This window comes from Chenopodium album, chromosome 21 (assembly GCF_948465745.1).
Source record: "Chenopodium album chromosome 21, dcCheAlbu1.1, whole genome shotgun sequence".
NCBI lineage: Eukaryota > Viridiplantae > Streptophyta > Magnoliopsida > Caryophyllales > Amaranthaceae > Chenopodium > Chenopodium album.
Genome location: NC_137854.1, coordinates 23,321,004 through 23,393,092, shown reverse-complemented (window position 1 = coordinate 23,393,092; position 72,089 = coordinate 23,321,004). Strand labels below are relative to the sequence as shown.

Genomic DNA, 72,089 nt, shown 5'->3' with positions numbered 1-72,089 from the left:
GTGAGGAATTTTGAGTGTAGGAAGGTTTGTGAGTGATTTTGAGTGAAAATGGAGTGATTTTAGTGAAGAATTGAGGGATTTTAGATGGTGAATGAGGAGGTTTGAGGTACGCACAAGGAGGAGGGTTTGAGGGGGTTGTTCGTGAGGTAGAAGATGAAGGATGATGAAATGAAGGGAAGAAGAAGGAGGAAAGAAGATAAAGGGACACGGCAGCAGGACGTGCGGCCGCACCTGCTACTGGTGCGCCCGCACACACCTCGTGTGCGGTCGCACCTCGCACCGATCTTTCTTTTTTTCCTCTTATTTTTGATACTTACTGCCTGTTTGGGTGCGCACATAAATCATGATGGTGATGAGGAACACCATAGGCAGTAGCTAAAATCATTTTTAAAGATCTCAAAGTTGAAAATTCATGTGCTCACCACAAAAATTCACTAAGTATCAATTTCCTCCAACTTTCAAAACACGAATTTCCTATCTTACCTCTCTAAAATTCTTACCCCTTTTACCTCATATTTCGATTAGAATCGAACAAAATATGATATGTGCCACGAACACCTTCCATTCACCATTCATTCTTGAAGAAATCCAATCCCGCAAAATTCATCCTAAAAATCCAAACAAGTAGAAAAGTGAAAGAAAGACAAGGTAATAAAAGAAACAATAACAAGAAAATTCAAAAATCAAAAGGAAAAGTTAGAGTCTCCGGGTTGCCTCCCGGGAAGTGCTTGCTTAAGGTCCTAATTAAGCTCGACCCTTCCTCCAAATCATGGAGGTTCAAAGAACACCACCTTCTTCAAGGTAGTTGAAGGAGCAAAATCTTCTTCAATCTTGAGCAACTTCTCATCGTTGCTTGATGAAACCTCCACAAAATTCTTTTCAAATTCATTCTTCTCTTTTCTCAACTTCTTTCTTTTTCTCAATTTCTTCGAATCACGAGCCTTTTTCTTCGGCTTGACTTCAACATCCTTAACCATGGAAGCTTTCTCTTCATCTTGAGAATTAAGTTCAAACCAATTTGGAATCTCAATTTCCTTCTCATCCTTTAGCTTTGGAATCACAATTTCTTCTTCACTAACCTTCATGCTATCAAAACTTGCAAAAACATCATCAACATTCTCAAGAGCATTGTTAGTAGAAGAATCAACCATGCACACATCATCAATAGAACGATAAATTCTAGCACATGCTATACCTTGCACACAAGATAGAGACTCATGCATTGGTTTCAACTTAAAACTCTCTTCTAGCTTACCACATCTTAAAGTAATACGGCCTCCTTTCACATCTATCAAGGCTCCCGAGGTAGCTAAGAAAGGTCTCCCTAGAATGATCCTCAATCTTTAAAACCACAAAATCTACGGGAAAAACAAACTCTCCAATCTTAAGAGGGACATCATCAACTCTCCCCTTAGGAAGCTTAATAGAGCGATCGGCCAATTGAAGGGTTATATTAGATGGTTGAAGCTCACCTAGATCAAGTCTTTTGAAAACCGAATAGGGCATGATACTCACACTAGCCCCTAGATCACATAAAGCATTCTCAAACATCATTTTCTTGATCTTGCAAGGAATTGAAAAGTTTTCCGGATCCTCCATTTTCTCCGGAAGCTCACCATGGACAAGAGCACTAAAACACTTCCCTTCTTCCACCGAATTGCCCTCGTTACAATCTTCTCCTGTAGTATCTCCCTAAGAAACTTGAAGTACCTAGGCATTTCAGGAATTGGCTCAGTAGAAGGTGTGGAATCATGAACTTCCTTAAGAACTTCAAGGAAATTCCCAAATTGCTCATCCATTTTGAATCTCAAGAATTTTTGGGGGTATGGTAGATCGGGAAATCTCTCTTCCTCACACATCTTTTCAACAACACTTTCTTTTTTTCCTAATCCTCACAATAAACTTCCTCAGACTCAACCCTCTCAACTTCATTCTCCATAGAACCACTCTCATCTTTTCCCTCCATTGAACAAGAAACTCCCTCACTAAGGTCACTCCTACCACTAGTGGCAATAGAATACACAGGTTTCTTCGGTTCAACACCTTGGGAAGGTAAAGAAGAAGGACTAGCATAATCCTTAAGAGTGTTTGCTAGTTGGGTTATTTGAGTCTCAAGCATTTTATTGTGAGTCATCATTTCATTGAACTTCTTATCACTAACCGCCATATAGGTGTTAATGATCTTTGTTTAATTATCAATCAATTATTCCAAATTAGTCCTAGGAGAAGAAGGTTGTGAATAGGAATTTTCACCTTGAGTCTTTGGAACAAATCCGGGTGGGGGACCTCTTTGAGCATTGTTTTGAAAATTGCCCCTTCCTTGATTGTTCCAAGTACCCCTATTTTGATTTTAACCATAACCTTGATTATGGTTACCACCACCTTGATTATGGTTACCATTACCTTGGTTATGATTTCCATAACCTTGGTTTTGATTACCATAGCCTTGGTTTTGATTACCATAAATTTGGCTTTGATTTTGGCCACTATAACCTTGGTTATTATGGTTACCACGAGAACCTTGATTCCCTTGGTTCCTATAACCACCACCATGATTATAGTTGTCAAAATTGCCTTGGTTTTTGTAATTCCTAATCCATTGGCCTCATTGATTATCAAACCTTTGAACATTGTTGTTTGACACAAAATTCACATGCTCACACTCATTGTTATCCAACTCATCAACACATTCATTATTGCAATTGCTAGAGTCATGATCATATGATCAACATGCATCACAAAACAAACATCCCATAGGCATATTATGTGAAGTGGGAGGGGTTTGAGAGTTAGAATAAGTACCTCTCCCCTTAAATTGGGAGGGAAGATTTGAAGCTTGAGAAGAGAAAGAAACACTCTCCAATTTGGCTTTGATTGCGGTCACCTCCTTTCCCAAGTTTGTCATTTGAGAGGAAAGATTGTTTATGGCATTGAGATGGTCCACCGAATACAACGAAGATTGCTTGCTTGAAGAATCTCTTTCCCCATCTTGCCAATCTCTATAGTAAGTCACCACATCCTCTATTATGTCCACAACTTCTTCTTCGGTCTTGTTCATGATAGGACCACCGGCCCCTCCATCAAGGCATGACTTGCCTTGAGGACTCAAACCACCATAGAAGATTTGGATCACTTGATATGTTGGAATTCCGTGGTGAGGACATTCTCTTTGATACTCCTTGAATCTTTCCCATGCTTCATAAAGACTCTCATTTGGCTTTTGCTTGAACCCTTGAATTAAAGCCCTTGCCTCCGCCGTCTTCTTTTGAGGATAGAAACGGGACAAGAAAGCTTTAGTGACATCATCCCATGTTCTCAATGAATTGGGCTTCACCTCTTTGTCTAGCCATTCCAAAGATCTTCCTATGAGAGAGAAAGGGAACAACTTAAGGCGGATAAACTCTTGAGACACTCCATTAACCTTGATTGTGTTGCAATATTTTTCAAACTACTTAAGATGGTTCAATGGGCTCTCATTCTTAGCCCCACTATATTGTCTCCTCTCAATTAGGGTGATCATTGCCGGCCGAATTTCAAAATCGTTTGCTGGTGTTGTAGGTGGAGCTATGCCTCTCTCGAACCTATATGCACCAGGCACTACCAATTCTTTCAAGGCAACTCTTGGATGTTCTCCCATGACTTGCTCTTGTTCAATCTCTTCTTCGCTTGAAGAACTATAATCCAATGTCTTGTTTGCTACTCTCCTCCTTGAGAGAGTTCTTTCAATCTCCGGATCAAAGGGAATAATTGAATGATCTCGGGACCTATGCATACAAAACTCAAAGAAAATATTAGTAGCACGGCTACAAGTGTAGCCTAAAGTGTAAAATCTTCTTGTATTTTGCAAATAAAGTGGAATAGACTCAACAACAATATGCACTCAAAGCACCATTCCCCGGCAACGGCGCCATTTTGATGGGATGTAGAACGGTAGGTCGTTGGGCTACCACCCCACCCAATCAAACAATATTTGTAACTCAACAAACCCCTATGGAGTGTAGTGGTAAGTCAAGGTCGAACCCAAAGGAATGGAGGTTGAATGTATATTGCCTAAGTCAAGCTACTCCGAAGTCAAATGCGGGGTTTATGATAGAAACTAGAGCTAGAGCTAAATGATGCAAAGAACTTGTGTAAAATCAATATAAAAGACACTAGGGTAATGGATCCACATGTAATTGTAATGGAGAATGGTAATTTGGGAGGTCAAACCAACTAAGTCAAGTGATATGAAGGAAGATCAATCATGTATCCAAAAGAGCATACCAAGATAATTCTCCTAGAGGTCTAACTAGCGCCAACTACGCTAAACACTAACTAGGAAACGTCACAAGGCACCTCAATCGAGAAATTGCAAGTTAATAATCAATGGCCCGTATCATAGCAAGCTTACAATGAAATCTAGTGCAACAATTAAAGATGGCCAAGCTTCAATCAATTACACACATGCACATGAATTATTAACCAAATTTAATCATATCATCAATCCATCACTCAAACATGCTTCACCATTTCCCTAGCTAGAAAACTACTTACTAGCCATGGAAATTAAGATCAAAACTACACTAATCATCAATTTCATCATCAACATATTTGAAATCAAAGATCGAATCAACAATCCATCAAACTTCAATTAAACTTCAATCAAACATCAAACAAACTTCAATCAATCAACAATAATATGGAAAACAAATGAAATCAACTAAAAGCAAACTTGTATTAAAATCAAGGTGAAGATCCTTACAAACTTTGATCTAAAGATCAATTACAATGAAGAATTCTTGAACAATCAACCAAAAACCTTGAGTTTCTCTCTCTTCAATCCTTGAGTTTCTCTCTCTAAAATTCTAATAAAAAACTAACAATATGAATTCTAATCTCCCGCCTTTTCCAAAAATAGAAGGAAATAACTATATATACAAAGAGGAGGTCGGTATTGACGCCCAAAAATAGACCCACGCCGGTGCGGGCGCTCGGAGGAGAGAGAGAAGTGGGCACGGGACACACCCAGAAAGGTGCGCCCGCACGCACCAGGTGTGCGGCCGCACTCGACTAATGTGCGGCCGCACACTCCCCGAGTGCGCCCGCACCAAACTGGGTAGCCCCTCTTCTTCTCTTCGTCCTAGCTCAAGTGGTGCACACTTCCTAGATGATGATGATGGAGGACAAGGTAGGCAGCAACTTCCTTGGAATTCTTGAAGAATATAATCCATGAGAAAAGCATATACAAGGCCTTGAAGCATGCTCCTTGGATCCCCCTTTGACTTGAAACTCTTTGCACAAGCATTAGGCATGAAAAACAATGAAAGATCATGGAGAGGAAGCTCGGGAATTCTTGGACTATCAATCACAACCTACAAATAAAGGATAAAAAGAAAGTAAAAGGGAAAAATAACAATTAAACTAGAAAATGCATAAAATAGAGAAACTAACTACAAAAAGCATAAAATGAGGAAAATAAGAATAAAACTAAGGAAAACTAAAGAAAGGAGTAATAAAATGAAATGAAATTCATCCAAAAAGAGATCAAATGAGTGCCATAAATGTCACTCATCAAAAAGGGGTAAGAATTTTAGGGAGGTAAGATAGGAAATTCATGTTTGAAAAGTTGGAGGAAGTTGATGCCTAGTGAGTTCTTGTGGTGATTACATGAATCTTTGACTTTGAGCTCATTAAAAATGTTTTTAGCTACTGCCTATGTTGTTGCTCATCACCATCATGATTCATGTGCGCACCTAAGTGGTCAGTAAGCATCAAAGAAAAAGAAAAAAAAAGGAAGAGGAAGCACAGCTGATGTGCGGGCGCACACGCGCATGGTGCGGGCGCACACTCAGCGTGTGCGGGAGCACACCAGCCAGGTGCGGCCGCACCTGATGTGCCGTGCCCCCTTCTTATTTCTCCTTCTTCTTCCCTCTTTCATTTCCTCATTCCCTCATTCTACCTCACAACCTCCCCTTCTCAAACCCTCCTTCTGACAAGAGGAAAATGCATGTCGTTATCTACCCTTTCCCCAAGTCAAACTAAATTTGTAAACACCTAACCAACCTTATATGAATATAGGGCAAGTTAAGGGTCGATCCCAAGGGAATGCAATGATGAAAACTAAAGTCTAAGTCAAGCTACCTCGAAGTCGAAAATGAGATTATGGTTGGTACTAAAGTGAACTAGATCAAATTCAACAAGTAATCAAGGGTCTAAACACTAGGGATATGGGTTCCACATGCAAGATCAATGATAATGCTAGATTAAAGCTCAATCAATTAATTCAAGTATTGCAATGGACAAACAATAGTAGCAATCAAGAGAGTTCAAATGCTATCTCCTATAGGCCAATCTAGTGGTCACTATGAAAGGCAAACCAAGAAGAATCACAAGCAAACTCAATCAATTAGAGCAACCTTCAAATCAATTGGTCATGTCATTAAGAGTTGCAATGCAATCTAGATTAATCTTATAGGGTGATCAATCCTAATCTAATCAATCTCATGCAAAACTATGTCAACCAATTTAATTGCAACAAATCAACCAATCAAAGAGCATCAACTAGCATTTCCATTAATCAAACATGCTTCCCCCTTTCCCTAGCAACTAATCTACTCACTAATCATGGTGAAATTCAAAATCAAATAACTAGAAATTGCATTGATCATCATTCTATATCAAAATCTAATAGAAATCAAAGTATTCAAATATTATCAAACTCAAATCCAAGAAAAACAAGCATCAAGCAAAAATCAAATAGCAAGTAAGTAAGAGACGTAAGAAGGAGGATATTCTCACTAATATTGATGATTGAAAATGAAGAAATCCAAACTTGATTGATTAAATGTTGAGTTACAAATCCAAAACCAAGAACTTCTCTCTAACTTCTCTCTCTAAAACTAAGCTAATGAAATATTATCAAAAAGTTGGATTCAAAAAGGAAATACAATTCTATTTATAAGCTAAGAAGAAAACGGCAGCTCTCGCGCCCTCTCCCGATAGACCCGATCATTTTGACAAGAGGAAAATGCAAGTCTTGGGCCCGCGCCCGCGGCCTGCTGGAAATGCCTTGGAGACCTCTCCGAGTCCTCTCTAAGCCCTCTCTAGTCAAATGCTTCTTCCTTGCTTGATCATTGAGGTCCCGAATTGCATCCTTTGCCAAGGCGATCCTCACAATACCTACACAAGTAAACAAAGGAAAGAAATAAAAGGGAAAAAGAGCAAAATAAAGGAAAACACGATAAAAACACGAGAAACATAAATAAAAGAGAAACTAAAGGAAAAAGGACCAAAATTAAGAGAAGAAAGCATGAGAAGGGGAAAGAAATTACCTAAAAGACTACCCTATGAGTGCCATAAATGACACTCATCAAATTCCCCCAAGCTAGACTTTTGCTCGTCCCGAGCAAAACAAAGGCCAAGAAGGAATAAGAAGGGACAAATCGAAATAAAAAGAAAAAGAGGGGGTAAGAATTTACACTAGGACTCACTGTCGTAGGAATCACGGTTGTTTTTAGCTACAACAAGCCATTTTGAACCCCTAGATCGCCCTAGAGGACGAATGATGCTCTCGTAAGGGTATCCTAAGAGTTTACCCATAACTCTCCACCAAACCCCCAAGAGGCAAACCAAAGAAAGAAAAGAAAAAGGAAAAAGGAAACAAAATCTTTACGAAATGGACTTTACAAAGAGACTATAATTCAAATGAATAACAACCTTTCTAAAGTGAATTATGGTATGCACGTTATAAGATACCTAAGGTTGATTGAAACATAAATATGCTAAGCATAGGAACTAGTTATCACACTCCACCTTCATCCCAAACAGTCTTACCGCGTTCCCCCTACTAATCTCATATCTCCCCTTAGTGAGCATCTCATAGATTCCGCGAAGGAACCGGAAAAAGATCAAAGTTTTTAGGCTACTCGACATCTTGATTTCGCATCCCCTTTCCTTAGTCCACAACCTATGATTCCCTCCACCGATGAAAGACTCAACTCCCAGGTCCAAAGGTCTTCCCCAAGGTTGTAACGTAAGGCAAGAAGGGTTAAGGTAGGCTAAAAATTTAAAATTTGGTGGTTATCCTAAAATGTGAAGCAAAGACCGGCCAAATCTCAACACCAAACTTAAGTAATCACCAAACAAAAATTTATTAACACCCCCAAGCTTATTCAAAGCAATACTCTACTAAAATAAGACCAAAAAGCGTGAACACTTAACGCTTTCCCCCCCCCCCAAGCTAAAGGAAGCATTGTCCTCAATGCAAAGAGAGGTGAAAGACACTTGGAGTTTTTTTTTTTTTTTTTTAATTTTCTCATACACCTTTAAAGCATTAGTCCTTGCCTCTTTCTCAATTCGGACGGCTTTTACAAAAGCATTTACCATTATTCACAAAAACAACTCAAATATGTGTACCAAATCGAACCACACCCCAACTTCATACACCACTATCACCAAACATTGACCCTTGCTTCACAAAAACCAAAAAGAAAGAGAATGAAACAAAAGGCTCAAAATATCTAATTATGCGGCTTGAAAAGAGGGAAGAAGGCTCAAAGGGGTAACAAGTAGGTAAATGTATCCAAAATCCAAAAAAAAGTAAACATAAAAGGGACTATCCTAGAAAAAAGAAAAATACCTCCCCGAAAAAGTTGCCTTTGTCCTTCCTAGGTAGTTCGGTCATGGTCTTAGGAATCATATGCTAAGATTCTAGATTAGGTTTGCGAAGATCAAGGATCCATGCCGCTCATGCAAAAATTTGATGAAAGCTTGAACAATTATACATCTCACATGGTTGTAGCAAAAACTCACTAAGGTTGTCAAATCAAAGATAGGGAGCAACTACCAACATGCCACAAACGAGTAGAATCCGGTTTCATGATCCCCCTAGTTCTAGACAACTATCTTAGCATGCTTTATCCTAGAATCAACCAAACGTAATCTCAAACCGTGCATACCATAATTACCTAGGAAGACTATTATTCAAGAGCAAGAGTCCATTGCATACAAGTCCGACATTCAAAAAGAGAAATAGTAAAAAGAAAGCCTCAAAAAGATATGCACACCAACAAGAACAAAAGAAAAGAAAAGAAAAGAAAAGATGGAAAACTAAGATAAAGATAAGAAAGGGAAAGAGGAAAGGGCAAAGATGTAATCATAACACGTTTATCCCAATCGACATACAAGTGGTCTAATGGCCACATCGCCAAAGACCCCAAACACACTAGGTGTTAAATTCATACATCCTCGAACCGTTCAACTTCCCCTAAATCTAATCCTAATCTAAGCAACCAAGAAAACAAAGAAGTGAAAATAAAAAGGAGTAAAATAAGAAAGGCCTCACCAAGCGTCCGTGCTAGACTAAAGTACCCAAAGAGTAAGAACGAGCTTCTCCAAAGGGTTCCGCAATCCAAAGCATGAGCTACGAACAAGGTGATTAAAAGAAAAGAAAGCTATATATATACAAAATGAAATTGTTAGTAACTTCCAAACAAAAGCAAACAATAAAAACACTTAAACACTAACTATATACAAAAACCTAGAAGAACCCATCATCATCAAAACCAAAATTTTTTTTTTAAGAAGTTCCCAAAAAAAACATCATCCGAAGAAATAATCAACAACATGCAACACAACATCGAGACCAATAGCCAAGATCCACCAAAAACCTTATCAAAAACTTCCCACCGAGCCCAAGGTGTCGTCCCCATGCTAACACATCCTTTTTGACCCTCCCCCCTAACAAAATGAAAGCATCGACCCCGATGCCGACAAACATGCAAAAATAGGGAAAAGGGGAGAACAAAAAGGGAAACAAACATGCGAAAAAGGGACTATTGGCCACTGGGGCCGGCACCATCATCACCTCCAAAACCATCACCCTCATCCCAACCTCCGGTGAAACCGAGAGGAAATCCATAATGACCCTTAAATAGGTCTTGTTAGGATTGGGTAAATTGGTCAAAGGGCTCTTGTTGAACAAGGGGTTCGGGGTGACGGGGGTCAACATAGTAATAAGCGGGGTCACCCCTATAATCACTCCCCCCCGAGACCCTATAATCATAGGGCGGGAAGTTGCGCCTTGGCACATCGGGAGTCTCAACCCCTTGCCAATAAGGGTACGTAGGGAGGCCGTCACCACCCCGGGAAGGTACCAGCCCTTGTTGGGGCGGCACATAAGGGTAGTTGACCGGGGGTGTGACCTCCCCCCTACGTACACTAGCGTTATACAAGGCGCTAGTTTGATAAGATAAAGTCTGGTGGTCAGAAAACATACCTTGCATGCTCAATTGCATGCGTTCCATGTGGGCTCTCATGGCCTCCATTTCCCGGAGATAAGCATCTCCTTGGAAGTCTTGTTGTTGTTGTCGATGTTGATGTTGTTGTTGTCGTTGTTGTCTTCTCTCTCTTCTTCTTCCTTGAGCATCCTCTTGGAAATGCTCATGTTGTTGATGAAACGGTTGTTGTTGTTGTTGTTGTTGTTCCTCTTGTTCTTCTCCTCTTCCTTCCTCCTCCTTCTCATTGACTCCCTCAAACCCGGCTCCCTCAACAAAATTTGCATCCTCCTCCATCTCATCCTCATCTATCCTACCATTGTCCCTAGGGACCATCCAAACATTCCTAGCTTGGCGAAAGATGGAGGTAGCGGCCGGGTTAGGGAGAAGGCAATGGTGGGTATTCCTCACTAGCCAAGAGTAGGTACCGGCTCTCCTAGTACTAGTTATGAAACGGAGGGTGTTAACCTGCCTCAAACTAATCCAAATGTCTTCACTCCCTCCAACCGGAGTGCAAGACTCTAAGAACCGCTCTTGGTTAAAATACCGCACTAAACGGGTCACCATGCCCCCACAATGAATCTCCCCCGTCTTAACCCCATGCATGATCTCCTTGCAACACTCCATGAAAATATAGCCAAAGTTTATCCTAGATCCCAACTCCGGCTTAGTAGCCATCCACAAAACCAAGATCTCCTCTCGAGACAACTTTCCCAAATCTTGCTTATTATAAACCGAGTACCCGAGAATTCTATGAAGGATCCTAAGGGCCGGATGGATGATCTCACTAGCAAGGGATATCTTGGAGTCAAACTGTTTTTTGTGGCTATGGTTCTCCACCAAGCAACCTCATTGTACTCACTTTGGGCAAGGGAGATAAGGGGCTCGAAGATATCACCATTTGGGTTGAAACCTAGGGCAACATTAAACTCGGCTAGGTTCATGGTGTGCTTTACATTGAAGAGTTGGAAAGAGATGATGTAGTCGGTTTCCCCTACCCTATTGAATTCAAAGGTGGAGAAAAACTCAATTGAAGGCTCCAAGTAGGTTCGGGGGTTAGATTTCAAAAACTCACCCAAGCTTAGGTTTTCGAGGAGTACATCAAGGTCATTATCTATGCCTAGCTTGGCCATGTTATCACGAAAATAATGGCGGGTGGGTCTAAACTTTCGGTCTTTCATTTTGTTATAGATGGGCAATTGTTTAGACCGGTTCCACAATTTTAGAGGTGGTAGAGGAGGAGGGGCGTCATCTTGGGTTGAGGAATGTGTTTGGGGTTGAGGGTTTGAGGATTGGCCTTGAGAAGCTTGGCCGGGAGATTGGTTCGAGCGGTTTTTGCTACTCTTAACTTTTCTCAACAAATTCATTTTTATCACACAAATTCACAAAAATTCACAAGAAATACTCCAACCCCCTCAAACAAACACCAAACACCTCAAACACTCACAATCCTCCTTTCAAATCCAACCGAACCCCCAAAAACTACAAGGTACCTGTTTCAATCAACACAACAACCAAAATTCCAACAACAAATACCAATATCAACAACCATCTATCAAATATATGCTTGATTTATCAAGAAAAATCAATCATCACTCAAAATTACCAAATTTCACAAAAACAACCATGAAACACAAAAATCATGCTCAAAATCAAGATAAACCAACCAATGTAAAGAAATCAAGTGAAATTGACAAGAATAATACAAAGGTTAGAAGTATACCAAGATTGGAGACTCAAATCAAGCTTAGAGCACCACACACTACCGAAAATTGCTGAAAAACCACGAGAAACTCGAGTAGGAGTGATGAAATTTGAGAATTAAGGTAGATTAAGTGAAGATTTGATGGAAAATGTGAAGAGAAGAGTAAGAGAGTGATGATTTGGGGTTAGGGTTTGAGAGGTTTTTAGAGAGAGAAAGGGGAAAAGTATAGAGGAGGTGAGAAAATAAGAGAGGAGAGAGAGAGGGGAGGGCGTCCGGGTTTAAGAAACCCAGATACCCGCGCCCTCTCCCGAAAGAGCCGCGGTCTCGGGAACTCTCCCGCGCCCGCGGAGAGACCGCGGGGCAACCGCGGGGAGTTCCTGTCCAAAAATGAAGAAATTATACCTGATGTTTGCCGCGCCCTCTCCAAGGATGTCGCGCCCTCTCCAATTTTCCGAGACCTCTCTAAACTCCCCCGCACCCGCGGAGAGACCGCGAGGCAACCGCGGGGTGTTCCTGATTGTAATTGCCTTTGAAAGCTGAAGAGGCCCTTTAGGTCTCTCCAAGCCCTCGGGGAGCCCTCTCCCCTGCACTCTAAACTCTTCATAAAACCCCTTCTTTCCAACAAGTGATGACAATAGGAAACCTACAAAACAAACATAAAACCAACACAACATAAGATCAAAAAGTAATCAAGGAAAATGAAAAGAAAAGAAAAGAAAAGAAAAATGAGATGAGAATCCGGGTTGCCTCCCGTAAGCGCTTTTGGTTAACGTCGTTAGCTCGACGTGCATCACCCTCTCAAGGTGGCTTGAAAATAATCATTTTGTGAACAAGACCAACAAACACTCCATCAAAGTACTTCTTGAGCCGATGACCATTAACCTTAAATGAAGATGAGGAATCCAAAGGAGAAATTTCCACGGCACCATTACCAAAAACATCCTTCACCAAAAATGGACCACTCCATCTTGACATAAGTTTTCCGGGGAACAACTTCATTCTAGAATTGTAGAGGAGGACTTTGTCACCTACACAAAACTCCTTTTTCTCAATCAACTTGTCATGAACCTCTTTGGATCGAGCTTTGTAGGTTCTAGCACAATCGTAAGCATCAAGCCGAAGTTCCTCTAACTCATGAAGATCCAACCACCTCTTCTCTCCCGCACTTGCTAAGTCAAAATTGATCTTCTTGATGGCCCACAAGGCACGATGTTCAAGCTCAACCAGGAGATGGCATGATTTGCCATAGACAAGGCGATATGGAGTGGTACCAATGGGTGTCTTAAAAGCCGTCCTATAAGCCCATAGAGCATCATCCAATTTGTCCGACCAATCCTTTCTATTGCGAGCAACCGTTTTCTCAAGAATAAGCTTGATTTGACGATTTGAAACCTCAACTTGGCCACTCGTTTGAGGATGGTAGGGAAACCCAAATCGTTGATGCACACCATGTTTCCTCAACATCTTTTGAAAGGCATTATGGACAAAGTGGGATCCATTATCACTTATCACCGCTTTTGGGACACCAAACCTTGGAAAGATGTTCTTCTTAAACAACTTCAATACAACCTTGTGATCATTTGTTGGAGAGGCAATGGCCTCAACCCACTTAGAAACATAGTCCACCGCCACAAGGATATATTGATTCCCGTATGAAGAGGGGAATGGTCCCATGAAGTCAATTCCCCACACATCGAACACCTCCAATTCAAGGATAGGTTGTTGAGGCATCTCATTTCGCTTGGAAATGTTCCCAACTCGTTGACATCGGTCACACGACTTAACAAAGCCCCATGAGTACTTGAAGAGATGTGGCCACCAAAAACCACTTTGAAGAACCTTGGTAGCGGTCTTGTAAACACCCATGTGCCCACCACTAGGGTCCGAGTGGGACATTTTTAAAACACTAGGCACCTCTTCATTTGGAACACAACGCCTAAGTAAGCCATCAACCCCACGTTTGTATAAGATAGGATCATCCCACAAATAGTGCCTTGCCTCTCTTTTGATCTTCCTCTTTTGGTTTTTGGAGAAAGAGGGTGGAAACTCCCCACATGCTAGAAAATTGACCAAATCGGCATACCATGGGAGTTCCTTCAACTCTATGGCATACAAGAAATCATCAAGCATTCTATCTTCTATTGGTAGACCATCATCATGAATTTGATCCCCTTCAAGGCGGGAAAGATGGTCCGCCACAACATTCTCCGCACCCTTCTTGTCCCTAATCTCAATCTCAAAAGCTTGAAATTCAAGCACCCATCGAATCAACCTTGGCTTGGACTCTTTCTTGGCAAAGAGATACTTGAGGGCCGCATGATCCGTGAAGACTATGGTCTTGGAACCCAACAAGTAACACCGGAATTTCTCAAAAGAGTGCACAATTGCCAAAAATTCTTTTTCCGTTGTTGTGTAGTTCTTTTGAGCCCCATTGAGAGTCTTGGACATATAGTAAATCACATGAAGTTTCTTGTCTAACCGTTGTCCCAAAACACCTCCAATCGCCCAATCACTCGCATCACACATCAACTCAAAAGGAAGATCCCACCTTGGGCCTTGAACAATAGGAGTAGAGATTAGGGCCTTCTTCAATCTATCAAATGCCTTCAAGCATTTGTCATCAAAATTGAACTCAACATCTTTTTGAAGAAGGTCATTTAGGGGCTTAGCAATGAGTGAAAAATCCTTGATGAATCTTTTATAAAAACCCGCATGACCAAGGAACGATCTCACTCCTTTGACATTCACCGGAGGTGGAAGTTTCTCAATCACATCAATCTTGGCCTTATCCACCTCAATGCCTCTATTTGAAATCTCCTCCACCATGAAGTGGCACTTCTCCCAATTCAAAACAAGATTGACTTTCTCACATCTTGCCAAACACTTCTCAAGATTCACAAGGCACTCCTCGAAAGAAACACCCCCCACCGAAAAATCATCCATAAAGACCTCCATTTCCTCCTCCAACATATCTCCGAAGATACTCATCATGCACCTTTGGAAAGTAGCGGGTGCATTGCATAACCCAAAGGGCATTCTCCGGTAGGCAAAGGTCCCATAAGGACATGTGAATGTGGTCTTCTCTTGATCATTAGGGTGGATGGGGATTTGGAAGAATCCGGAATACCCATCGAGGAAACAATAAAACTTGTGCCTTGTTAGTCTCTCAAGCATTTGGTCAATAAATGGAAGAGGGAAGTGATCCTTCTTGGAAGATGTGTTTAGACGTCTATAGTCTATACACATCCGCCAACCGGTGACCGTCCTAGCTGGAATGAGCTCACCCTTCTCATTCTCAACCACGGTCATGCCCCGCTTCTTTGGAACGACATGGACGGGGGAGACCCACCTAGAGCTAGAGATGGGGAATATGATTCCCGCATCCAATAGCTTGGTGATCTCCTTCTTAACTACCTCTCCCATTTGGGGATGTAGTTTCCTTTGTCGTTCAATAGAGGGAAGGGCGCCTTCCTCAAGCGTTATGTGGTGTTGGCACAAGGCGGGGCTTATACCTTTAAGGTCATCAATTGTGTACCCCAAAGCACCTTGGTGTTTTCTCAAAACACCACATAACGCTTGAGCTTGGCTCTCGCTCAAGGATGCACTAACTATCACGTGGTAAGTGGAATGAGGGCCCAAGAATTCATACCTAAGGTGTGATGGTAGAGGTTTGAGCTCTACCATAGGCACACCATTACCTTCTTGTGATGTGGCCGCTTGCAAAGCTTCATTGCTTGAGATTTTCAAACATGTTTGCTCATCCACTTCCTCCACACTTCCATCAAGTAACTCCTCATAGAAAGTCATCTCCTTGCATGAAGCACCTACTTTGTCTTTGTTCAACAAAACATTCTCAAGAGCATCGTTAGAAGTGAGCAAGCGCTCATGCATGGAAGACACAACAATATCAAGTGAATCAATCATCATACAATTTTCCAAAGAAGAACATGGATACTTCATGCTCTTATTCAAATCAAATTCTATAACCTCTTCTCCTACCTTAAGGGAGATCTTTGCACTCCTCACATCAATCATGGCTCCCGAGGTAGCAAGAAAGGGTCTACCTAAAATGATCGGAGTGGTGGCATCCTCATCCATTTCAAGAACAACAAAATCCACGGGAAACACAAACTTCCCCACCCTTAAAGGGACATCTTCTACCTTACCTTTTGGAAATTTGATAGACCTATCCGCTAATTGCAAGGTAATGTTAGAAGGTAAGAGTTCCCCTAGCTCAAGTCTTTGATAAACCGAATATGGCATTAGGCTCACACTAGCTCCCAAGTCACATAAGGCATTATCAATTTGCATCTTGTTAATGGCACAAGGGATGGAGAAGTTTCCGGGGTCCTTCAACTTGGGTGGCATTTTGTTCATGATGATAGCACTACAATTTTCGGTCAAATTGATGGTCTCCACAACCTCACAAGTTCTTCTCCCACTCAAAATGTCTTTGAGGAATTTGGCATAGTTTGGCATTTGGTTGATCACATCGGTAAAAGGTAGAGAAAGGTGGAGTTGTTTTAGCATCTCAATGAATCTCCCAAATTGTTCATCCAATTTGTGTCTCATGAATTTTTGTGGGTAGGGGAGCTTGGGTCTCACAATCTCTTTCTCTACTCTCACCTCTCTAGGTGTCTCAACCACCACCTCATCCAATGATGCCCTACTCCCCTCATCCTCAACCAAAACCTCCCTAGGAATCTCCTTATCTACACCCTTCCTAGGCAATCTCTCCTCAAGAATCTTTCCACTCCTTGTAACAATAGCATTCACGGGTTTCTTGGGATCAAGACCTTGGGAAGGTAAAGAAGAAGGGCTTGCATGATCTTTCAAGGCATTAGCAAGTTGAGAGATTTGGTTTTCAAGCATTTTATTGTGGGTCATCATTTCATTGAATTTTTTATCACTTACGGCCATGTATGTGTTCAACAACTTGGTTTGATTCTCAATTATCTCCTCCAAATTAGTTCTAGGTGAAGAAGGTTGAGAATAGGAACTTTCACCTTGAGTCTTTGGAACAAACCCGGGTGGGGGACCTCTTTGAGAATTATTTTGAAAATTACCCCGTCCTTGATTGTTCCAATTACTCCTATTTTGACTTTGGCCATAGCCTTGATTATGGTTTCCACCACCTTGATTATGATTACCACTACCTTGGTTATGATTTCCATAACCTTGGTTTTGGTTACCATAACTTTGGCCTTGATTACCATAATTTTGGCTTTGATTTTGGCCACTATAACCTTGATTATTATAGCTACCAGGAGAACCTTGGTTCCCTTGGTTTCTATAACCACCACCTTGGTTATAGTTGTCAAAATTCCCTTGGCCTTGGTAGTTCCTATTCCATTGACCTCTTTGATTATCAAATCATTGACCATTATTATTCGACACATAATTCACATGTTAACTCTCATGGTTATCAAACTCATCAACACATTCATTAGGACAAGTACTAGAGTCATGATCATACGATCCACATGCATCACAAAACAAGCAACCCATAGGCATATTATGTGAAGAGGGAGGGGGTTGAGAGTTAGAAGGAGTACCTCTCCCCTTAAATTGGGAGGGAAGATTCGAGGCTTGAGAAGAGGACGAAGTGCTCTCCAACTTAGCTTTGATTGCGGTGACCTCCTTTCCTAAGTTTGTCATTTGGGAGGAAAGGTTGTTGATTGCATTTAGATGGTCCACCGAGTATAATGAAGATTTCTTGCTTGAAGAGTCCCTCTCCCCATCTTGCCAATCCCTATACTATGTCACCACGTCCTCAATGATGTCCACAACTTCTTCTTCGGTTTTGTTCATGATAGGGCCCCCGGCCCCTCCATCAAGGCATGACTTGCCTTGGGGACTTAAACCGCCATAGAAGATTTGGATCACTTGGTATGTGGGGATTCCGTGGTGAGGGCACTCCCTTTGATACTCTTTGAATCTCTCCCATGCTTCGTAAAGGCTTTCACTTGGCCTTTGCTTGAACCCTTGAATCAAGGCTCTTGCCTCCGCCGTCTTCTTTTGGGGGTAGAAGCGGGACAAGAAAGCCTTTGTGACATCGTCCCAAGTTCTCAAGGAGTTGGGCTTCACCTCTTTGTCTAGCCACTCCAAAGATCTTCCTATTAGAAAGAAAGGGAACAACTTGAGGCGGATGAATTCTTGAGAAACCCCATTGACTTTGATGGTGTTGCAATATTTTTCAAACTCCTTTAGATGGTTCAATGGGCTCTCATTCTTGGCCCCACTATATTGCCTTCTCTCAATCAAGGTGATCATTGCCGGCCGGATTTCGAAGTCATTTGCCGGTGTAGTAGGTGGAGCTATTCCGCTCTCAAACCTATATGCCCCGGGCACTCCAAGCTCCTTCAAGGCCACTCTAGGATTTTCACCCATGCCTTGCTCTTCTTGAATTTCTTCTTCACTTGAAGAACTATAACCCAAGGATCTATTAGCCACTCTTCTTCTTGAAAGAGTTCTCTCAATTTCCGGATCAAGGGGAACAAAGGAACGATCACGGGTTCTATGCATGCAAAACTCAAAGAAAAATATTAGTAACACGGCTACAAGTGTAGCCTAAAGAAACAAAATCTTTTTGTGTTTTTCAAGTAAAATGAAGTAGACTCAACAACAAAAGCTAAGCACCAATAGCATTCCCTGGCAACAGCGCCATTTTGACAAGAGGAAAATGCATGTCGTTATCTACCCTTTCCCCAAGTCAAACTAAATTTGTAAACACCTAACCAACCTTATATGAATATAGGGCAAGTTAAGGGTCGATCCCAAGGGAATGCAATGATGAAAACTAAAGTCTAAGTCAAGCTACCTCAAATTCGAAAATGAGATTATGGTTGGTACTAAAGTGAACTAGATCAAATTCAACAAGTAATCAAGGGTCTAAACACTAGGGATATGGGTTCCACATGCAAGATCAATGATAATGCTAGATTAAAGCTCAATCAATTAATTCAAGTATTGCAATGGACAAACAATAGTAGCAATCAAGAGAGTTCAAATGCTATCTCCTATAGGCCAATCTAGTGGTCACTATGAAAGGCAAACCAAGAAGAATCACAAGCAAACTCAATCAATTAGAGCAACCTTCAAATCAATTGGTCATGTCATTAAGAGTTGCAATGCAATCTAGATTAATCTTATAGGGTGATCAATCCTAATCTAATCAATCTCATGCAAAACTATGTCAACCAATTTAATTGCAACAAATCAACCAATCAAAGAGCATCAACTAGCATTTCCATTAATCAAACATGCTTCCCCCTTTCCCTAGCAACTAATCTACTCACTAATCATGTGAAATTCAAAATCAAATAACTAGAAATTGCATTGATCATCATTCTATATCAAAATCTAATAGAAATCAAAGTATTCAAATATTATCAAACTCAAATAAAGAAAAACAAGCATCAAGCAAAAATCAAATAGCAAGTAAGTAAGAGATGAAAGAAGGAAGAGATTCTCACTAATATTGATGATTGAAAATGAAGAAATCCAAACTTGATTGATCAAATGTTGAGTTACAAATCCAAAACCAAGAACTTCTCTCTAACTTCTCTCTTAATTCTTCTCTCTAAAACTAAGCTAATGAAATATTATCAAAAAGTTGGATTCAAAAAGGAAATACAATTCTATTTATAAGCTAAGAAGAAAACGGCAGCTCCCGCGCCCTCTCCCGATAGACCCGATCATTTTGACAAGAGGAAAATGCAAGTCTTGGGCCCGCGCCCGCGGCAAGATGGCCCGCGCCCGCGGCCTGCTGGAAATGCCTTGGAGACCTCTCCGAGTCCTCTCCAAGGCCTCTTTAAGCCCTCTCTAGTCAAATGCTTCTTCCTTGCTTGATCATTGAGGTCCCGAATTGCATCCTTTGCCAAGGCGATCCTCACAATACCTAAACAAGTAAACAAAGGAAAGAAATAAAAGGGAAAAAGAGCAAAATAAAGGAAAACACGATAAAAACACGAGAAACATAAATAAAAGAGAAACTAAAGGAAAAAGGACCAAAATTAAGAGAAGAAAGCATGAGAAGGGGAAAGAAATTACCTAAAAGACTACCCTATGAGTGCCATAAATGACACTCATCACCTTCGTGAGCACCCTAACCTCACCATTCACCATCAAAATCTCTTCAAATCTTCATCAAAATAACTCCATTTTCATTAAATATCACTCACAAACCATCCTACTCATCAAATTCCACACATTTTGACCCAAATAAACCCTCATTCTCTCTCCTCCATTGTTGCAAGTAATTTGGGGCTTTTGTGTGTGCTTGAAATTGGAGGCTTAAACTTGGTCAATCTTGCTTCTTTTATGGAATAATCACTTCTCCTTGCTTTAATTTTGTCAATTATATCAGAATTTTGCTAAGATTGAATTTTTGTATGAGCATGAATAGTAGTAGTATGGGTTTTGTGATTTTTGATGATTGATTTTTATTTTGGATGTGAATTTGTGATGTTTGATGATTGAAATTGCATAACATTGTGTTGTTTGTTGGTTTTGTAGCAATTTTCATCATTGTTGATTGATAATTTTTTAGATTGAATTTTGGAAATTGGGTAGTAAGTGTATATATTGGTATTGGTTATTTGGTTAATATTTAGATTGTTGGAAGAGGTTGTTCTTGGATAATTGGTGTATTTGGTTTGATTGGAATTGATTTGGTGGAAGAAAGTGTGAGTTGTGAATTGGAAATTTTGGTAGTAAGGTGTGATTCTTGGTGTGGAGTTCTTTGGTTCATTGGAATTGTTCTTGGATTGTTGGTTTGGTGATTTTCCCTAGCCTCAAAAATGTCTAAAATCTTCAAGAAATTCACCAAAAAGAGAAAACCCGATGTTTCCATCGAAGAACCTCGCCCAAGTACATCTTCCCGGCCTAGCACTTCTTCTAGGCCAAGCACATCTTCAAACCCTTCCTCCCAAACACGATCACCTACCCCTCTTTTTAAAAAGAAAAACCTCACCACCGAACAAAAAACCATTTACCAACAATTAAAGGAAGAAAGAACCCTTAAGCCGACCCGCCACTATCTCCAACGTGACATGACTAGTTTGGGGATAGATGAAGATGTGAGGTCCTTGCTCTTGAACTTGCGAATTGGGTCTTTCATCAACACGGCCTACCGCACCTACAAGGAACCAACTTTGGAGTTTTTGGCTACCTTGGAGCTTGTGCCCATGGGAGGGCAATATAGGGTGCGTTTCCAAATTTTAAACCATCCTTTTGATCATTCTTTAGAAGAGTTTAATGCGGCTTTGGATTTTGACCCCCATGGGGATATCTTGAATGTGGAGCCGTATATCTTCCCGGAGTATGATCATAACTCTTGGTGGGAGGATATTTAGGGTGGTAATGAATTCATCACCAACAAAGCCAAGATTTCTTCGGTGAACCAACCTTGCCTTCGGGTAGTACACCGCCTTTTGGGGTATGTTGTGTTCCCCAAGCAAGAGTTGGGGAACACGAGCAAGCTTGAGCTCAAGGTGTTTTGGTTGTCTACCCGCCCGGAGTATCATTGAACTTGGGGTACATCTTCGCCCAATATTGTGGTGATCTAAGGGGCCGGAGCACGGGAGAGATTCCATGCGGGGGCATGGTGACTAGGCTTTTGACTCGCCTCCGTCTTGACCACTATCTTCCCTTTTGCAAGGAGGTTGGAGATAACACCACCCAATATCTTGACTTGAGACAATTGGGGCAAATTCAATTCATCTCCAAGAACTATGAGGATGGGAGATATGAGTGGTTAAGGAACAACGAGCATTGGTGCTTCTTGCCTAACCCCGGGTTGACTTCTTTGGGCCGGATCAACACCGAGAACATTTGGCATGTCCCTAGGTCCTTTCGGCGCCCCAACTTTGACTCCGATGAGGATGATGAGGATGATGATGAGGAGTTCTAAAGAGTCCACCACCAACAACAACAACGACAACAACAACGTCAACAATAACAACAAATTCCACAACAACAAGTTCCTCAAGATCAAGATCAAGAAGGGCAACATACTTATGAGAATGCCGATATGAGGGCTCTTAGTGAGCAAATGAGCGGAATGCAACTCCATTTTGAGGCTGTCTACTCCTAATTGAGAGGTATCCAAGAAATGCAACAAGGTATGTTTGCACAACAACAACTCCTCTATGATGCGGATGTTGACCGCGGGAACATTGTTCCCCCGGTTAACTATCCTTACTTCCCGCCCCAACAAGGTCCTATACCTTCTTACGGGCATCCATATTGGCCGGGTCCTTCCGACCCCGATACCGAACGTCGCTTCTACCCGGATGAGCAAGGTAATTATGATTACAAGGCTCCCGATGGATGTGACTATAGGGGTGATCCTAACTACCCCCATGTCCATGACAACCACCCCTACGAACTACGATTGCCTGACAACTTCACCCCTCTTGCTCCTTGGCAACAATATCTTTTCAAGGGGCATTATGGGTGGCCCGAGGGTTTCACCGGAGGATGGGAGCCTTATCCACCTCCATCCTTCGATGACCCCGTGGGCAACTTTGACCCCAATGGGGCCGGGCCTAGTGGTAGTGGTAGTGGTGGTGTTGATGGTAGTAGTTATTAGTTCCCTTATGCTTTTTGTGCTTTTTGCCTCCATCCCTTACATTTTTTATGCTTGTTTTGTATTGCTTGGGATGTTGAGATGTATCTTTATCTAGGTTGGGGGAACTAATGCTATGCTCGGTGGCCAATTCTTGTTGTTGTGTACATATCTTAGTTGCTTGCATGTTTATTTTGCTCCTCTTGTTTGGTTTCCTCTTTTTCTTGATCTCTATGCTACTTTCCTTGTAGCTTGTATGCTTGCCCGGTTTGCTTCGTTACTTGTTGATTGTGATGATGCTTTGCTTATGATGTTGTTGTTGTGGTTGTTCCCTTATATCCAAATCCCTTTAATCCAAAACCCTTTGATCCAAATCCCTAAAATCCAAATCTTGTAGTTTATCTTAGTTCTTTAGTTAGTTAGTTACTTTCTTGCTTTCTTAGATTTTCTTTCTTTTATTCCTTTTATTCTTTGATAGTTTAGCTTTTATTCTCCTTAGTTGTATATACTTTTTGCTTAGTTTAAGTTTCCTTTTATTTGTTATTTTCTTTCCTTTGTTTTGAAGTTACTAACCATTTTCTTTGTTTATAGTTTCTTTTATTTTTCTTTTTCTCACTTGGTTTCTTGAAGAATCTTTGATCATGGAATGCAACGAAGGTGGTTTCTACTTACTTCGTTTATTTTGCTAAGCTTGAAGCTCGGTGAGATCTTTCTTATTTTTCTCTTTATTTTTCTTTGGTTGAATAGAATAGGATTAGTTTAGGGGAAGTTGAATGGTTCGAGGATGAATGCTTGTTAACACGTAATGTGTTTGGGATCGATGACGATGATGTCGATCTATCACTTGTTTGTCGATTTGGATTTTATGTGTTTAACTTGCTTTCTAGTCCATTTCATTATATTTCTCCTATTTTCCTTTCTCTATGTCTCCATTTCCTTTCTTTTATTTTCTTTTATTTTCCTTTTCTTTTTATTTTCTTTTATTTTTATTTTCTTATTTGTGGTGTGATTTTGAGGCCTTATTTTTCATTTTTATTTTGAATTGGACTTTATACATCAGACTTTGTCTTTTGCATGATTTTCTTCCTAGGTAGTAAAGGTATGCACGGTTTGAGACTATGTTCGGTTGACTCTAGGATAGGTGTATGCTAGGGTAGTTGGTTTGAACTAGGAGGATCATGAAGCCGAATTCTACTTGTTTGTGGCATTCTTGGTCGTTGCTCCCTATAGTCGATTTGACACCGTTAGTGAGTTTTTGCTACATCCATGTGAGGTTCATTGTTTTTCAAGCCTTCAACATTCTTTGTATGAGCGGCGTGGATCCTTGACTATGCAAACCTAATTTATAAAACTTGATGTATGATTCTTAAACCCGAGACCGAGCTATCTAGGACGGACAAAGGCACATTTTTCGAGGTGGTATTTTTCATTTTTGATGTAGTTTGTTTTTTTCTTTATTTTTGGGTTTACATTTGCCTTCTTGCAACCATTTGAGCCTTATACCTTCTTTTCAAGCCACATCTTTAGTACTTTGACCTTTTGTTTCATTTTCTTTCTATTCTTGGTTTTTGTGAAGCAAATTGATCATTTATGATGGAGTTTGTGGTGGATGAGTTGGAGTTTTGGTTTCTATGAGTGCAAGTTTGTGATATCATTTTCTTTGTGAATAATGGCAAATGTTTAAGAAAAAGTCGTCCTACTTCATAAAAGGCACGGACTAATAAATTGCATTATAGAAAAAGCCGTCCGAATTTAGCAAAAGGCAAGGACATTGCAAGTTCAAATAAAAAAAAAAATTGAAAAAGTGAAATATTCAAAAATATTTTGATGTATTCTTTTCTCCTTCTAAGCATTGAGGACAATGCTTCATTTTAGCTTAGGGGAGAAGCGTTTACGCTTTTTGTATATATTTCTTTGTGAGTATAGCTTCAAGTAAGCTTGGGGGTGTTGTTTTTGTTTGATAATTTCTTGATTGTGGTGTTAAGGATTGATCACCCTTTTGCTTCACTTTTTAGGAAAATCACCAAATTTTAAAATATTAGCCTACCTTAACCCTTTATGCCTTACGTTACAACCTTGGGGAAACACCTTTTGACCTAGATAGTTGAGTCACTATTCGGGGGAGGGAATCATGGGTCATTGCCTAAGGAAAGGGGATGCATAGTCGAGATTGTCGAGTATCCTAAATAATTTTCTTTTTCGGTTCCTTCGAGGAATCATTGGGATACTCACTAAGGGGAGATTTAAGACTAGAGGGGAGAACGCGGTAAGATTGTTTGGGATGAACGTGGATTGTGATGTCTAGTTCCTATGCCCACTAGGTGAAAAAATAAGATTGGCACCGCCTTAAGGCCACCGGTTTTCAAAAACCGGTGGGGAAAATAGGGAGAAAAATATTCCCACCGGTTCAAACCAAACCGGTGGGAAACCTATTATTCCCACCGGTTCAAACTGGTGGCCTTTTATTAAAAAAAAACCCATATTGTGAGTTTTATTAATTTCTGGGTTTAATTGATGCAGTTGTTAATTGATGCAACAAGGATTGAAGACATTGATTTTGGAATATTGTTTTTTAATGTTGTAATTTTTGATGTTGTAATTTTTTTTTTTTTAATTTCTAAGTTGTAATTTTTTTTTTTTTTAATTTCTGAGTTGTAATTTTATTGTTCGATTTTTATGTTGTAATTTTTTTTTATGTTGTAATTTTTTTTTTTTTTTGGTATTGTACAATAACAATTAAATGAAAATTATATTTTTGTTGATTTTGAGTGTTTTTGGTACATTTTGATTATGATATTTCTGAGTATACTAAACCCAAATAAAACCAAAAAAAAAAAAAAAAAATATTTACATGTACATTGCCACCGGTTAACCAGTGGCAATAGTTTTTAATACCCAAAAAAAAATTTGCGGGAAGTCTTTTTGCCACCGGTTAACCGGTGGCAATAATTGTTTTTGCCACCGATTTTGAACCGGTGGCTTTTGCATCAGATTATTGCCACCCCCCAAATGACCACCGATTCAAAACCGGTGGCATAGGGGGGTATTTAACCAGTGGCTAATTGCTTTTTTCTACTAGTGGCCTAGCATACCCTATGTTTCAATCAACCTTAGATATCTTGAAAAGTGCTTACCTTAATTACTTGAGAAAGATTTTCATTCATTTGCATTATAGTTTCTATGTAAGTCCATTTCGCAAAGGTTTTGTTTTCATTTTCTTGTCTTTTCTTTTCATGGTTTTGCCTCATTGATGTTTGGTGGAGATTTATGGGGCAAACTCTTAGGATACCCTTACGAGACCTCACTCGTCCTCATAGGAGACTTTGGGGTTTAAAGGGCTAGTTGTAGCTAAAAACAACCGTGAGTCCTACGACAGTGAGTCTTAGTGTATATTCCTATCTTGAGTCTTTCTTTTTCATTTTCAATAAATTTTTCACCCTTGATCTTTCTTGCTTTGTTTTGCTCGAGGACGAGCAAAAGTTTAACATGGGGGAATTTGATGAGTGACATTTATGGCACTCATTTGATCTCTTTTTGGATGGATTTCATTTCATTTTATTACCCTTTTCTTTAGTTTTCTTTAGTTTTACTCTTGATTTCTTCATTTTATGCTTTTCATAGTTAGTTTCTCTATTTTGTGCATTTTCTAGTTTATTTGTTGTTTTTCCCTTTTATTTGCTTTTTCTCTTTTATTTGTAGGATTATGATCGGTTGTCCAAGAATTCCCGAGCTTCCTTTCAAGGGTTATCATTGTTTTTGATGCCTTATGCTAGTGCAAAGAGCTCCAAGTCAAGAGGGACCCGAAGAGCAAGCTTCAAGATCTTGTGTGTGCACCTTTCATGACTTGTGTTCACCAAAAATATCAAGAAAAGTTGATTCCTACTTCGTTCCCCATCACCATCACCTATGGTGTGTGCACCACATGAGCTAGGACGAAGAAAGGGAGGAAGTTCACCCAGCAAGGTGCAGGCGCACACGAGGGTTGTGCGGGCGCACAGGTGGCGCGTGCGCCCGCACATCAGGCGCGTGCGCCCGCACCCAGCTGGGTATGATTTCCGTGCGTGCCTTTCTCTCTCCTACGTGCGACCGCACCGGCGTGGGTCTATTTTTGGACGTCATTACCGACTTCTCCTTTGTATATATAGTTATTTCCTTGTATTTTTGGTGAAGTTTTAGATAGATTTCATTTGCTTAGTTTTTTATTAGAATTTTAGAGAGAGAAACTCAAGATTGAAGAGAGAGAAACTCATGGTTTTTGGTTGATTGTTCAAGAATTCTCCATTGTAATTGATATTTTGATCAAGTTTGTAAGGATCTTTCATCTTTGATTTCAATATAAGTTTGTTTTTAATTGATTTCATTTGATTTTCATATGATTGTTGATTGTTGATTGTTGATGTTTGATTGAAGTTTGATTGAAGTTTGATTGATTTTTGATTTGATCTTTTGATTTCTAATATGTTTATGATGAAATTGATGATTAGTGTAGTTTTGATCTTAATTTCCATGGCTAGTGAATAGTTTGCTTGCTAGGGTAATGGTGAAGCATGTATGACTGATGGATTAGAGTAATTTGGGGAAAATTAATGGAGTTGATGATGTGATTAAACTTGGTTGATGATTCATGTGCATGTGTGTAATTGATTGAAGCTTGGCCATCTTTAATTGTTGCACTAGATTGCATTGTAAGCTCGCTTTGATACGGACCATTGATTAGTGACTGGCAATTTCTAGATTGAGGTATCTTGTGATGTTTCCTAGTTAGTGTTTTGCGTAGTTGGCGCTAGTTAGACCTCTAGGAGAATAACTTGGTATGCTCTTTTGGATGCATGTTTGATCATCCCTCACATCACTTGACTTAGTTGGTTTGACTTCCCCAATTACCTTTCTCTATAGCAACTACATGTGGATCCATTCCCCTAGTGTCTTTTATATTGATTTTATACAAGTTCATTGCATTGATTAGCTTAGTCTTAGTTCGTACCATAAACCCCGCACTTGACTTCGAAGTAGCTTAACATTAGACAATAGGCATTAAATTTCCATTCCTTTAGGTTCGACCTCGACTTACTACTATACTTCTATAGGGGTTTGTTGAGTTATAAATATTGTTTGATTAGGTGGGGAGGTAACCCAACGACCTACCGTTTCTTCTCCCATCACTCAAGACTTTTCGCCACAGGGCCCCGTAACCTCAAAATTCCTCAAAAAGCGTGGATTATAGCCTTCAATTTTGGAATTTTTTGACCTTTTTTCGCCCGGAAATAAAAATTGACGAGATGTTTACCATGGTTCCTAATACCATCCGGGAGTCCAATTGAGTGGGTGGAACCACCCAATATGCCTTTAAACAGTCAATTTACTCGTTCCAAACTTGCACATATATTGGACCTCAAGCCTACCACGGACATTTATGGCAACATATAAGGGTCAAATATGGTTCCAAACGTCATTATATGACCCTAAGATGTATCCCCTAGGGTCTCAAGACTTTTCGCCACCGGGCTCCGTAACCTCAAAATTCCTCAAGAAGCGTGGATTATAGACTTCAATTTTGGAATTTTTTGACCCTTTTTTGCCCGGAAATAAAAATTGCCGAGATGTTTACCATGGTTCCTAATAACCCCCGGGACTCCAATTGAGTGGGTGGAACCATCCAATATGCCTTTAAACAGTCAATTTACCCGTTCCAAACTTGCATCGATATCGTGAACTCAAACCTACCACGGACATTTTTGGCCAAATATAAGGGTCATATATGGTTCCAAACTTCATTATATGACCCTAAGATGTATCCCCTAGGGTCACAAGACTTTTCGCCACCGGGCCCCGTAACCTCAAAATTCCTCAAAAAGCGTGGATTATAGCCTTCAATATTGGAATTTTTAAACGTTTTTTCGCCCGAAAATAAAAATTGCCGAGATGTTTACCATGGTTCCTAATACCCTCCGGAAGTCCAATTGAGTGGGTGGAACCATCCAATATGCCTTTAAAAAGTCAATTTACCCGTTCCAAACTTGCACCAATATCGTGACCTCAAGCCTACCACGGACATTTATGGAAACATATAAGGGTCATATATGGTTCCAAACGTCATTATATGACCCTAAGATGTATCCCCTAGGGTCTCAAGACTTTTCCCAACCGGGCCCCGTAACCTCAAAATTTCTCAAAAAGCGTGGATTATATCCTTCAATTTTGGAATTATTTGACCTTTTTTCGCCCGGAAATAAAAATTGCCTAGATTTTTACCATGGTTCCTAATACCCTCCGGGAGTCCAATTGAGAGGGTGGAACCATCCAATATGCCTTTAAACAGTCAATTTACTCGTTCCAAACTTGCACCGATATCGTGACCTCAAGCCTACCACAGACATTTATGACAACATATAAGGGTCATATATGATTCCAAACGTCATTATATAATCCTAAGATGTATCCCCTAGGGTCTCAAAACTTTTCGCCACCTGGCCCGTAACCTCAAAATTCCTCAAAAAGCGTGGATTATACCCTTCAATTTTGGAAATTTTTGACCTTTTTTTGCCCGGAAATAAAAATTGCCGAGATGTTTACCATGGTTCCTAATACCCTCCGGGAGTCCAATTGAGTGGGTGGAACCTTTCAATATGCCTTTAAACAGTCAATTTACCCGTTCCAAACTTGCATCGATATCGTGACCTCAAGCCTACCACGGACATTTTTGGCCAAATATAAGTTTCATATAAGGTTCCAAACTTCATTATATGACCCTAAGATGTATCCCCTAGGGTCACAAGACTTTTCGCCACCGGGCCCCGTAACCTCGACATTCCTCAAAAAGCGTGGATAATAGCTTTCAATTTTGGAATTTTTTGACCTTTTTTCGCCCGGAAATAAAAATTGCCGAGATGTTTACCATGGTCCTATTACCCTCCGGGAGTCAAATTGAGTGGGAGGAACTATCCAATATGCCTTTAAACAGCCAATTTACCCGTTCCAAACTTGCGCCGATATCGTGACCTCAAGCCTACCACGGACATTTATGGCAACATATAAGGGTCATATATGGTTCCAAACGTCATTATATGAACCTAAAATGTATCCCTAGGGTCTCAAGACTTTTCGCCACCGAGCCCCGTAACCTCAAAATTCCTCAAAAAGCGTGGATATAGCCTTCAATTTTGGAATTTTTTCTCCTTTTTTCGCCCGGAAATAAAAACCGCCGAGATGTTTACCATGGTCCTAATACCCTCCGAGAGTCCAATTAAGTGGGTGGAACCATCATATGTGCCTTTAAACAGTCAATTTACCCGTTCCAAAATTGCACCGATATCGTGACCTCAAGCCTACCACGGACATTTATGGCAACATATAAGGGTCATATATGGTTTCAAACGTCATTATATGACCCTAAGATGTATCCCCTAGGGTCTCAAGAATTTTCGCCACCGGGCCCCGTAACCTTAAAATTCCTCAAAAAGCGTGGATTATAGCCTTCAATTTTGGAATTTTTTGACCTTTTTTCGCCAGGAAATAAAAATCGCCGAGATATTTACCATGGTTCCTAATACCCTCCGGGAGTCCAATTGAGTGGGTGGAACCATCCAATATGCTTTTAAACAGTCAATTTACCCCTTTCAAACTTGCACCGATATCGTGACCTCAAGCCTACCGGACATTTATGGCAACATATAAAGGTCTTATATGGTTCTAAACGTCATTATATGACCCTAAGATGTATCCCCTAGGGTCTTAAGATTTTTCGCAACCGGGCCCCGTCGCCTTAAAATTCCTTAAAAAGCGTGGATTATAGCCTTCAATTTTGGAATTTTTTGACCTTTTTTCGCCCGGAAATAAAAATTTCTGAGATGTTTACCATGGTTCCTAATACCCTCTGGAGTCCAATTGAGTAGGTGGAACCATCCAATATGCCTTTAAAAAGTCAATTTACCCGTTCCAAACTTGCACCGTTATCATGACCTCAAGCCTACCATGGACATTTATGGCAACATATAAGGGTCATATATGGTTCCAAACGTCATTATATGACCCTAAGAATTATCCCCTATGGTCTCAAGACTTTTCGCCACCGAGCCCCAAAACCTCAAAATTCCTCAAAAAACATGGATTATAGCCTTCAATTTTGGAATTTTTTGATCTTTTTTCGCCCGGAAATAAAAATTGCCGAGATGTTTACCATGGTTCCTAATACCCTCCGGGAGTCCAATTGAGTGGGTGGAACTATCCAATATGACTTGAAACAGCCAATTTACCCGTTCCAAACTTGCGCCGATATCGTGACCTCAAACCTACCACGATCATTTATGGAAACATATAAGGGTCATATATGGTTCCAAACGTCATTACATGACCCTAAGATGTATCCCCTAGGGTCTCAAGACTTTTCGCCAACGGGTCCCAAATCCTCAAAATTCCTCTAAAAGAGTGGATTATAGCCTTCAATTTTGGAATTTTTAGACCTTTTTCGCCCGGAAATAAAAAATTTCGAGATGTTTACCATGGTTCCTAATACCCTCCAGGAGTCCAATTGAGTGGGTGGAACTATCCAATATGCCTTTAAACAGTCAATTTACCCGTTCCAAACTTGCACCGATATCGTGATGTCAAGCTTACCACGGACATTTATGGTAACATATAATTGTCATACATGGTTCCAAAAATCATTATATGACCCCAAGATGTATGGGTCTCAAGACTTTTCGCCACAAGGCCCCGTAACCTCAAAATTCCTCAAAAAGCGTGTATTTATAGCCTTTAATTTTGGAATTTTTTGACCTTTTTTCGCCTGGAAATAAAAATTGCCGAGATGTTTAACATGGTTCCTAATACCCTCCGGGAGTCCAATTGAGTGGGTGGAACCATCCATTATGCCTTTAAACAGTTAATTTACCCGTTCCAAACTTGCACCAATATCGTGACCTAAAGCCTACCACGGGCATTTATGGCAACATATAAGGGTCATATATGGTTCCAAACGTCATTATATGACCCTAAGATGTATCCCCTAGGGTCGCAAGAGTTTTCGCCACCGGGCCCCGTAACCTCAAAATTCCTCAAAAAGCATGGATTATAAAAGCCTTCAATTTTGGAATTTTTTGACCTTTCTTCGCCTGGAAATAAAAATTTCCGAGATGTTTAACATGGTTCCTAATACCCTCCGGGAGTCCAATTGAGTGGGTGGAACCATCCATTATGCCTTTAAACAGTCAATTTACCCGTTCCAAAATTGCACCGATATCGTGACCTAAAGCCTACCACGGGCATTTATGGCAACATATAAGGGTCATATATGGTTCCAAACGTCATTATATGACCCTAAGATGTATCCCCTTGGGTCTCAAGAGTTTTCGCCACCGGGCCCCGTAACCTCAAAATTCCTCAAAAAGCGTGGATTACAGCCTTCAATTTTGGAATTTTTTGACCTTTTTTCGCCCGGAAATAAAAATTGCCGAGATATTTACCATGGTTCCTAATACCCTCCGGGATTCCAATTGAGTGGGTGGAACTATCCAATATGCCTTTAAACAGTCAATTTACCCGTTCCAAACTTGCATCGATATCGTGACCACAAGCCTACCACGGACATTTATGGCAACATATAATTGTCATATATGGTTCCAAACGTCATTATATGACCCCAAGATATACCCCCTAGGGTCTCAAGACTTTTCGCCACCGGGCTCCGTAACCTCAAAAAGCGTGGATTATAACCTTTAATTTTGGAATTTTTTATCCATTTTTCGCCTAGAAATAAAAATTGCCGAGATGTTTACCATGGTTCCTAATACGCTCCGGAAGTCCACTTGAGTGGGTGGAACCATCCAATATGCCTTTAAACAGTCAATTTACTCGTTCCAAACTTTTACCGATATCGTGACCTCAAGCCTACCACGGACATTTATGGCAACATATAAGGGTCATATATGGTTCCAAACGTCATTATATGAACCTTAGATGTATCCCCTAGGGTATCAAGACTTTTCGCCACCGGGCCCCGTAACCTCAAAAAGCGTGGATTATATAGTCTTCAATTTTGGAATTTTTTGACCTTTTTTCGCCCTGAAATAAAAATTGCCGAGATGTTTACCATGGTTCCTAATACCCTCTGGGAGTACAATTGAGTGGGTGGAACTATCCAATATGCCTTTAAACAGTCAATTTACCCGTTCCAAACTTGCACCGATATAGTGACCTTAAGCCTACCACGGGCATTTATGGCAATATATAAGGGTCATATATTGTTCCAAACTTCATTATATGACCCTAAGATGTATCCCCTAGGGTCTCAAAAGTTTTCGCCACCGAGCCCCGTAACCTCAAAATTCCTCAAAAAACATGGATTACAGCCTTCAATTTCGGAACTTTTTGAACTTTTTTAGCCCGGAAATAAAAATTGCCTAGATATTTACCATGGTTCCTAATACCCTCCGAGAGTCCAATTGAGTGGGTGGAACCATCCAATATGCCTTTAAATAGTCAATTTACTCGTTCTAAACTTGCACCGACATCGTGACCTCAAGCCTACCAAGGACATTTATGGCAACATATAAGGGTCATATATGGTTCCAAACGTCATTATATGACCCTAAGATGTATCCCATAGGGTATCAAGACTTTTCGCCACGGACCCCGTAACGTCAAAATTCCTCAAAAAGCGTGGATATAGCCTTCAATTTTGGAATTTTTTGACCTTTTTTCGCCCGGAAATAAAAATTGCCGAGATGTTTACCATGGTTTGTAATACCCTCCGGGAGTCCAATTAAGTGGGTGGAACCATCATATATGCCTTTAAACAGTCAATTTACCCGTTCCAAACTTGCACCGATATCGTGACCTCAAGCCTACCACGGACATTTATGGCAACATATAAGGGTCATATATGGTTCCAAACGTCATTATATGACCCTAAGACGTATCCCCTAGGCTCTCAAGAATTTTTGCCACCGGGTCCAGTAACCTCAAAATTCCTCAAAAAGCGTAGATAGCCTTCAATTTTGGATTTTTTTTACCTTTTTTGTTTAAATTAATTTGTGGTTAAGATGTTCAGCGTGTTTTTTTTATTCGACTCGCTTTATCCTAAGCCAAGAGTGATATGAGTTTCTTAATTTTTCTTTGTGTTTGTAGGTATTAATTTTTGTTTTTGTTCAATCATGCCATGGAATCTATCTTGCTGTCTAATAAATTAATAACATCCGTTTGTATTATATGTGAGCTTCAGTTTGTTTGAATAATTTTAGGAATAATATGTTTAATTGTTATTAGAAGGAAAGGACTTACTTTTTGATATAATTAATTATTCGAAAACGTGTATGCCTTATAGTTTTGTTCTGTTCTTAACTTCATTTTGGCTTCTTAAATTAAATAAAGTTGAAATTATCTATGTTTCTTTGTGTATAGGAGGAAAACATTGATGATTTTTCTTCGGGTAACCATTTGAGGAAAATCCTATACGAAAGAAGATATGGTGTCCAAGAGAGATGATGTGATTTTGAATTTCTATTTTTTAAAATATTTATTTATTTAGGTATAAAGATGAAATTGAAAGTATTGTGTACCATTATTTTTACATAATTTATACTCAATAACATTTGCACATGTATATTGTTATATATAAAGTCTATATTTCATTTGTATAAAATATAATTTTTCTCATAATTTAATAAAATAATTGTGCTAGATGTCCGGCATGTGTCCAGCATGCTGGATTTTTTTTTTTTTTTAATTTGGGGGAGATATTATTTGTAACGGGCAGATAACACGTTCGTTACAAATAACAAGGTATTTGTAACGGGCAGGTGAAATTCCCGTTACAAATAATGGGTTATTTGTAACGGGCAGGTGAAATGCCCGTTACGAATAACAGGTTATTTGTAACGGACACCGCCCGTTACGAATAATATAGCCTATCCGTAACGGCAGTATACGTAACGCCCTCCGCCCATTACGGATAAGCTGTTTTTGCCCGTTACGGATAGCTTTTTTTCCACTAGTGCTACCACGGACATTTATGGCACATATAATTGTCATATATGGTTCCAAACGTCATTATATGACCCTAAGATGTATCCCCTAGGGTATCAAGACTTTTCGCCACCGGGCCCCGTAACCTCAAAATTCCTCAAAAAGCGTGGATTATATAGCCTTCAATTTTGGAATTTTTTTGACCTTTTTTCGCCTGGAAATAAAAATTGCTGAGATGTTTACCATGGTTCCTAATACCCCCCGGGAGTCCAATTGAGTGGGTGGAACCATCCATCATGCCTTTAAACAGTCAATTTACCCGTTCCAAACTTGCACCGATATCGCGACCTTAAGCCTACCGCGGGCATTTATGGCAACATATAAGGGTCATATATGGTTCCAAACGTCATTATATGACCCTAAGATGTATCCCCTAGGGTCTCAAGAGTTTTCGTCATCGGGCCCCGTAACCTCAAAAAGCATGTAGCCTTCAATTTAGAAATTTTTTTACCTTTTTTCGCTCGGAAATAAAAATTGCCGAGATATTTACCATGGTTCATAATATCCTCCGGGAGTCCAATTGAGTGGGTGGAACCATCCAATATGCCTTTAAACAATCAATTTTCCCGTTCCAAACTTGCACCGATATCGTGACCTCAAGCCTACACTAGTGGAAAAAATTTCATTTGTAACACCTCATTTGTAACAGGCATAGAAAAATCCGTTACGAAAAGATTATTCGTAACAGGAAATATATCTGATCGTTACAAATAGTAATTATTCGTAACGGACAAAATAATGTCCGTTACAAATAATTACTATTTGTAACGGACAAAATAATGTCCGTTACGAATATACATTTAATCTTAACAGGCAAATAAAGCCCGTTATGAATAATCATTTAATAGTATCCGGCAAAATATTGCCCGATACAAATAGACTTGTCTGAAATGAGTAAGCCCATTACATTGGACTATTAGGGTTTCAATAATAGCCGTCGATGTTTTATTTTCTCTCTCATTTCAGTTCTCTGTATCTCTCACGCTCTCTCTCTCCTCACTCAATCTCCTCCCTCCGTTTTGCTAAGGAATTCAAAGCGATTTTGTTCAGTTCGCGATTATGTTAGAGATCCAACAACGAGAAGAATTTCTTTTCTTCTTCTCTGAGGTATGATATTTTTGATTATCTTTTTGAATTATAGTGTTTTTAGCTTACATTATTTGGGATTTTGTGAAGTTTTTTTCAATTTTTAATAAATGTTGTTGGATCTTGAAGATCTGAGTTGATTTGTTGAGTTATGAGGACTGGAGTAGTGTTGATTGTGATGACGAAGATGGTAAAAATGAGGGTTCTATTAATGGAGTTCGATAATTTCAAGCCAAATTAGAGAGATCCACTTCTTCAATTCGCTGCCTTCTCACTACCCGGGTGAAATTAATGTTAAATTTTATTTTTAATTGTCTTCCTTGTAAATTAATATGCTTTTTCTGAGAAATTCGTTTACTCTTTTCTTCAATTGTTCCTGCTGCTAGTAATGGTGATATGAAAATCTTTTCTGAATTTTCTGATTTTCCTCAAATGGTTCTCCCAAACAGGCATATTTATTTGGCTTGAAATACAAATATCTGAATTTGTGTCGGTATGTTTTTGGTAGCTTGTTCCCACTGCTAGTAGTGGTGATTCTATGGTGTTTTATTTGAAGATGAAGGGAGATTATCATAGGTATGTGGCAGAGTCTAAGACTGGTGCTGAGAGGAAATAAGCCGATGAGAGTACTCGATCTCACCGCCTAAAAGCTAGGCTGCTCAGGTATAATTTATATTTTTTTCCAAATTTTTCTTCAACTAATTTGGTAGATCTGCGTTAATTAGGGTTCGGATTTGGTTGTTGTTTGTGTTTGTTGGTTGATTTGCTATGATGTTTGCATTTTTGTGGAATTATTGAGTTTTTGAGGAATTATTTTGAGAACTTGATCTGGTTTTAAGCCACTTTTCCAATATTGTAAATTGTATTTGGATTATGTTTCAAATTTTGGTAGATTTCAAAAATTGAGGTATGCTGTAATTTTCTCATTTAGAAGGTAACCACTTCTAGATATTTTTGCTTTTAGGTGTTCTTTTTCCTATTTTACAAGACTTACATGAAGAGAATGTCAAAACTCGAATACAACTAACAAATAAAATGCCTCAACTCTCAAGTTGTGCATAAACTTTAAACTTTAACTGAATTTTGAGCAAACTTGGAATGGTTCTAATTTTAAAATAAAATAATAATAAGTTTCTACACTTGTTTAAAGTTGTAAATTTGTGCTCTTTATTAATGATATCTATTATTTCAGGGGATTCTACTCGTCTAATTACTGCCAGTGCGGATCAGACAGTAAAGCTGTGGAACATTAAAACAAGAGAGGAATTATGTACCTTCCCATTTGATTCTCCTGCAAGATATGTAGATCTTTCAACTGGTGATGAACTTGCTGTTATCACCACTGATCCATTTATGGAGAAGACTTCTACTATTCGTGTGTATCGCATTGCGGAAGACATTAATGACCGTAAGTGTGGCATATGTTTTTCAATTTTCTGGACTTCCTGGACTGTTTGCATCATTTCCAGCTTAAGAAATTTTTTATTAGGTTTGTTTTTTTATATGCAACTGAATCTTTGACTTGCAAGATCAGCTTTTGCTTTTGTATACTATTTGTCTCAAGAATCTGAACTGCTATTTTATTTGTAGTCTTTAGAGTTTGAGCCCTTTTAGGACTTAGTACGTAGAGATGGAGGAGCTTCCACTCTACAAATAGTGCTGTGGAATAGTTAATATTTGTACCTAGCGCCTTTAACAGGTAGATAGGGATAACTTCTAAACAACTTTGATATCTTTGGATAAATTAGCTCAAATTTAAGTTTTGTTGGTTGAATATGTAAGTTTGATTTAGGGACATTATTTTTTTGTTTAAATTAATTTGTGGTTAAGATGTTCAGCGTGTTTTTTTATCCGACTCGCTTTATCCTAAGCCAAGAGTGATATGAGTTTCTTAATTTTACTTTGTGTTTGTAGGTATTAATTTTTGTTTTTGTTCAATCATGCCATGGAATCTATCTTGCTGTCTAATAAATTAATAACATCCGTTTGTATTATATGTGAGCTTCAGTTTGTTTGAATAATTTTAGGAATAATATGTTTAATTGTTATTAGAAGGAAAGGACTTACTTTTTGATATAATTAATTATTCGAAAAGGTGTATGCCTTATAGTTTTGTTCTGTTCTTAACTTCATTTTGGCTTCTTAAATTAAATAAAGTTGAAATTATCTATATTTCTTTGTGTACAGGAGGAAAACATTGATGATTTTTCTTCGGGTAACCATTTGAGGAAAATCCTATACGAAAGAAGATATGGTGTCCAAGAGAGACGATGTGATTTTGAATTTCTATTTTTTTAAATATTTATTTATTTAGGTATAAAGATGAAATTGAAAGTATTGTAACATATAAGGGTCATATGTGGTTCCAAACGTCATTATATGACCCTAAGATGTATCCCCTAGGGTTTCAAGACTTTTCGTCACCGGGCCCCGTAACCTCAAAATTCCTCAAAAAGCGTGGATTATAGCCTTCAATTTTGGAAAATTTTGACCTTTATTTCGCCCGGAAATAAAAATTGCCGAGATGTTTACCATGGTTCCTAATACCCTCCGGGAGTCCAATTGAGTGGTTGGAACCATCTAATATGCCTTTAAACAGTCAATTTACCCGTTCCAAACTTGCACCGATATCGCGACTTGAAGCCTACCACGGACATTTATGGCAACATATAAGGGTCATATATGGTTCCAAACGTCATTATATGTCCCTAAGATGTATCCCCTATGGTCTCAAGATTTTTAGCCACCGGGCCCCGACACAATCAGAGTATTTGACTACTGTTGAAGCAGCTAAGGAAGCTGTTTGGATAAAGAAGTTCCTGACTAAGCTGGATATCGTACCAAGTGCTCAAAAGGGAATTGAGGTATACTGTGACAAAAATAGAGCCATTGCTCAATCGAAGGAAGCTAGGTCACACTTCAAATCCAAACATGTTGAGAGGAAGTTTCACCTCATTCGAGAGATCGTTGACAGAAGGGTTGTCAAGATGAGCAAAATTCACACGGATGAGAACATCGCTGATCCATTTACTAAACCCCTTCCAATGCCTAAGCATGAGAAGCATACTAGTGCAACTGGATTGAAGCGAATGGTGTAATTAGAAGTTGTTATTTGTTTTGAGAAAATAAATTACATATGTAAATACATTCATTTGCTGAATTATGTTTAATCAGAAAGTATCATTTCTCTTATTTAATTGTGGTTTCAATATTAAATAAAATGTCCAAAATAATTATGAATTGTTGGGCTTACTAGGTTGATGACCTTTTGAATGAAACCCCACAGGTGAACAAAATTCATACATTATTAAAGTTCCTAGTTCGAAATCATTAAAGTGGACATAAATGATTTTAATTTGGACTAGCATGTTAAGATCGTTTGGATAGCGCAGTTTCATGGGCTATAGAAGCGTAGTGATGCTCGGTCAATCACATGGATATGCATGAATGATGCATGATTGAACTATAGACCTACTTTGAAGTTCAAGTATAGAACTTCCGGATTTATTAGTGGATTCCTTTGACATGAGTGAAACATTGATCTCATTCAATGGATGATATAACTGTGGTACATTCAAACGTCTGCCCGTAACTGGAGATTATAAAGGGTGTTTCCTGGTTATTTCAGAAGTTTAGTGGGAGCTTTGGTTGCCACAAGATTGGATAGAGTCTTCCTATTTAATTAGGAATGTGTCTTGTTTTGGCCTCTTGAAGAGGGAGAATTCAGAAAATGCATGGCCGTTCTCAAATGTGTTACATACTAACCATTTGTTTTGTAATTCTAACTCAAATTTCAAGAATGATTTGTAGATTAATAATGATTACATAAGATGCAATCATATTATCAAATCAACACAAAATGACTTAAGGAATTTGAATATTGCGCACTTGTCTCAGACAAGTGGGAGATTGAAGGAATTGTGTTTTCGATAAGTGCAATTACTAGATATATCAAGGATCACTATTATGGATATAATAAGTTCATTCTATTGGGGCGTCATCCTCTATTGCTAGACTATGAGAGATGATCTTTGGGCTAGTCAAATAGCCCAAAGCCCTTTAGAATGGATCCTATATTGGTCACACACAAGGGTAATGGGTTAAGCAAGTTAGAGGCCCATTAATGGGCCTCATGAGCAATTAATTAGTCATAAGTATGATTGGGCTAAGTGTAGTTTGAGTGGGATTATGAATTGGGCTTGGATTTGGACTATTATTTAGAGATATGACCCTAAGATGTATCCCCTAAGGTCTCAAGACTTTTCGCCACTGTCCACGTCACCTCAAAATTCCTCAAAAAGCGTGGATTATAGGCTTCGATTTTGGAATTTTTTGACCTTTGTCGCTCGGAAATAAAAATTGACGAGATATTTACCATGGTTCCTAATACCCTCCGGGAGTCCAATTGAGTGGGTGGAACCATCCAATATGCCTTTTAACAGTCAATTTACTTGATCCAAACTTGCACCGATATCGTGACCTAAAGCCTACCACGGACATTCATGGCAACATATAAGGGTCATATATGTTTCCAAACGTCATTATATGACCTTAAGATGTATCCCCTAGGGTTTCTAGACTTTTCGCCACCGGACCCCGTAACCTCAAAATTTCTCAAAAAGCGTGGATTATAGCCTTCAATTTTGGAATATTATGACCTTTTTTCGCCCGGAAAGAAAAATTGCCGAGATGTTTACCATGGTTCCTAATACCTTTCGGGAGTCCAATTGAGTGGGTGGAATCATCCAATATGCCTTTAAACAGTCAATTTATCCGTTCCAAACTTACACCGATATCGTGATCTCAAGACTACGGACATTTATGGCAACATATAATGGTCATATATGGTTCCAAATGTCATTATATGACCCTAAGATGTATCCCTTAGGGTCTCAAGACTTTTCGCCACCGGGCCCCGTAACCTCAAAATTCCAAAAAAAGCGTGGATTTTAGCCTTCAATTTTTGAATTTTTTGACCTTTTTTTACCCGGAAATAAAAATTGTCGAGATGTTTACCATGGTTCCTGATAACTTTCGGGAGTCCAATTGAGTGGGTGAAAGCATCCAATATGCCTTTAAACAGTCAATTTAACCGTTCTAAACTTGCACCGATATCGTGACCTCAAGCCTACCACGGACATTTATGGCAACATATAAGGGTCATATATGGTTTCAAACATCATTATATGATCCTAAGATGTATCCCCTAAGGTTTCAAGACTTTTTGCCACTGTCCACATAACCTCAAAATTCCTCAAAAAGCGTTGATTATAGCCTTCAATTTTGGAATTTTTTGACCTTTTTTCGCTCGGAAAAAAAAATTGACGAGATCTTTACCATGGTTCCTAATACCCTCCGGGAGTCCAATTGAGTGGATGGAACCATCCAATATGCCTTTAAACAGTTAATTTAACCGTTCTAAACTTGCACCGATATCGTGACCTAAAACCTACCACGGACATTTATGGCAACATATAAGGGTCATATATGTTTCCAAACGTCATTATATGACCCTAAGATGTATCCCATAGGGTCTCAAGACTTTTCGCCACCGGACCCCGTAACCTCAAAATTCCTCAAAAAGCGTGGATATAGCCTTCAATTTTGGAATTTTTTTACCTTTTTTCGCCCGGAAATAAAAATTGCCGAGGTGTTTACCATGGTTCCTAATACCCTTCGGGAGTCCAATTGAATGGGTGGAACCATCCAATATGCCTTTAAACAGTCAATTTACCCGTTGCAAACTTGCACCGATATCGTGACCTCAAGTCTACCACGGACATTTATGGCAACATATAATGGTCATATATGGTTCCAAATGTCATTATATGACCCTAAGATGTATCCCCTAGGTTCTCAAGACTTTTCGCCACCGGGCCCTGTAACCTCAAAATTTCAAAAAAAGCGTGGATTTTAGCCTTCAATTTTTGAATTTATTGACCTTTTTTTCCCCGGAAATAAAAATTGTCGAGATGTTTACCATGGTTCCTGATAACTTTCGGGAGTCCAATTGAGTGGGTGAAAGCATCCAATATGCCTTTAAACAGTCAATTTAACCGTTCTAAACTTGCACCGATATCGTGACCTCAAGCCTACCACGGACATTTATGGCAACATATAAGGGTCATATATGATTCCAAACATCATTATATGATCCTAAGATGTATCCCCTAAGGTCTCAAGACTTTTCTCCACTGTCCACGTAACCTCAAAATTCCTCAAAAAGCGTTGATTATAGCCTTCAATTTTGGAATTTTTTGACCTTTTTTCGCTCGGAAAAAAAAATTGACGAGATGTTTACCATGGTTCCTAACACCCTGCGGGAGTCCAATTGAGTGGGTGGAACCATCCAATACGCCTTTAAACAGTTAATTTAACCGTTCTAAACTTGCACCGATATCGTGACCTAAAACCTACCACGGACATTTATGGCAACATATAAGGGTCATATATGTTTCCAAACGTCATTATATGACCCTAAGATGTATCCCCTAGGGTCTCAAGACTTTTTGCCACCGGACCCCGTAACCTCAAAATTCCTCAAAAAGCGTGGATTATATCCTTCAATTTTGGAATTGTTTTTTACCTTTTTTCGCCCGGAAATAAAAATTGCCGAGGTGTTTACCATGGTTCCTAATAACCTTCGGGAGTCCAATTGAGTGGGTGGAACCATCCAATATGCCTTTAAACAGTCAATTTACCCGTTGCAAACTTGCACCGATATCGTGACCTCAAGCCTACCACGGACATTTATGGCAACATATAAGGTTCATATGTGGTTCCAAACGTCATTATATGACCCTAAGATGTATCCCCTAGGGTCTCAAGACTTTTCGCCACTGTCCACGTAACCTCAAAATTCCTCAAAAAGCGTTGATTATAGCCTTCAATTTTGGAATTTTTTGACCTTTTTTCGCCTGGAAATAAAAATTGACGAGATGTTTACCATGCTTCCTAATACCCTCCGGGAGTCCAATTGAGTGGGTGGAACCATCCAATATGCCTTTAAACAGTCAATTTAGTTGTTCCAAACTTGCACCGATATCGTGACTTAAAGCCTACCACAGACATTTATGGCAACATACACTAGGCGAAAAAACAAGTTGGCCACCGGTTCAAAACCCTCCTATGCCACCGGTTTTGAACCGGTGGTCATTTGGGGGGTGGCAATGCCTAGAAGAAAGGCCACCGGTTCAAAACCAGTGGCAAAACAGCTAATTGCCACCGGTCAACCAGTGGTATTAATTTTTTTGGCCACCGGTTAACCGGTGGCAATTGTGATACGCACCTTTTTTTTTTGGAAGGATGGAAGACAATTGCCACCGGTTAACCGGTGGCAATTACAGGAAAGTATATATATTTTCCTGCAATTATTCCTGCTATAATTTTTGCTGTAATATAATTATATATAACAAGATTTATAAATATATATTTAGACATTAATAATTAAAAACAAATGCAATACAATAAATAAAGTATCATATACATAAGTACAAATTTTCACCATACTAACTATACAAACAATAAATAAAGTAGTCTAAAGGTTAATCAACAAAGTTTAAATTCAAAATGATGTAACATTCACAAATTGAAAGTGATGAAAGATGCCAACATGTCTCGTACTTCATTAAGGTCCTTGCTTGTTAACGGATCTCCCTATTGCACCTTGCAAAACTTGGAATATATATACATTATGTTAGAATAAATTAGTTAAGTTAAACATGTGTAAATAAATATGCAAAAAATTAAATCACATAAAAAGAGCAACTTACTAAGTTTTAGGACGCATTTTTCATAACATGTTTTTTACTTTGCCCATTTTCTACAATTTTTAACTAATGAGCTAGTTCTTTCTCATAACATGTCAATTATACTTAGTTTTAGATGGCTAAGCCTTGAAATCACCTAAAAAGAGCAACTAACTAAGTTTAAGGACCAATTTTCATCCTAAAGCCTAAATAAGGCCTAAATGACTTCTACCTTGCCAATTTTCTACATTTTTTAACTAATGAGCTAGTTATTTCTCATAACATGTCAATTATACTTAGTTTTTGGTGGCTAAGCTTTGAAATCACATAAAAAAGCAACTTACAAAGTTTTAGGACGCATTTTCATCCTAAATTGCCTAAATGACTTCTGCATTGCCCATTTTCTACATTTTTTAACTAATGAGCTAGTTCTTTCTCATAACATGTCAATTATACTTAGTTTTAGGTGGCTAAGCTTTGATATCACATAAAAAGAGCAACTTAATAAGTTTTAGGACGCATTTTGGTACTAAATGGCCTAAATAAGGCCTAAATGACTTCTACCTTGCCCATTTTCTACATTTTTTAACTAATGAGCTAGTTCTTTCTCATAACATGTCAATTATATTTAATTTTAGGTGCCTAAGCTTTGAAATCACATAAAAAAGCAACTTACTAAGTTTAAGGACTTATTTTCATCCTAAATGGCCTAAATAAGGCCTAAATGACTTCTACCTTGCCCATTTTCTACATTTTTTAACTAATGAGCTAGTTTTTTCTACTAAAATGTCAATTATACTTAGTTTTTGGTGGCTAAGCTTTGAAATCACATAGAAGAGCAACTTACAAAGTTTTAGGACCCATTTTCATCCTTAATGGCCTAAATAAGGCCTAAATGACTTCTACTTTGCCCATTTTCTACATTTTTTAACTAATGAGCTAGTTCTTTCCCATAACATGTCAATTATACTTAGGTTTAGGTGGCTAAGCTTTGAAATCACATAAAAAGAGCAACTTACTAAGTTTAAGGACGCATTTTCATCCTAAATGGCCTAAATGACTTCTACTTTGCCCATTCTCTACATTTTTTAACTAATGTGCTAGTTCTTTCTCATAACATGTCAATTATACTTAGTGTTAGGTGGCTAAGCCTTGAAATCACATAAAAAAGCAACTTACTAAGTTTAAGGACGCATTTTCATCCTAAATGGCCTAAATAAGGCCTAAATGATTTCTGCCTTGCCTATTTTCTACATTTTTTAACTAATGATCTAGTTATTTCTCATAACATGTCAATTATACTTAGGTTTTGGTGGCTAAGCTTTCAAATAACATAAAAAAGCAACTTACAAAGTTTTAGGATGCATTTTCACTACAAGAAAAAGGTGAATTAGCAATGGCCAAAGTAGTCGCAAATCCGTCGCAAAAATGGATTTGCGACGGATTTGCAACTACTTTGGCTTGTCACTAAAGACCTCGTCGCAAATCCATTTTTGCGACTAATTTTTTGATAGTCGCAAATTTAGCGACAGATTTGCAACGACTTTGCAACTAACATTTAGCGACTAACTTTAAAATTTTAGCAACTAAATCACTGTCTGTCGTAAAACATTTGCGACGAATTAGCGACTACGGATACCAAGGTTTAAAGACTACAGAGACCAATATTTTGTGACGGATTAGCGACTACTAGACTGAACTTTTGCAACTACGATGATGAATTTATTTTGCGACGAATTAGCGACTACGATACTAATTTTTTGTGTCAGGTTAGAGACAATGAGACCAATTATTTTGCAACTAACCAATCAGTCTATAAAAAAAACTGCAGTCGCTAAATTTTTTGCGATTTGGAGACCACAGTTTAGCGACAACAAACATCAATCACAATAAATAAATAAATAAATAAAATAAAAACCCCAAAGCATAAATTCAGATAACCAAAATGTCAATTTTATTCAAATATCCAAAATATTAACTTTGTATCAAAAAAATAGTCTAAACCATATGACTAATTATTTAAAAAATCACCAAGAAAATAAAAATCACATAGTTGTATCATGAGATGAGGTGACAGTAGGTGTAGGAGGCTTAGTAGGACAATAATGTTAGACAAGTGTTTTCATATCCTTCAATTTTTGTGCATAGCCATTTTTTCCTTCATCCATTTTGCCTTTTCTATCTCATGACTTTCAGCAATTTCCTTGGCATATAAACTTTATGCCGTCATTTTTTGCTTTCTTCTACCTTGTCATGGTTTTCTTCCACTATCTTCTTTAATTCTTCAACTTGAGAGCTTAGTTGAGAAATCATGGCAGGAATGGAAGATGAGGTAGTAGGGTGAGAAGTAGGGTCATTCTTGAAGTACATTTGTGAAGCGCTCCCTAAACCGTAACCTTTTCCTTTCTTTTGCCCACCTACAACCTCTAAGTAGACTTTGTCTGAGCTAATCTCAATTCCTTTGTTCTTGTATTCCTCAAGTTTTACCATATATTCTCCCTGCATTAAGAAATGTATTAAAACTATGGTCTCAATTGTTAAAACTTAAAAGACCTAATGCATATAAAAAATGAAACACTTATAATAATACTAATGTTATCAATTATTAGTAAAATTTTCGGTAAAGTCTCCTTTGTAAATTGAACAATTCCCTCCAATAGGGTATGGCTTCAAAACCTGCTTCAATTCACATCATGCCATACCACATTAATCATTTGATTAACGCTGGCCAATTTTTCTCATCCTCCAACTCAAACACAAAAACAAATAAACAATCTAAAATATCTCAAACATTAACTTTTTTGCTGAATGTAATGAGTTATGTACATATAAAAAGGGGGAGTAGGGATTGGCTTAGTTAGGTGTTATGTGGTAATTGTATCTTTTACTGTTCATCTGATTTATTTTACAAAAAGCAATCCAACTTCCCTTATTTTCTACTTATATTTCTGATTTATTTTACAAAAACCAACCAATCTTCCCTCATTTTCTTTACTGTTATTTTTTTTGCTCTTTCTTTAGTTGTAAGAAATCGAGTTAAAATAGTATCATTTCATTACAGAATAAAGGATAGTTTAGAGACGCTATAAGTACTGTCTAATAACAGAGCATAATGCCATGTAGACCGATCACATAAAGGAGGGGAAAAATGAACAAAGAAGCAGTAATACATCACATCACACCAAGTGACAGCAGCCCACAAAGTCACAGCAGCACAACAAGTGACAGCAACCCACCAAGTCAATGCCTTAGAGATTGGTGGCCTGAAGTGACCCTATAGTATGAGTTTCTGCTTCAACGAAACACATCACTTCTCTCTGAGTTTCTAATTTCTTTAAAGTTTGCATCTTTGTTGCTTGTTGTCTTATTTTCTGGTGAGTAATATAGTCTAGTAACTCTAGTTCGTTACATGAACGCATAGATAATGTCTATGTAATTTCAGAGTGCCTCTGTTGCATAAAGAATATGTGATTACTCATGCTTGAAAATCTGATTCCAGTGACAGGATTGTATCATCCAGATAAAACTTGCTTAAAAAAACATAATTGCTAAAAAAACATAACAGATTATCCAACCAATAGATTAACGTAACAACAGATAATGGATGCACTTTTAAGAGGTCAGTGATCTAATTATCTCGGAACGTAGGAAATGGAACTCCGCTCTAATATGAAATGCTTTCCACAAAAAATTAGAGACTCAAAGCTAATATTCAGACATATAGCTTCACTAGTTTAAGAGCAACGAATACAAGAAAATGTCTCAATTATAAACATACCTAAAACTTAGTTAACCAATGATCCTTAACCATAAGTGGCGCCTCGGCCCAATTCATGTATGGATGGTTGTAGTGTGCCTTCCAGGATTTCGAGATATTTTCGCTAACAGTATAGTTAACAAACCTGATGCAAGAAAGATTAAGAACAAGCATAAAAAATGATAATAAGCTACTAAAATAACAAATATAGTACATAAATGAATATAACCCACCATAACCCATCAGGTGCAGCAGCTACCAACCCCAGCAAGACACAACAACAACCCGCAACACACCTTAGTGGAGCAAGACAATCCTGGAAAATCACTTTTGGGAATTGTAATATATAATCAAAGAGAGTTGAGAGAGTAGGCAGGCAATGATTTGAATTTTGATTAAAGAGTAGTGAGCTACACTCACCCTAGTGCCTAATGATTTGAGTTTTGATTAAAGAGTAGGCAGACAATGATTTGAGTATTGAGGTCTAGTTTACACTCCTCTATATGTTTGCTACTTCTCTATATGAATCATACACCTATTAAGGAAACCGTATTCTAGATATATATCGTTTCATATTATTCATGTTCTGGTAATTCATCATCAATATGCACATCAAGAGCTCCTAACCTGATATGCCCAGTACAACTAATTTATGCTACGCACAACTACATATACTGAATTAAACATATAATAGATACAATTATCAGATAATTATAATTCAAAGTAGCTTAAATGAAGTCATATATTGTATACACAATCCTTTTTCGTTATTTTTGAAACATTAAAAAAAGAAGTGTTCAATCTTCATTAGGTGGGACAACATAAATAGAGAGAAACCAAAAAAGAAACTTAATCGAAACAAAAAATGAAACAATAATTGTTATATATAGTATACATCTAAACTTAATGCATCTGTGTATGATATCCACGATTTGCATATGCTTCTAGTGAAACAAGCACAACAAAACTATGATATAGATACAACTCAATAAGTTTTACCAAATCAGAGAACAAAACTTCAGACCAGCGGAAACTACATACATCAAAATATGCAGCTGCATATGAGATGGATAAGTGAAGTTAGTAAGGTTGTGTTGCTTAGAAGTAGATTATATCTTAGGTCCCTCTAAGGTTCACTTTTTGAGGGTTCTACAAAATTATACCAATTAACAAAAGATAAGCCATAAATTCCAGGTGCTTCATATACAAGGATATATCTAAAACTCAGTTTTCGAGTTCTACATGTGGGTCAGATTGCAAGAATAAACTGCACCAATTGGATTCGAATTTTGAGGCTATTCCAGTTGCAATAGTTAGAAATGGATATCTAGTAATAAGGAAAAATATTATAAAAATTAACTAAAAATATTTTATAGGGTTTTAATTCAGTCTTTGTCAAGTGGTACAACTGGAAAATCTTATAAACATGTTCTAAGCGCAAGAATTGTTTTCCTTGAAGGTTTATATAAATTCTTAGCTTTTTTTTATACATTTTGCTCACATAGCTGTAGCCTATTCAGTTTTTCAGTCATCTAAAACCCCCACCCCAACAACTAAGCCTTAGACCTTGGATACAAGTTTATTAGACACATTAATTGAATTATATGAACAGATTTTGTACAGGTATGTTATAACTGCTTACAGTTCATTTTCATCACTACAAAAAACTTTAAAACACCAAGCCAGAAAGATTCTAACATTATAAAATCAAACAAATTACCCATATAACATCAAGGTAATTTAAAGCAGTGAAAATCAAAATCCTAAAACTATCAGATTTTTAAAAAATCTGAAACATATAGAAGCAGGGCATATATTACTTAGCACTCATTATAAACAATCAAATACATTAATCAATAACTCATAAATTAAACAAGATACCTAATTAAAGTGTTTTTCTCGGCATATTTCTTTTTGACAAGGAGTTCTTCAAGTGTTCTTACATACAGATAACATATAATGGAATTATAGCTTCACTTATAGATTAAATAGAAAAAATAGTCGATTGATTAGGCAAAACCAAATCGAAATTGACGAAATAATTAAACACATAGTAATGAGAAATTGACAAAATCCAAAACATTTAATAAATCGTATGGATTATAGCAAAGCAGATACATATTATGCAAATTAAAAGGGGAAATCAGCAAAACTAAAAAATTAGTGAGAAAAACCTTACTTAAGGATGAGGAAATTCGGAAAATTGTATGGGTCGATTGAAATTCACAAATAAACTTGAAGAATTAAGTAAATTTTAAGGGCAAGTTCAGCAAAAGGGCAACAAATTCAATGTTTGGGGTTCTTCAATTAAAGATTCAGGATTAATATTGAAAGAGGTCGTAGAGATTCAGCGCACAAAATTGGGGAAATTTGATATTTTCAAGCGATGTTACTAGGGTAAATTTGATACAGTATGTTTTTTGAGGAATAAAGAAGTCAAGAAGAGAATGTAGTGTAGGTATGATAGTTCTTGTTTTTTTTGGCAGCAACAAGTTATTGTACTAAGGTTTTTTTTTGTATTTCTTTTTTTACTATTAAATTTCATAAACGGTGGTAGCAATTACTATGTTAGTTGCGGTAGTAGTTGCAAATTTTTTTACAAACATGGTTTCAAAATAATTAACCTTAGCAACTATAATTTAGTCGCAAATTATTACAAGAGTGTCGCAAATCAGCGACTACATAGCAACTATTACAAAATAGGTTGCAAAAATTGCGACGGTTCGTTTTTTTCAGTTGCAAAAATTATTTTTGCAACTGATTATTAAGTGAGTTGCAAAAATCAGTTGCTAGTTAGCGACTTGATAAGTCAATATTTTATATACTTATTATCTCTTTTTATAACTAAATTGGGTATGATTTAGTATCTTTTTATACAAGTTTATATGCATAATCAAGAAAATATAATTTGAATGGCCTAATTTGCAAAGTCTAGTATTTACTTCCTAATTCTATTATATTACAAAGCAATTCATTATAATGTGCATATATATTTGTTACTCACTTTTATCATACAAGTATATAACATGTTCCCATTGTATTTTTAATTAGGTGGAAGTTATAATTAGGCAGCAAATATTTATTTTCAAGTGGCGGTGATCGTGAGTCAAAGCAAAGCCCACTATAATCCCACGAGCAAACTTTCACAATTAAGAGAATGTGGGTTGAAAACCCACTAAACTCAATACTCCCAAAAAGGGCAGCAGCGGCAAGAGAAAAAAAAAAAACCCACGATGAAACCCTCTCAGCTCACAACTACTACTGTATAAATCACACAGCCACGCAGCAGATGAGAGGGGGGGAGATGAGAAGACGCAGCAACACGAACACACACGCAGGAGACGAAGAGCAGCGTTCAACCACTTCAATTGGAGTTTACTCTTCATCCTTCTAGTTTATGCAATTGGTTGATTTTGGTTTGATTTAATATGTTTATTAGTATCAATTCTTCATCAATTAGTTGTGTTTTCTTAATCTCCATGTCTAGCTAAATCTCTTTGTTCTAGGTTAGGGATGTAGTCCATTATATTTTATCAATGAATTGAATTATATTGTTTGGGTTTGATTTATATGAATGCAATTTGATAATCTTGTTTTAATTCGTACTTTTAATCTGGCCAATTGATTGTATGTTTAAGGTATTGGATTATTAGCGGAAGTGAAATTTCAATACTAGTTCGTGGGATTACCAAACGTCAAGTAGTATAATTTTAGGAATAGTTATACACTTGGGGTGGTCCTTCTGAATTCTTATTCTTAATGAGTTTATTTCAATTGTTGTGATCACGGAAGTAGACATAATGTTGATTTAAATATGCGTTTTCTACCTTGGAAGAGGAGATTACATACTATTGGTAATTCGATCATTGTTATATTATATATGTTCAACCCTGCAATTAGTTTAATTTCATTATAGAGAGTAATTGGCGAAACCCGAAACCTAGAACTACTTCTTATTATTGTCTATCGTTTTATTAGTTTGCAAGCCTTAATCGTTTATAGTTTAGTACTGCTTTTCTCATATTTTTGTCGTCTAAATAATATTCTAGTTTCTTAATTTGGTACTTGAGTAGACCTCCTTGTGGATACGATACCTTGCTCACCCTATATTTACTGTAATTGACCCGTACACTTGCGGTAGATTTAGACCCGACCAAGTTTTTGGCGCCGTTGCCGGGGAGGCAATAATTCAATATCATACCGTAGAAACTTTCGTATTAGTTTAGACTTTATTTTTATTTCTGCTAGTTTAGTTTCTGTTTTGTGTTGTTGGCAGTTTGTTAAAAAAGAAAAAATTTTGTTACTGCTACTGCACACAGCAGCAGTTTACAGGAGAGAAAAAAAATCTGCAATATTTTTTATTTTTTTATTTTTTTATTTTGAGTTTCTGTTTTCGATATTCTGTTTCAGCATTATACTCTACTTTTTATGGTTATTTTTTAGTGTATGCCACGTACTAATCGTTCTTTAATCCCTTTTGATCCAGAAATCGAAAGAACGTTGCACGCGTTAAGGAGACTCCAGATTTCTGAACAAGAATCTTCCATTCCCAACTTGGAGTCGCTTTTCTCAGAAACTGAAAACATGGTAGAACCACCAGCTAAGATGTTGCGTGAGTATGCAATGCCTGATGCTAGTTCAACCTCTGCAAGTATAGTAAGACCTTCTGTCCAAGCTAATAATTTTGAACTTAAGCCTGCGTTAATTCATATTGTTCAGCAAGATCAGTTTGGTGGGTCACCAGCTGAATGTCCATTAGAACATTTAGCTAATTTTCTTGAAAAATGTGATACCATTAAGATAAATGGTGTAAGTGAAGATGCTATTAGACTTAGGTTGTTTTCATTTTCACTTAGAGATAAGGCAAGAAAATGGTTGTCCTCTAAATCATCTGATCCTTTTACCACTTGGACTTCTTTATCTCAAGCTTTTCTAAATAAATTTTTCCCACCTGCTAAAACGGCTAAATTGCGCAATGATATTACTAATTTCACTCAAAATGAATTAGAGTCATTATATGAGTCTTGGGAAAGGTTTAAAGATTTGCAACACCAATGTCCTCACCATGGAATACCTGATTGGCTACTTGTGCAAACTTTTTATAATGGCTTAAATCACTCTATTAGAAGTACTATAGATGCTGCAGCAGGTGGTGCTTTAATGAGTAAGACTACTGAAGAGGCTAATAAGTTATTAGAAGAACTTGCTTTTAACAATTATGGTTGTTCTAGTGAAAGATCAGTTGCTAAAAAGAGTACAGGGATGTATGATGTGGATGGTATTAACATGTTAAATGCTAAGGTTGATAATTTGACTAAAATTTTCAGTAAAATGAGTAATGTTAGTCTTATCTCTAGTCCTGATTTGTCTTGTGATAATTGTGGGGGTGCACATGCTAGTAGTGACTGTCTTAATTTTGAACAAGCTCAATATGTTTCTAATTATAATCGATCACAAAATGACCCCTACTCTAATACTTATAACCCTGGCTGGAAGAACCATCCTAATTTTTCTTGGAGAGATCAAGGAAACCAAGGTAATAACCTTAGACCACAAAATCCACCTGGTTTCCCTCAAAGACAACAACCACAACAAGAGAGACCCTCATGGGAATTGGCTATTGAAAAACTTGCTAATGCTACTTCTGAGAGAATCATAAAATTGGAAAATAAGGTTGATCAATTAGCTAATTCAAACAAAAATGTGGAAGTTCAGTTAGGCCAATTGGCTAATGCTATTAATTCTAGAAACCAAGGAACTCTGCCTAGTCAAACTGAGGTTAACCCTAAAGAGCAATGCAAAGTTGTAACCTTAAGAAGTGGTAAAACCCTTGATGATGTAACTGTTCAAGCCAAGGCTAAAGAAGTAATTGATGAAAATGCCGAAGTTGAACCTGAAAGGCAACCTGAACTAGGCAGTGATGGTTCTAATCCTACCCCTATTCCTGTTAAGCCTTATGTACCTCCCATTCCTTTTCCCCAAAGGCTTAAGCAAAATAAAGTGGATCATCAATTTGAAAAATTTCTTAAAATGTTTAAGCAATTGCAAGTTAATATTCCGTTTGCTGATGCATTGATGCAAATTCCTTCATATTCTAAATTTCTTAAAGAAATCATGTCTAAAAAGAGGAAATTGGAAGATTATGAAACTATTGCTTTGAGTGAAGAATGTAGTGCTGTAATTCAGAATAAGCTTCCTCCTAAATTAAAAGATCCTGGCAGCTTTTCTATTCCTTGCACTATTGGTGATGTTAATTTTTCTAAAGCTTTATGTGACTTAGGTGCAAGTGTGTCTCTAATGCCATTATCTATTTACAAGAAGCTTGGTTTAAATGATTTAAAACGCACTACTATTTCTTTGCAACTTGCTGATAGGTCTGTTAAATATCCTTTAGGTGTAGTAGAAAATGTGCTAATGAAAGTTGGTAAATTCATTATACCTGTTGATTTCGTTATTCTTGATATGGATGAGGATGTTGACGTGCCTATTATTCTAGGAAGACCATTTTTGGCTACTGCTGGTACTGTAATTGATGTTAAAAATGGCAAGTTAACTTTTAAAATTGGTGAAGAAGAGGTGCAATTCAATTTATTTAAATCTGCCAATTATCCTTCTTTTACAGACCATGTGTTTAGAGTTGATGTGCTTGATGAATTAAATAAAGAAACGATTGATTCTATTTCTAAAGATACCCTTGAAGTGTGTCTAACAAGTGCAGGTACATCCCATAATGATGATATTGAGGTGTTGGAAATGGCCAATGCTTTAGAGGCATGCCCTCCATGGAAGAAAAGAGGTAATCAATTTGAGAAACTCGAGAAAGGTAATCCTCTTCCTCCTCCCTCTACTGTGCAAGCACCTACTTTAGAGTTAAAGCCTCTACCATCACATCTTAAATATGCTTTTCTAGGTGAAAATGATTCCTTGCCTGTGATTGTAAATGCTTCAATATCTGATGAACAATTAGATAAACTTTTGCGTGTTTTAAGAGAAAGAAAGAAATCAATTGGTTGGACTATTTCTGATCTTAATGGAATAAGCCCATGTGTTTGTATGCATAAGATTTTGCTAGAAGAAGATTATAAACCTGTTGTTCAAAATCAAAGAAGATTAAACCCTAACATGCAAGAAGTAGTTAAGAAAGAAGTTTTAAAATGGTTAGATGCAGGAATAATTTATCCTATTTCTGATAGTCCTTGGATTAGTCCTGTACAAGTGGTACCTAAAAAAGGTGGAATGACTGTTGTGCCTAATGATAATAATGAATTAATTCCCACTAGAACAGTGTCTGGCTGGAGAGTTTGCATAGACTATAGAAAACTTAATAGTGTAACTCGAAAAGATCACTTCCCTTTGCCATTCTTAGATCAAATGCTAGAGAGAGTTGCAGGTTATGACTATTATTGTTTTCTTGATGGATATTCTGGTTTTAATCAAATTCCTGTTGCTCCTAATGATCAGGAGAAGACTACCTTTACCTGTCCTTATGGTACATTTGCTTTTCGTCGTATGCCTTTCGGTTTATGTAATGCTCCAGCTACCTTTCAGCGTTGTATGATGTCTATTTTTTCTGATTATATAGAGAAAATTATGGAAGTGTTTATGGATGATTTTTCTGTTTTTGGATCATCTTTTGATAATTGTTTAGCTAACCTTTCTCTGATTTTGCAACGTTGTGAAGAGACTAATTTAGTTTTAAATTGGGAAAAGTGTCATTTCATGGTACAAGAAGGTATAGTGCTTGGGCATAAAATTTCTGCAAAAGGAATTGAGGTAGATCGTGCGAAAATAGAAGTAGTTGAAAAACTCCCACCTCCAATTAATGTTAAGGGAATTAGAAGTTTCTTAGGCCATGCGGGTTTTTATAGACGTTTCATTAAGGATTTTTCTAAGATTTCTAAACCCTTATGTGATTTGTTAAATAAAGATGCTCCCTTTGATTTTAATTCTGAATGTTTGCATGCATTTAACAAATTAAAGCAAGAGTTAATTTCAGCACCTATTGTGATAGCTCCAGATTGGAATTTTCCTTTTGAATTAATGTGTGATGCAAGTGATTATGCTCTTGGTGCTGTTTTAGGGCAGAGAAAAGATAAAAAGCTGCATGTAATTTATTATGCTAGTAAAATGCTTAATGATGCTCAATTAAATTACACAACTACTGAAAAAGAAATGCTTGCTGTTGTGTTTGCCATGGATAAATTTAGATCTTATCTTATAGGGTCTAAAGTAATTGTCTTCACAGATCACTCTGCCTTAAAATACTTGTTAAGTAAAGAGGACCCTAAGCCCAGATTAATTCGTTGGATTCTTTTACTACAAGATTTTAATTTAGAAATTAAAGATAAAAAAGGCATTGAAAATACTGTTGCAGATCACTTATCTAGATTGGAAGTTGATAATAATTCTGATATACCTATAAATGAATCATTTCCTGATGAACAATTGATGGCAATTGCTAGTATTCCTTGGTACGCTGATTTAGTAAACTATCTGGTAAGTGGTATTATTCCTTCAAATGTAAGCTATCATCAGAAAAGGAAATTTTTGTGGGATGTTAAACATTATTTTTGGGAAGAGCCTTTGTTATATAAATTTTGTGCTGATAGTCTCATTAGACGATGTGTGCCTGAAGAAGAATTTCATAACATATTGTATCATTGTCACTCTTTAGAGTGTGGTGGTCATTTTAGTACAAATAAGACAGTAGCTAAAGTTTGGCAATCTGGTTTTTATTGGCCTACTATGTATAAAGATGCTAGGGATTATGTTAGCAAATGTGATAGATGCCAACGAGTAGGTAACATATCTAAAAGAAATGAAATGCCTATGAATATTATGCTTGAAGTTGAGTTGTTTGATGTGTGGGGAATTGATTTTATGGGCCCCTTTCCTTCTTCCCATAACAACAGATACATTCTAGTTGCTGTTGACTATGTTTCTAAATGGGTAGAAGCTATAGCTACTCACACTGATGATTCTAAAGTTGTTATGAAATTTCTTAAAAAAAATATTTTTTCTAGATTTGGTGTTCCTAGAGCGATTTTAAGTGATGGAGGCTCTCATTTTTGTAATAAGCCGCTTGATTCTCTTTTAAGAAAGTATGGGGTTAAACATAAAGTTGCATTAGCTTATCATCCTCAAACCAATGGTCAAGTAGAGCTTGCTAATAGAGAGTTAAAACAAATTCTAGAGAAAACTGTGAACATTTCTAGGAAGGATTGGGCTAATAAGATTGATGATTCACTATGGGCGTATAGGACAGCCTTCAAAACACCTTTAGGCATGTCTCCTTATAAGCTAGTTTATGGAAAATCTTGCCATCTTCCCGTAGAAATAGAGCATAAGGCATTTTGGGCTATAAGGGAGTTAAACATGAACTTTAAGACTGCTGGGGCTAAGAGATTGCTACAATTGAGTGAATTAGAAGAGTTTAGGTTAGATGCTTATGAGAGCGCTAAAACATATAAAGAGAAAACTAAACTTTGGCATGATAAGCACATTAATCACAAGAATTTTGAAGTGGGACAGAAAGTTTTACTCTTTAACTCACGCTTGAAATTGTTTCCAGGAAAGTTGCGATCTAGATGGTCCGGTCCATTTACTGTTGTGAAAGTTTATCCATATGGTGCAGTTGAAATACAAGGAAAATCTGAAGTTTTCAAGGTGAATGGTCAGCGACTTAAACCTTACTTGGTTGATGAGATGGTGCCTACAGGAGTGACTTACTCCTTAGAAGAACCCACTGAAGATTAAGCACCAAAATAGTCAAGCTCGTGACTTAAAACACGCGCTTCTTGGGAGGCAACCCAAGTTCTTTTTCTTTTCCTTTTTTCGGTTTTTATTTGTTTTTCTCGTTCCTGTTTTATCTTTTCTATCTATTTGTTCTGTTTTCTTGCAGATTAGAAAATAAGATGGTGATCTGGACACTTCTAAATGAAGAGAAGGGAATTACTGCTTTTCTAGCTATAGCCAGCACCTGGTAGAATCTGCTGTTTCAGGGATGTGGCTGTTATGTGGTGTACCTGCTGTTGAACAGAGTAGCTGCTACAAACACCAAGCCTCAAATTCCACCAGGTTGTCTCTTTCTATGCTTAGTTTTCTTTGTTTTTGTGTCCTTGGTTGCTATAAATACACCAATTCTCTGCTTTTCAATTCTGTTTATTAACATTGAGGACAATGTTTGTCCTTAAGTGTGGGGGAGAGGTCAGAAATTGCTGCAAATGCCCTCTGTATTTTGAGTTATACTTAGTTTTGTTATGTGTTGCCATGTATGAATCATGGCTGGGATTTTGTGCAGGATTGAATGACTTAAAAATTTTGATATATGCCTGTTTTAGGGGAAGTGCTGCCAATTTTTCTGCAGAATTTTCATGAAAAAAAAAAGAGTTTCGTTTTGATTGTTTCTAATTGACTTGTTTTGGATCAATAAAAAAAATATACATGGTATGTAAAGATAGCATAAGTCCTTCATTGACATTGGTTGTGACATTTTTTGTGACTTTGTGGTAAGATGGATTGCTTTTCCCTTATGCGATGAATCCCGAAAGAAGGGCCACGAACCTCGTAAGACTCAATTTTCAACATATATATCCTTCTTCTTGATTGCTCAAATTGGGACTTGCATTTTAGCTTCCTGAGATCAAAGACCAAGGTGTATGAGAAATGATAAAGGCATTTTTTTTTTCTTTCATGATTAGAACCTTCAGAATTTAGGCTCACTCATATTTTTTCTTTTTTACATTTTCCTGTTGCTTAGCCCTGTTGTGCCGTAATATCCATCTTTTGGTTAACCCTACATTACAAGCTTATGGCCTTTACCTATGCCTTGCTAAAAGGAGTAATGTTATTATTGAGTTATGTCTTAAGTTTTGTAATAGAAGGGGGAAGGAAAAAAAAATTTTGAAGTATGAAAAGAAAAGAAAAAAAAAAAAAGAAATTGAGCCTCGAAAAAAAAAAAGTCTGAAAAGAAGGGTTGAAAAAAAAAATGAAAAAAAAAGTTGAAAAAAAAAAGAGCAAAAATATCATACAATCGAAATAAGTTGAAAATGATGAAAAAAGGGTTATAGTTTAAAAATTGGAGTACGGTGATGATATATTGGTAAGAGTGAATATGATCTCTACTTTTAAAGATTGTGTATTACTCTTTTAGCTTGGCATTTTTACCACCACATTCCTAAATATTCACACCCTTAACCCTAGCCTCGTTACAACCATATGAAAGTCCTTTTGATCTATATATACTATTGGTCTACAAATTGGTGGAGGGTTAGATTTTGTGCAAGTCCTGACGAGGGTCATCAAACTGAAGAGAGGCATGAGCTAAACGGTTGAGCATCCCTAGGGTGGATTCAAATTTGGGGAAAAGAAGCGGTAAGAATGATTGGTCAATGAGGGTGCTAATTCTTGTTTCGTATCAAACTTGATCCATCTCGTTGATTGTGACAATAATCTTATTTTGGAATGAAATCGAATTTGAAATTCTTGATATGACTTATTATTATTTGCTCGAGGACTAGCAAATCTCAAGTGTGGGGGAGTTGATAAGTCAATATTTTATATACTTATTATCTCTTTTTATAACTAAATTGGGTATGATTTAGTATCTTTTTATACAAGTTTATATGCATAATCAAGAAAATATAATTTGAATGGCCTAATTTGCAAAGTCTAGTATTTACTTCCTAATTCTATTATATTACAAAGCAATTCATTATAATGTGCATATATATTTGTTACTCACTTTTATCATACAAGTATATAACATGTTCCCATTGTATTTTTAATTAGGTGGAAGTTATAATTAGGCAGCAAATATTTATTTTCAAGTGGCGGTGATCGTGAGTCAAAGCAAAGCCCACTATAATCCCACGAGCAAACTTTCACAATTAAGAGAATGTGGGTTGAAAACCCACTAAACTCAATACTCCCAAAAAGGGCAGCAGCGGCAAGAGAAAAAAAAAAACCCACGATGAAACCCTCTCAGCTCACAACTACTACTGTATAAATCACACAGCCACGCAGCAGATGAGAGGGGGGGAGATGAGAAGACGCAGCAACACGAACACACACGCAGGAGACGAAGAGCAGCGTTCAACCACTTCAATTGGAGTTTACTCTTCATCCTTCTAGTTTATGCAATTGGTTGATTTTGGTTTGATTTAATATGTTTATTAGTATCAATTCTTCATCAATTAGTTGTGTTTTCTTAATCTCCATGTCTAGCTAAATCTCTTTGTTCTAGGTTAGGGATGTAGTCCATTATATTTTATCAATGAATTGAATTATATTGTTTGGGTTTGATTTATATGAATGCAATTTGATAATCTTGTTTTAATTCGTACTTTTAATCTGGCCAATTGATTGTATGTTTAAGGTATTGGATTATTAGCGGAAGTGAAATTTCAATACTAGTTCGTGGGATTACCAAACGTCAAGTAGTATAATTTTAGGAATAGTTATACACTTGGGGTGGTCCTTCTGAATTCTTATTCTTAGTGAGTTTATTTCAATTGTTGTGATCACGGAAGTAGACATAATGTTGATTTAAATATGCGTTTTCTACCTTGGAAGAGGAGATTACATACTATTGGTAATTCGATCATTGTTATATTATATATGTTCAACCCTGCAATTAGTTTAATTTCATTATAGAGAGTAATTGGCGAAACCCGAAACCTAGAACTACTTCTTATTATTGTCTATCGTTTTATTAGTTTGCAAGCCTTAATCGTTTATAGTTTAGTACTACTTTTCTCATATTTTTGTCGTCTAAATAATATTCTAGTTTCTTAATTTGGTACTTGAGTAGACCTCCTTGTGGATACGATACCTTGCTCACCCTATATTTACTGTAATTGACCCGTACACTTGCGGTAGATTTAGACCCGACCACGACTGCATAGCTACTACCGCAATATCGGTTGCAAAATTTGCGACTACTAGTCTTTTTCAGTCGCAAAAATAATTTTTGCGACTGATTATTATGGTAGTCGCAAAAATTAGTTGCTAATTCCCCTTTTTCTTGTAGTGTTTCATCCTAAATGGCCTAAAAAAGGCCTAAATGACTTCTACTTTGCCCATTCTCTACATTTTTGACTAATGAGCTAGTTCTTTCTCATAACATGTCAATTATACTTAGTTTTAGGTGGCTAAGCTTTGAAATCACAGAAAAAAAGAGCAACTTACTAAGTTTAAGGACGCATTTTCATACTAAATGGCCTAAATAAGGCCTAAATGACTTCTACCTTGCCCATTTTCTACATTTTTAAACTAATGAGCTAGTTATTTCTCATAACATGTCAATTATACTTAGTTTTAGGTGGCTAAGTTTTGAAATCACATAAAAAGAGCAACTTACTAAGCTTAAGGACGCATTTTCATCCTGAATGGCCTAAATAAGGCCTAAATGACTTCTACCTTGCCCATTCTCTACATTTTTTAACTAATGAGCTACTTCTTTCTCATAAAATGTCAATTATACTTAGTTTTAGGTTGTTAAGCCTTGAAAAAAAGAGCAACTTACTAAGTTTAAGGACGCATTATCATCCTAAATGGCCTAAATAAGGCCTAAATGATTTCTACGTTGCCCATTTTCTACATTTTTTAACTTATGAGTTAGTTATTTCTCATAACATGTCAATTATACTTAGTTTTTGGAGGCTAAGCTTTGAAATCACATAATTAAGCAACTTACAAGGTTTTAGGACGCATTTTCATCCTAAATGGCCTAAAAAAGGCCTAAATGAGTTCTACTTTGCCTATTTTTTACATTTTTTAACTAATGAGCTAGTTCTTTCTCATAACATGTCAATTATACTTAGTTTGAGGTGGCTAAGCTTTGAAATCACAGAAAAAGAGCAACTTACTAAGTTTTAGGACGCATTTTCATACTAAATGGCCTAAATAAGGCCTAAATGACTTCTACCTTGCCCATTTTCTACATTTGTTAACTAATGAGCTAGTTCTTTCTCGTAACATGTCAATTATACTTAGATTTTGATGGCTAAGCCTTGAAATCACATTAAAAAGCGCATTTTACTAGGTTTAAGGTCGTACCTCATCAAGATGTACGGTGTTGGTACAATAAGTCGCTATGTCAAGCATGAATCTAATCACATATAATCCACAATCAACTCCATTATCTTGTTGTGGGAACTAGCATAGGAACAAATCAAATGAATCAAACATCACATAAAATCCACAATTGTTTTAGCAATGTTTATTAAGATAATCACAATATGATGTGGTATTACCGTAGGTGATTTCCATGTAGGACCCTCTGGAGCACGACCATGTATTTTCTTCATAATACTATAGGAAAGTAAATTCAAAATTGATTATTTTGACTACTAAATGAGTTAGCTTAAGATAATCACCACTAGGTAGCTATATTTACTTTTGTAGTACATACATCACGAGGTACTTCTTTGTTGATCGAGCTGAATCAAGGTGAAAGATTGTGTTATTAGCTGAATCAAGGTCAACTCCTCAACGACCAAGAATCTGACGACAATATGTCGTCCCTGGCCCTTCTCTCCCAGCCGGATGGGTAAGTCAATTCTTCCGGCTGGATAGACCATTCCACCCCCAAAACCAACCAAGGGGTGGGTGACCGGATGCATGCTGCCGGAGTTGTATTTCAGCTTCTGCAAGCACCGGAGGCTGATGATGTCTGACGAGCCTCCGGTGTCAATAAGGATGCGCCCAACTAACTGGTTGGCGACCTTGCATTCAATGACAACCGGGTCGTCATGCGGGCGGCGTACGCTGCCCCTGTCCTTCTCAGTAATGAGGACATCCGGAAAAGTGAAGCTGGCAGACGCCGGCTCATCATCATCCTTATCCATCTTTCGAAGATGGCTTTTGGTGCCCCGGATGGTAGGGCCAACACAAGAGAATCCGCCAGCTATGGTGTAGGCCGGATCCCTATCGGTATCCGAACTACTAGTAGGCTGGGGGTAGCCTTGGAGGGCTGACCCTTGTTTTTTTTTTGCCCCGGCTGGGGATTTTGAAATGTAGGACTGTAGAAGCCCCTTGTCAGCCAGACGGTCCAACGTCCGCATTAAACTGAAGCAGTCGTTGGTGTCATGGCCAACCTCCTCATGAAACTGGCAAAATTTATTTTAGTTCCGTGACCGAACGGAACTCTTCATTGGATTCGGCTTCTCAATGGACAGCCGGTCCTTTACCTCCATGAGGATGGAGTTGCAATCTTTGTTAAACTCATACCGGGGGACGTTTGGTTTAAACTGTTTTTTCTTCTTCTGGGACGACTGTTGAGAATCACTGACCGCCCAGACTTCTTTTCTTTTCTTGCTCTCTTATTCTTTCTTTGCCGGCTGAGCAGACCGGCTCTCTTTTTGCTTGTCGGACTTCTTGGAGTCCGACTGGCTACAAGGCGTGCAGAGGTCGGTTGCTTGTATATAGCTTTCCGCCTCCCTCAGGGCCGCCTGTAGCGTAAATGCCCCTTTTCTGACAAGGTCGAACTTGAAAGTCGACCCGTCTCTCAGACCCTTGAAGAAGTCTGTGAATGCTACCTCGTCAGACAACCCCTGGATCTGAATCCTGACCAGGATGAACCGCCTGACATATGAGCGTAGCCCTTCTCTCTCTCTCCCTGCTTAATGGTGCTCAAGTCTAGACTTGTTTTCTTAGCAGGGATGTTCATTGAGAAGTTGGTGGCAAACAAGAAGGCTAGCTTCTTGAAGCAATCAATAGATCCGGCTGGCAAGTTGCCAAACCATTGCTTGGCAATGCCCTTCAATCTAGCCGGGAAACAGCGGCACCAGGTGGCATCGTCCCAACCTTGTAAACACATTAGGTTGGTATATGCCATCAGGTGGTCTTCCGGGTTGGTGGTGCCATCATAAGCACCAACCAAAACATTCTTAACCTTGGCCGGCTGAGCCGCCTCGGTTATATTGGCTGCAAAGGTAGACGGTTGTTCGCCTAGCCTCATCAGCCGAAGCTGCCAGTCCAGTGGCTGGACATTGGTATATGCCGCCTGACCTCCGAATTGGGGTGGCTGCATAAACTGGAGGCCATATTGCCCATACTACGCTTGGGGTGCGTATGGCTTAGACCCTATCATGAGTTGAGGTTCGGTGTTGACGGATTTACCGCCTGTCCGACTCTCATGCAAGGACATAGAGTTCCTCGCAGAAGCTTCCTTGAAGCTGTCTGGAAAGCTTGAGGTAGAAGCTGACTCAGACTGTTGCTGCCTCCTTCGATTGATGACTTGTCTAGCATCGAAGGTAGATGCCTTGTTGGCCTCCGGCTGGGGTTGCCGGGGCTGCCTCTAGGGCATCAGAATCTTGGACCAGTCAAGTTTTGCGGTTGCCTTCTCCTTTGGATGAGGAGTTGGCTGCCTGTCCTTGACCGACTTCTTCTTCTTACCATCATTGGAAGTCTTTTTAGCCGGCGGACTCTTACTAGAGCCAGCCTTGTTGTTGATCATCTCCTTAATTTCACCCTTGAAGGAGTTCATGAATTTCATGAGCTCGTTCCGGGTGACTGGAGCCTCTCCTCTGGTCTTCCGGGTTTCCCCGTCTGACCTCCCAGTGGGCCGCCTACTTGGACCCGCCTGGTCTAGATTTCTCTCCAGTTGATCTCTGGAACGAATGGATTTAGAGATGAGGGAGCCATCTTTGGTTATGTAGGTCTCCACATCATTGTCTTCTTCTTCCTCCTCCTTAGTGAATACCTCTGGCTGAGGCTGAGGCGGAGGTTGAAGGATTTCAAAACCTTCCGGTTGAATAACCGGCTGCAAGTCCTCCAAGTTACCCGCCTGAGTAACCGGACGTAGAGAAGTAGAGTTAAGAATTGGTACAGAATTTTAAACCATCTTGAGGTACTCTCCCCACTGACGGCGCCAAATGTTTTGGGTGTTTGTGTCCCTTGGGAGAGTTACAGCTCGAAGATTGCACCTGCTGGCTTCTATACCTGCAAAATAAACGAAAACACCGGTTGGGTGGTGCTCCGCCTCCAACGCTCAAGTTAGTAACTTGAAGGAGAGTAAAAAGTGCGGAATTTAAGGTGGGGATCTGCTTGGATTCCAAGCTAAGGAGCCCTCTGATGAGAGAGAAAGTAGGGTGTAATAAATGATTGTGAATTTCTGAATGTCCCCCAATTTGGGGAAATGTCTCCCTATTTATAGGGTCATTGGGAAAAGTGCCCCTCCCTAGGTCATTCTGACCCTAGGGTGTCAAGACTTTTTGCCACCGGGCCCCGTAACCTCAAAATTCCTCAAAAAGCGTGGATTATAGACTTCAATTTTGGAATTTTTTGACCTTTTTTCGCCCAGAAATAAAAATTGCCGAGATGTTTACCATGGTTCTTAATACCCTCCAGGAGTCCAATTGAGTCGGAGGAACCATTCAATATGAATTTAAAGAGTCAATTTACCCGTTCCAAACTTGCACTGATATCGTGACCTCAAGCCTACCACGGACATTTATGGCAACATATAAGGGTCATATATGGTTCCAAACGTCATTATATGACCCTAAGATGTATCCCCTAGGGTGTCAATACTTTTTACCACCGGGCCCCGTAACCTCAAAATTCCTAAAAAAGCGTGGATTATAGCCTTCAATTTTGGAATTTTTTGACCTTTTTTCGCCTGGAAATTAAAATTTCCGAGATGTTAACCATGGTTCTTAATACCCTTCGGGAGTCCAATTGAGTGGGTGGAACCATCCAATATGCGTTTAAACAGTCAACTTACCCGTTCCAAACTGGCACCGATATCGTGACCACAAGCCTACCACGGACATTTAAGGCAACATATAAGGGTCATATATGGTTCCAAACGTCATTATATGACCCTAAGATGTATCCCCTAGGGTCTCAAGACTTTTCTCCACAGGGCCTTGTAACCTCAAAATTCCTCAAAAGGCATGGAATGTAGCCTTTAATTTTGGAATTTTTTGACCCTCGCCCGTAAATAAAAATTGCCGATGTTAAACATGGTTCTTAATACCCTCCGGGAGTCCAATTAAGTGGGTGGAACCATCCAATATGCGTTTAAACAGTTAGTTTACCCTTTCCAATCTTGCACCGATATCGTGACCTCAAGCCTACCACGGACGTTTATGGCAACATGTAAGGGTCATATATGGTTCCAAACGTCATTATATGACCCTAAGATGTATCCCCTAGGGAGCCAAGACTTTTCGCCACTGGGCCCTGTAACCTCAAAATTCCTCCAAAAGTGTGTATAGCCTTCAATTTTGGAATTTATTTGAACTTTTTTCGCCCGGAAATAAAAATTGCCAAGATGTTTACCGTTGTTCCTAATATCCTCCGAGAGTCCATTTGAGTGGTTGGAACCATCCAATATGCCCTTAAATAGTCAATTTACTCGTTCCAAACTTGCACCGATATTGTGACCACAAGCCTACCACGGACATTTATGGCAACATAAAAGGGTTATATATGGTTCCAAACGTCATTATATGACCCTAAGATGTATCCCCTAGGGTCTGAAGACTTTTCGCCACCGGGCCCCGTAACTTCAAAATTCCTAAAAAAGCATGGATTATAGCCTTTAATTTTGGAATTTTTTTGACCTTTTTCTCCCGGAAATAAAAATTGCCGAGATGTTTATCATGGTTCCTAATATCCTCCGGGAGTCCAATTGAGTGGGTGGAACCATCCAATATGCCTTTAAACAGTCAATTTACCCGTTCCAAACTTACACCGATATCGTGACCTTAAGCCTACCACGGATATTTATGGAAACATATAAGGGTAATATATGGTTCCAAACATCATTATATGACCTTAAGACGTATCCTCTAGGGTCTCAAGACTTTTCGCCACCAGGCCCTGTAACCTCAAAATTCTTCAAATAGCTGGATTATAGCCTTCAATTTTGGAATTTTTTGACCTTTTTTCGCTCGGAAATAAAAATTGCCGAGATGTTTAACACGGTTCCTAATACCCTCCGGGAGTCCAATTGAGTGGGTGGAACCATCCAATATGCCTTTAAAAAATCAATTTGCCCGTTCCAAACTTGCACCGATATCGTGACCTCAAGCCTACCACGGACATTTATGGCAACATATAAGGGTCATATATGGTTCCAAACATTATTATTTAACCCTAAGATGTATCCCCTAGGGTCTCAAGACTTTTTACCAACGTGCCCCTGTAGACACCCATTTGTGTCTCCCCAAAACCAAACCCAGTGATGAATGCCTTTCACGTCGAACCATAATCGAATGAGGTGAAGGTGGTTGAAAGTCAAGTGTTGCGGTTTAGTTTTATTAAAAATTCTATTCTCTCTATTTTGGAAAATAACTCTATTTATTTTAAAATAGCCAAACCTGTTTAGTTTGGTCCGTGATTAAAGTCCAATAATGGTGTAGTTGGATGGGGTTCGAAGAGATCTTTCCAAGGATATGTTATAAGTCCAATTCTACGGCCCAATGATCTAGAGGAGGGCCCAATGTTAATTATTATTCCTAAAATTATTAGGATTAATTATAATTTTCGAGAAGTTTCTAGAAGGTTCTTTTTAATTCTAATATTATTAGATTTAATAATTATTTGTTTTAAAATAGACTTTTATTTGGAATAAAACATTAGTTTATTATTATTATTATCTTAAAAATACGTATTTTATCTTCTGTACGGATTCCGTAGATCAAGTTGATTAAAGATCGGATTCCGCGTGGAAAAAACGCGCTAATACAGGTTGTCGCCAAACGACAAGGCGACAGACCCTGTCGCGTCGCGACAGAATCAATTCCTAGCGACAGCGTGAAGTTTTATTCCTTATCAAATTCTGTGATTTTTCCGGACTATTTCCTTATAAATAGGGTCCTGAATCTCTGTTTTTTTTTACTCATCAATTCTTACTGTCGATCAATTCTCTCTGCTCTCTCTCTAAGCAATATAGCTTAATTTTTTCTCTCTCTCTTTTTAAACCAACCTTTTAATAAACACAATTCCGCATTCACAAGACTTAGAGTCTCTTAGCCAAGTTCGAAGTTGCCTTCGCCCTAGACGTGCAAGGTTTGATATTTCTGAGGGTTTGGTCCAAGTCTAGTCAAAACTTTATTTAATTTGATTTCAATTTAATCTCTTTTGTTCTTTATTATTTTCATTGAAGTTTACTAACTTGTGTATTTTGTTATTAGAAAGAGGTACGAGGCTTCAAAGTATGTAATCTTATTATTCTCTTTCAATGTAGAAAACATGTTTATTTATTAATTCCTAGTATCATGTTAGGATGCTTTTGCTTTCTAGTATCATGTTATAATGTTATTTTATGCTTTCTAGTATCATGTTTAGGGTGCTTTTATTCTTTCTAATAGCATGTTAATCCCATGTTAGGTTTAAAGCTTTGATCTTTAATGATTAGTGACATGCTAGGATTTGTTATTAATCTTGTTAGTATCATGCCTAGGATCTTGCTAATATATTTAAGCTTTATTATTAACATGATGATTGTTATTGTTATTGTTATTATTAATATTTATTATTATTATCATTATGTTGCTTGATATTATTTATATTTTATTGTTATTGCTTGATCACACCTTTTATGCTTGTTAAAGGGAATTTGTACTTGAAATCACGCTTAATAAGATAATTAATAATCTTGTTTAGGCTAATGTGATTTTAACACTAATGATCGCCAATGATAGTTTTATTTATGCATTAAATTTCAACCAACATAGATAAACATGGTAGGTTTAATATAATGTTTGTATGTTATTCGAAAAGCGCACATGAATACGAGTAGAACAAAGTAGAGGCCTATTTTATAGGGCGGGTACTTTCTTTTGTAGATTGGATTCGTACCCTCATCCCCGAGCCCTGTTTGGTTTAAGACCTTATGGAGTTGATGGTCCTTTTGGATTGTCTTTTGGGTTTACAAGTTCCTAAAACTTGTTGGCGACTCTTTTGCTCTCTTTTCTTTCCCTTTGGAACGCCACCATACTTTAGTGTATGATCACAGTGGGGTTCAAGTTTGGGATCCTAATGCTTGAAATATTCCCTTCAGTTTTTTGGTGACTCCGCTGGGGAGGATTTCTATTTATATTCATGAAATTTATTTTGGCAATTATTTAGAATGAGCGGATGAGACTCGAAAAATTCTAAGTATTTCATGTGCGTGATTTGATTAACATTATTGTTATATGCATTAAAAGGTTCTCATTGGAGAGACCAATGAGTCAATACATTGGATTTTTACACGTAGGAAATTTGAGAAATATCATTCATGACTAGAATTGAAAAAACGATGTGAAATCTGGAAAATTCTAAGAACACAGACACCTGCCAAGGCATGTAGGAACTAGCGTCTAGAAAACAGGACTTGTCGCCCGTAAAAAGTTTCTGTTGCCTGCCGACAGTTCTGTCGCTTGGCGATAGAAGCTTTTTTGTTGCGACAGTCCCTGTAGTCTGGCGCCAAGTTCTTCCAGTACCGAGCCAGGGGTCTGCCTTCTTGCTTTGACCATTTCTAGCATTGTTGGCTCGATTTTACTTATTGATTGAGTCCTTTTCTCACTTTTCTGAACCCATATGTGTTCTACATATGGACATAACCCTCTGGGGGTTCCTGCTTCCCCTGCCCAATTGAATATCCACTATATGTGCAACAACGGGTACGTGCAAAGTTTGTGAATCCACCAAACCATGGAGTCGAGTTCGATTTCATCACGAACTCGCGGGGTCCCATCCATTCGCACCAACCCTCACGGTAGGCTTGTGTGCAATGCATACGGATTCATAACCATGGACCTTTTTGACTTAACCCATATCCTTGAACTTTAGAGAACTAGAGCCATGGTTAGGTTGCAAACTCATTGCATCATATTGTGACTATGTGAACTACTTGTGCATCCTTGTTTGTACATACAATATATGTGTTAACCGTTTGTTTGACTTGTGATTAAGACTAAATAAATTAACCAATGACTAAAGGACTTTGTTTAATTAATTAATTAATTAATTTGAACTAATAAATAAGCCTAAAATCGAGTCATAGGTCCTTTTAGTCAACCCGGATTTTTATTTCCGTATACTGCACTTGCGTCAACTTGTTTTGATCATAGCTGGAGTTCTAGGAAGAACCACGACTCGTACAACTTATGGATCTGTAGCCCCGAGTTTTATCTTTAATTGGGAGTTGGTTTCGTCCCAATCAGAGTCACATATTAAAAGTTATGTCTAAAATACCACAGCCTGTCCAGTTTAATGCACATATGTGAAGTCTTAACTTAGTCTTTACTTGAATCTAGTCACATAGTCTAGCCACATGGTCATGACACAAGTCTTAACATGTCATCTAAACTCACTAGTATTAGCACACAATTTGTATATGTCACCATAACCATGTCTTAGGTTCATGCATGAGTCGTTTTTCCGTCATTTGAGTTAGGGTCCATTCTATTCCTAATTCTTCCATATTTCTTTATCTACATCATCTTCCCGCTCACTACATTCTTTCCCCATGCATATCATACCTCTCACTCTTCCATAATCTTTTCCCATCTATTGCATGTTGAATAAAGCTTGAGTCAAAATAATTGGAATAAAACTTATCCCTAATTTCCCTTTTTATAGTACTTGGTCAAGGAGAGAAGGGCGATTAATAAAGGACAACACTTTCATTCAAGTAGCACTTTTTGACAAACTAGTTAGTAGGAAAAGGAAAGCTAAGAAGACAATGTCTAGTCAAGAAGAGCTTAATGAAGTCAAGGGACAGGTAGCCAACTTGGCTGAAACATTGCAAAACTTAACTCTGCAAATAAGTGACATTGCGAGACAAAAACAAATGGACCTAATCCAGGAAAGCTTGGGCAAGCTGTCCAACGACTATAGATTCCAAGGGATTAGCTCACAAGGGGTCTCGGTGGATAAGGAACTTCTCCCGCAGAAGTTCAATCCCAACGACATCCCTAAATTTAAGCCTATGGATAACCCCTACTTTCATTTAAGAGCATTTGAAACTATAATGAATATTAAGGGGATAGACAAGAAAGCTTTTCATTCTGTATTTTCTTTGTCTTTAGAAGCTGTATGTCAACAGTGGTACTTTTCACTTGATAAAGAAGACCTCTTGTTGGGAGTCTATTGTAAGTGCTTTCATTGAAAGATATAAATGCAACATTCAAATCAAAACTGATCATAGAGAGCTTGAAATTCTAAAGCAAAAAGAAAATGAAGGTTTCACTTCCTTCTTTAATAAATGGAGGGAAAGCATTGCAAAAATGGTTGAAGTACCTAGTGAAAAAGAGTCTGTCAGGATGTTCATCAAGAACCTTCAAGAAAAATATGCAAAGCACTTAAAATACCAACACAACTTGAATATTTTCCACGCTGTGTATAATATAGGTATTGACATTGAAGATGACCTTCTGAAAGATAATAGTGCGAGAGGAAAGAAGAACGACCATCCCTCTTCTTCCTCTCCCATTAACGAAGTACATGCTACAAACACCTCTAAGCAGCGAATCCAAAGGTCAAAAAGAGTGTTCACTCCACTCGGTATGAGTTATGAAACCGCTTTCGAAAAACTACACCACAAAGGACTGGTCATGCCCATAGGACCTATCAAAGACCCAGTTCCCAAAGCCAGGCCACCTAAGTGGGATCCTAGTAAACACTGCAAATATCATCAAGGAAAGGGTCACGACACTGAGGAGTGTTGAAAACTCAAAGAAGCTATCCAGGACCTGATTGATGAAAATAAAACTTTCGAGATTCTAGCCATCACAGAAGATCAAACATCCTTCGATCCTTCACTCCTTATCACACCTGTAGGTGAGCCCATGATCGATATGACTTGTATAACTTCTATTGATGAAGTAGCCATGATTGAGGAAGACGAAGGGGCTTTCTTAGATAATATCGAGGAAAATTTGTCAAGTCTAAAAGAAGACGTTCGAAAACTACAAGATGTCATTGCCATGCTCTTGAATGTGGTAGAAGGATTAGCAAGTCGGATAATGGTTATCGAACAAAATTCTCACCAAGGATTCAATGAAGAATTGAATGCTCCTAAGCTACGGGCAAAACGGACCATGGAAAACCTCATTAATTCAAATCACATTCATACTCCTCTTAGCAACAGGAAGGCCAAAAATAGTACCAATAATAACAGTGGCTGGAAAGGAAAGAAGAACGACAATCCTTCTTCTTCCAAAACTACCCACTCAAATAACGTTAGCACATTTGACTTGGATGAGATCCTTGCCATGAACAAACAAGGACAAATGAGAAACAACACACCTATTGGTATAAGTTATGACACCGCATTTGATCGTTTACATGCAAAAGGTCTTATAACTCCCATTGGACCGTTTGGGGATCCACCTGTCGAAAGGAGGACGGCTAGCTGGAATCCCAATGCATATTGCAAGTATCACCAGGGCAGGGGTCATACTATTGAGAGCTGTTGGAAGCTAAAGGAGGCCATCCAATATTTGATTGACAATAACAAGCTTCTTATACCTCCAGTCAACGAGAAGTCCGAGTGATGATAAGGCACAAGACAAGAGGCGAGCTTCAACGACAAGATTTTGTGACCTCTTTTTTTTCTATTTCTTTTTTTTATTCTTTTCCCCAATAAGTCTAGCATAGGCACCTTTCATTTTCCTCTAGTTTTTACTTTGTAGGACTTTTCATTTACTTTTTCCTTTTAATAAAATGAGCATTTAATTTCTTGCATATGATCATTGCATTACATTATTAAAAAAAAAAAAAGAAAAAAATCGCCGAATTAAGCACAAGGTATGCCAATGATTTGAGGCACCCTTATAGCCATATTATATCTTTCACCCTTTAAATATATAATCCTTTTCTTGATAAACCACTTTGAGCCTCATCTAACAATAGACCTTTCATTTCTTCAACCCACATCTACCTCACCTTGGGATGGGATGGTGTGTAACTTAAGCAACTTACAAATATGAAAGCTTGAGTGATCTCA

The 72,089-nt window shown here is 38.1% G+C and overlaps 2 long non-coding RNA genes, 2 other non-coding genes and 1 pseudogene across 5 annotated transcripts; 3 read left to right on the top strand and 2 right to left on the bottom strand.

The window, feature by feature from the left end:
- The first annotated feature begins 3,146 nt into the window (after positions 1 to 3,146).
- LOC145603215 (small nucleolar RNA R71) lies at positions 3,147 to 3,252 on the top strand. Its single transcript, XR_014104746.1, has one exon. It is a non-coding gene; the product is annotated as a small nucleolar RNA R71 (small nucleolar RNA).
- A 14,605-nt stretch (positions 3,253 to 17,857) lies between these two features.
- LOC145603257 (small nucleolar RNA R71) lies at positions 17,858 to 17,956 on the top strand (annotated as a pseudogene).
- A 17,520-nt stretch (positions 17,957 to 35,476) lies between these two features.
- On the top strand, positions 35,477 to 38,827 carry LOC145602229 (uncharacterized). The gene is made up of 4 exons (XR_014104510.1): positions 35,477 to 35,656; positions 35,765 to 36,298; positions 36,828 to 37,043; positions 37,823 to 38,827. It is a non-coding gene; the product is annotated as an uncharacterized LOC145602229 (long non-coding RNA).
- A 6,525-nt stretch (positions 38,828 to 45,352) lies between these two features.
- Positions 45,353 to 49,507, bottom strand: LOC145602538 (uncharacterized). Of its 2 annotated transcripts, XR_014104567.1 has the most exons (4): positions 49,320 to 49,507; positions 47,374 to 47,456; positions 47,162 to 47,285; positions 45,353 to 45,882 (listed from the first exon to the last, which is right to left on the bottom strand). It is a non-coding gene; the product is annotated as an uncharacterized LOC145602538 (long non-coding RNA). The 2 variants fall into 2 exon arrangements; XR_014104566.1 differs by lacking the exon at positions 49,320 to 49,507 and having other exon boundaries at positions 45,367 to 45,882; positions 47,374 to 48,744.
- Positions 49,508 to 52,105: 2,598 nt separating this feature from the next.
- LOC145603248 (small nucleolar RNA R71) lies at positions 52,106 to 52,212 on the bottom strand. The gene has a single exon (XR_014104773.1). It is a non-coding gene; the product is annotated as a small nucleolar RNA R71 (small nucleolar RNA).
- Between the last annotated feature and the right edge of the window lie 19,877 nt (positions 52,213 to 72,089).